At 41.8% G+C, this 61,108-nt stretch overlaps 3 protein-coding genes, 1 long non-coding RNA gene and 1 pseudogene across 7 annotated transcripts; 2 read left to right on the forward strand and 3 right to left on the reverse strand.

Moving 5' to 3' along the window:
• Positions 1-4,478: 4,478 nt before the first annotated feature.
• On the forward strand, positions 4,479-14,167 carry LOC127756275 (NAC domain-containing protein 26-like). The gene is given in 3 exon segments (XM_052281659.1): positions 4,479-4,565; positions 12,918-14,021; positions 14,024-14,167. Coding segments are annotated over 3 exon segments (1,335 nt in total).
• A 455-nt stretch (positions 14,168-14,622) lies between these two features.
• Positions 14,623-19,600, reverse strand: LOC127756848 (uncharacterized). Of its 4 annotated transcripts, none has more exons than XR_008013313.1 (7): positions 19,336-19,600; positions 19,138-19,240; positions 17,911-18,086; positions 17,176-17,422; positions 17,015-17,067; positions 15,964-16,011; positions 14,623-15,060 (listed from the first exon to the last, which is right to left on the reverse strand). It is a non-coding gene; the product is annotated as an uncharacterized LOC127756848 (long non-coding RNA). The 4 variants fall into 4 exon arrangements; XR_008013314.1 differs by having other exon boundaries at positions 14,623-14,920; positions 15,008-16,011; XR_008013315.1 differs by having other exon boundaries at positions 14,623-16,011; positions 17,176-17,306.
• A 23,987-nt stretch (positions 19,601-43,587) lies between these two features.
• Positions 43,588-44,154, reverse strand: LOC127756277 (uncharacterized; annotated as a pseudogene).
• Positions 44,155-46,850: 2,696 nt separating this feature from the next.
• On the forward strand, positions 46,851-55,044 carry LOC127756278 (aspartic proteinase nepenthesin-1-like). Its single transcript, XM_052281660.1, has 3 exons — positions 46,851-46,887; positions 47,441-48,133; positions 54,830-55,044. The coding sequence occupies exons 1-3, from the start codon at positions 46,851-46,853 to the stop codon at positions 55,042-55,044; spliced, it is 945 nt and encodes a 314-aa protein (XP_052137620.1).
• Positions 55,045-57,297: 2,253 nt separating this feature from the next.
• Positions 57,298-59,945, reverse strand: LOC127756279 (phytosulfokine receptor 1-like). The gene is made up of 2 exons (XM_052281661.1): positions 58,612-59,945; positions 57,298-57,745 (listed from the first exon to the last, which is right to left on the reverse strand). Exons 1-2 carry the CDS (start codon positions 59,943-59,945, stop codon positions 57,298-57,300), a joined length of 1,782 nt encoding a protein of 593 aa, XP_052137621.1.
• Between the last annotated feature and the right edge of the window lie 1,163 nt (positions 59,946-61,108).

The following is a 61,108-nucleotide window of genomic DNA, read 5'->3' on the forward strand; positions in this document are numbered from 1 at the left end:
ATCTGGCAATACCAACTTATGAGAAGTTAGATAGAGTGTTAATGTCGACGGGGTGGGAACAAAAATTTCCGTTGTGCACGGTGTTTGATCTTAGTAGAGACATCTCTAATCACACTCCTTTACTCCTAAACACAAATTCCTTTACTCCTAAACACAAATTCTTCATCTACTTCCAATAGCCATCAAAATTTTAAGTTTGATTTAGGCTGGCTGTTAAGAGATGTTCTGTGGATATTGGTTAAGGAAATTTGGTTAAGTGTTGTTGATGGTAACACTCGTTTAGAGCGTTGGCAGGTTAAGATTTGTAGACTAAGACAATTTTTAAGAGGTTGGGCCAAACAGACTAGTGGTCTTTCTAAGAAAAAAGAAGATCTTGTTAGAAAAACTTGATTTTCTTGATAAAAAGGCAGAATCAACTTTGTTAACTCAATAAGAGCTTGATTCTAGACTTTATTTGAGGAATAGGTTATCATGTTTCCTAAGGAAGAGGAAATTAAATGGTATCAACGAGCTAAGGCTAAAGATATTTTGGAAGGGGACTCGAATACTAAAAATATTTTCATTTGGTAGCAAATGGTAAGCATAGGAAAATAAGGATTTATCAGCTACAGGATGGTGATCGAGTAATTAACGGTGATGCGAATTTATAGGCGCATATCACCACTTATTATAAAGGTCTTTTTGGCCCACCTGAAGCTTCTTCCTTAACGTTAGATGAAAACCAAATAAGTGATATTCCCCAGGTTTCTCAATTAGAAAATAATGCTTTAGTACAAGATTTTTCTGAGGAGGAAATTAAACATGCGATTTTTGAAATGGAACATAATAAAGCTCCGGGTCCGGATGGATTTCCAGCCGAGTTTTATCAGGTTTTCTGGAATGTTATTAAGTCTGATTTGATTGATTTATTTAATGATTTTCATAGTGGTAATTTACCCCTTCACTCTCTTAACTTTGGTACTATCATTTTACTGCCCAAGTGCAAAGAGGCTTTGAAATTTCAACAATATAGGCCTATTTGTTTACTTAATGTTAGTTTCAAATTTTTTACTAAAGTTGCTACAAAGAGAATTTCTGGTGTGGCTCAAAAGGTTATTAGTCCCACACAGACGGTTTTTATACCTGGGAGGAATATTATGGAGGGTGTTGTTATTCTTCATGAAACAATATGATGAGGACATCACTTCATCGGATACGCGCATAACTTCACATGTTCCAATGATAATTCCAAGTCCAAGTCTAGTTCGGCCTCCAGAGACAGCACTAACTTCAAACGGACCTAGCACCTTCATGCCAACTCCGATTTGGGTGATCTTGGACTTCGTGGAAAGCTTATCTTGCTACTTTCAAACGCATCTGGTCTCATATCCAAATTCATTCCGAGTCAACGGGAATCGTCAAAAAAATGCAGTGTTATTGTTGAAACCGAATTTGGGCCTTGGGCCTTGTAATAGACTAGGCCCATCTCGGAAGTGTCTCCGTCCACCTCCACGAATTAGCACTTAACCCTAGCTTTATTTTGCTCTATAAATAGCTTTGTACATCCTCAAAAACAATTGGGTTTTGTTTAGTTGAATTTTGCTAAGTGCCATTCACCTTATCTCTAGTCCTCGCTCGATTAGTCGGCGACTATAGATTCAGAGCTCCCAATAGTTGGTGTGTTGATTTGCCGGGTTGATTAGATCTATCACTTCAATCGCAACTATTCTTTGGTACTTAATTACCTATTCGCAATATTTAGATTGCATCTTATCTTGTTCTTGCAATGTTCTCTCGTTTGCATTGCAGGGATCATCAATCGCGCGTCACGGTTGGTACGACATTGTTTGTGGTGTAGCGATTGCACGGCGTCCTGGACTTTTTCTGGTTGGTAGCCACGTCGCAAACGTCGCACTCGATCAAAGCGAGAGTTATCCCCTCACCAGAAGATCGGGCCACGAGAGAGAGCGTCATCACAGTAAATGAATTGCGCCGAAAAAAAGGAGTGGTGTACTTTTTAAGATTGATTTTGAGAAAGCCTATGATAAAGTAAAATGGTCTTTTGTTCAACAAACTTTGAGAATGAAGGGTTTCTCACAAAAATGGTGTGATTGGATTGCGTCTTTTATCCAAGGTGGACATGTTGGCATTTAAGTGAATGACCAAGTGGGATCAAATTTTCAAACATATAAGGGTTTAAGGCAAGGGGACCCGTTATCTCCAATTCTTTTTAATATAGTTGTTGATATGTTAGCTATATTAATAAAGAGAGCAAAATATGGTGGTCAAATTTCTGGAGTGGTCCCACATCTGGTTGATGATGGTTTATCTATCTTACAATATGCTGATGATACTATCATTTTTTTAGAGCATGATTTACAGAAAGCTAAAAATATAAAATTGATTTTAACTGCTTTTGAAAAATTATCTGACCTGAAGGTAAATTTTCACAAGAGTGAATTATTTTGCTTTGGCCAAGCAAAGGAATGTCATCAGCAATATTCAAATATTTTTGGGTGCAAACTAGGAGATTTTCCTGTTAGATATCTTAGCATTCATATTCATTTTAGAAAGCTTAGCAATAAAGATTGGTTAACAATTGAACAAAGAATTGTGAAAAAACTTAGTAGTTGGAAGGGTAAACATATGTCTGTAGGTGGGAGGTTGGTTTTGATTAACTCTGTGTTATCAAGTTTAGTTATGTTTATGATTTCATTTTTTGAGATTCCTAAAGGGGTTCTTCAAAAAATTGATTATTATAGATCCCGATTCTTTTGGCAAGGTGATGAACATAAAAAGAAATATAGATTGACAAGATGGGATATTATTTGATCAAGGGGGACTTGGTGTTCATAATTTAGAAATCTAAAACCAGTGTTTACTAAGTAAGTGGCTATTTAAATTAATAACTGAACAAGGTGTGTGGCAGGATGAAAAGGAAATATATTGGTACTAAATCTATAACTCAAGTTGAGAGTAAATAAGGGGATTCCCATTTTTGGTCATGATTGATGAAAGTTTAAAATTCTTTTCTAAATATGGGTTCCTGGTTTATTAAAAATGGCGAACAAGTTAGATTCTAGGAGGATAAATGGATAGGTAATTCATCTTTAAAGGACAAATACCCATCATTATATTCCATAGTTAGAAGGAAAAACTCCTCAGTTGCAAGTGTTATGAGTATTGTTCCGCTTAATGTCTGTTTTAGGAGAGCATTTGTTGGTCAGAACTTGATTAGATGGCACAATTTGTGCGATTCCATTGTGCATGTTAACTTAACAGAGGAGGATGATATATTTAGATGGAATCTTCATCAAAGTGGTCAATTTTCAGTACGATCTATGTATTTGGCTCTAATCAATAATGGGTATATCGAGAGAAATAAGTTTATTTGGAAACTTAAAATGCCTTTTAAGATTATGATTTTTATGTGGTATCTTCTTAAGGGGATTATTTTAACAAAAGACAATTTGGCTAGGAGGAATTGGAATGGTAGTTTGAGATGTTGTTTTTTATGAAAAATGAATCGATTTACCATATTTTCCTGGATTGCCATTTTGCCAGATTTCTTTGGAGATCTATACAATTTGCGTTTGGATTATACCCTCCACATAGTATATCTCATATGTTTGGGAATTGGCTTGCGGGTGTTAATTATAAGATCAAGGATCTTATTCTTGTTGGAGCTTCCGCTGTATGTTGGGCTCTCTGGCTTAGTAGAAATGAAATGGTTTTTGATAGATCACCTTCAAAATCTTATTTGCAGGTTCTTTCCAGGGCAACATATTGGCTCCGGGAATGGGCTCAACTACAAAGGCATGATGATCATATCAAGATAATAAAAGATGAGTGTCGTAAACTTGAGTCCATGATCATCTAGCTCTTTGCCAACTTCGAGTGGAGATTCTCCAATAGAATTCAGTAGTTGCGGGGTCTTTACCTAGCTTGGTTTTTATTAGTTTGCTTTTACTTTTAGTTTTGTTACTTTGGCTACATACTCACTTATGAGTTTGATTTTGTGTAAACTTTGTAATAATTGGTTATAAGTTTTGAGCAAAGGTCAGAAAGTTTGATTCCATTATCTTAAAAAAAGGGACTGTCTACTGTTCTGTCGATAGAAAACAGGGGCCCAAATCTGTTGAATTTTTGAACCACTAGATTTTGATCTAACAGCCTAGAATTTTGAAAACTAAAAAACTAAATACATAGATATTGACAAACGAATCTTGGCCCAACTTAAAAAGCCCAAATTAGGTCCAGAAAAAAACATGAAGAGATATAAAACAGATTATGAGCTCAAAAAAAGTCAAACCCAAATAAAGCCCAAAAAGAAGGGGCAAACACATGACATACAAAACTTGCAATGCAAGTAGATCGGTGACAAACACACGTGACCGGTGAACAAAACAGGCAAAAACTCAGAGAGATAAACACGAATCGATTGAAGAGAAGAAAGTGGGGAAAAATGGAGATGAAGGAAAAGGAACTCAAAATTAGAGATGCAACAAAAGAACAAGATTCTTCTGGACAAGATTCAAAAGCAGAAAGATTGGGAATCAAATTTCAAGAAAAGCACAAATCGGAAGGTACATGTGATTCTTCTGAATTTCTTCAAGTAACCAGCTACGCATGTATATTTTCTTTTGAATCTTCCTTTACTTCATGTTGGTCTTTGAGTTTTGATCTTGCAAAATACTTCCTCTGGTAAATTAGAACAAAATAGAGTTTAGAGAGAAAATAAGTAGACACGTATTGGGCAGCAAAAATAAACATCCCCACAAAAAAGTTGTTCTTCTTTGAAATGTTATATATCAAACAAATTGGCTGGATCTGAATTTTGTTTCAGTGTGGTTTGGGATCTGAGTAAATAATGTATTGCTTTGATCTTATTTTCTTGTTCAGTGGTTCTGAAGACATAACGCAAACTTTGAATTTGTATTTGCAAACTCTGAATTTGGCACTACAATGGAGAAAAAAAGCAATATACAGATATCATGAAGTACTGTGGATTAAAAGTACAAACAACATTTACATTTTACTATTTCAGTGACAAAAGTATGGATTAAAAGACCGAAAAGCATAGACAAATGTGACAAAAATTCAAGACTTGTACAATGCACACAAGAGCTCTGAATATACAACAAAAACAAAGACAGTGTTGTTCAGTTCTAATTCAAGAACTATAACATGACAAAAACAACACCTAAGATACTCTATTGGCCTAAAGACAAAATGATGACTATTGGCCTAAAAGACAAACTAAACACTCAGATTAACAACACTAGGAAAAATTCTATTCCTAGGCCTAGGATATCTTTACCTAGTCAGGTAGATGTGAATATTTTTTGTGAAAATAACTACTTTTGATAACATGTGAAATAGATGTGATTTCTAGTCTCTAGCTAAATTATGGGCAAAGCATGTTCAAAAACTAACTCTGGACATCCTATCTAATGCACTTCTATTATGTTTAAAACAACAGCAGTGGCATTTGATCTAGTAATATGCTGGACAAAGAAAGACAATATTGTGATCATGTATAGGACACATGTTTGGACTGATACAAACATAAGCAAGCAGAAATCGAAAGGTTCTGGAAAACTAGATTAATGAAATAAACTAGCATCTAAACAAGCTACAAGTCCAAGTGAAAATCCGAGGCATTATCAACCTACTCTAACTAAATACAAACTGGCATGCTAAAATGTAGAATTACTAACAAGATTAATTCAATAATAAAGAACACAACTCGCTAAAGCAAAATGCTCAAGACAAAAAAGAAACAAAAAATTGATTCGTTAGTTTCAAAATTACAATGCACTTTCTATGTTGTTCATTTCTAATGTACTTTGAATGTTTGTATTATTGTTTAAAAGAAAAAACACAATTTCCTTTGATTGTTTCGGATTCAACCAAAATGAAACATGATTTGAGTGAACATACAGGAATTGCAGAAGGAAAAAAGATGGAAGGCATCAGTGGAGTGAATACACGAGAATCAAGAACAGGTAAATCAATATCTGTTTTACAAAATTCAATTCAAATTACAGTGAAAAACACTGATTTCAAAACTTCAAAAATTAAACTAGACTTATAAATTTCAATTTTCAATTATTGGAATGTTTCAATTAGAAAAAATATTGGATCTGAAATTAGAAAAATGTTGGATCTGAAAACACTGAATGTTGCACTATACTGCACTACTCTTAATATTGTGCTATGCAGTCATAATACAAACAAGATTTGGCTTCAGTCCTTTCAGATTCAACCAAAAAAACATGAACTGACTAAAATTACAAATTATAGTCAATTTGTGTAAGAATTACATAGAATCTGCACTATAATTTGAGAACTTGAAACATGTAACTAGAATCAAATGATCAAAAATTTCTGTTCACTTGTAATTTTCATTACTATCTGTATTAAATACAATTTCTAGTATTGTTTTAGTATTGAAATGATTCAAAAATGAATTTAGAAGTACTAAATTGATCTGTTTAATAATTTCAATACAATTTACAATCAATTTGTATAAGAATTACATAGAAAAAAACACTGTAAATTTAGTACTAAAAACATGTATATGAAAATTTATGTGATTACTACTACTTTAATTTGATTTTTCAAGTTAAATGTAATTGTCCAAAAACAATTTCCTTTGATTGTTTCAGTTGCAACGAAAGAGAAACATGATATGAATGAAGTTACAGAAAAAAAAAGAAGGAAAGCACGAGTGGAGTGAACACACAGGAATCAAGAACAGGTAAATTTTGATCTGTGTTATAAAATTCAATTAAACTTGCATTGAATTTGAAATATCATTACAATAAAAAACCCTGTCATTTTAGAACTTAAAAAATATAATTGAGAACAATTGTTAAGAAAATTGATGTTTGCTTCTAATAATCAATACTATCTTTCAAAATTATCACTATTGTCCTAAAGACAAACATCAATTTGAAATGTTTAATAATTTCAATACAATTTACAGTCAATTTGTATAAGAATTACATAGAAAAAACACTGTAATTTTAGTATTTAAAAAATGTAACTGACATTAATATATTAAAGTTTCTAGTCATGCTGTTATATTTTATTTCATATTTCAAAATTCATTCTTTAATTCTTGTTTTAATTGAAATGCTTTTGTACTCAGGATTAAAAGACAAAAAAATCAGGAGATCAAATGTTGTTAAGATTGCTGATGAAAAGGAATTTCAAACAACGAATTTATCAATAGGTAACATGTTCTTCAGATGGAGAAAGATACAATGGACAACAGATTCATTAAAGGGAAAAGAAATATTACCTGTTTCTGAATCTTCAATTCTCAGATTCAATATTTTGTCCAAAAATTTTACAGATATTGCATCAAGAGGTTTCAAATCAGTTGAAACATATGAATACTTGTTGGAAGAATCATACAAAACTAGTAGCACATTGAAATAAATGATTTCAATGATTCAAGAGTGTGAACATCAAAATGTCAATGTTGAGGATAACATCTTGCAAAATGGAAAAGCAGAAGTCAATGAAAATTCAGAGAACATTGATGCGGAGGAACAAACAATGAATGACGAAAATATATGGAAGATCCTGATATAGCAAATTCAAAAGGAAGGCCAAGACAAGGATACAAGACTATTAGGGAGCAAATTGAAGAAAAAGAGACAAATCATTGCAGTCATTGTGGTAGAACAGACCACACATTTCCCACATGTCCATTTAAACACATGAAATTTGATTTGCCAAGGAAGAAGAAGAGAAAAGTTCAAAATAATACTAAAGAGGTAAGTAAGTAATATTATAAATATATTTTTAAAAAAAATTGGATCAAAATAAAAATATAATATTTTCAAAACAATTGCAGGATGGACAAGAACAAAAGAAAAATGTTGCTCCAAGTAAAAGAAAATCTCAGAAGGACAACACAATGGGAGGCAAAAGCTGCAATGATGAAGTACAAAATTCAAGCAAGAAGATGAAAAAGAAGTGAAGAATTTCGGTATTTAGATCTATAATCAAATATTTTTTTGTATTCATATCAAATTTCATATGATCATCTGAATTAGAATTCATACTTAAGTATATTTCAGAGACAAAAATGGATATTTATAGTTGTAATAATGAGTTCTATTACTGCAGTATCATATTTCAAGTTCAATAATTATACTTTATCAACAATTGTTTGTGATGAAAACAAGTCAAACTGAGATTACACAAGTTACACAAGTAGCAAAAGGTTGTAATTACAAAGTAATATGTGTGTAAGTAGTAAGACTATTATAGTCAATTGTCCTTCTGGAGAATATGAATCTATAATCTCCACTTGAACCATTTCTTCAAGATATAAATCCAAAATCTACAGAAAAAGAAAGAAAAATTTTCAAAACATAGCATGAAAGTACAAAAATGATATAAATAGTTTTTTAAAAATGACCTTCAAAAATGATCATTCAGGAGTTGATAAAGTTCTGAGCTAAGGTTTGAGTTATTTGGGTGGAACAGCATTTTGTTTAAAAGTTGAATTCTGATATGAGGAATATCTCTTTGGGAAAAAAGATTTGGAAGTAGAACTCTCGGACACCAAGTCTCCATGAACTTTAGAGTAAAGATTCCACAATCAACTCTAAAAAAATAATTTGAAAATTATAAAGAAACAAGAAAACAGTACAAACTGTCTACTGTTATGATAAGTTATGAATTCAGAATGTTCCCATTTTTGTACATAGTTTTATGTCAGAAAATTTAATATTGGTTGAACTGAAAAGTTATAAAAGCAAGGAATTTATGTGACAACAAATATATTCTGTTTAGATAAGATCCTAATATCAAAAAATTAATATTAGAAATAAATAATATAAATCAAATTACAGTAAATTTGTATAAGAATTACATTGAAAAAAACTGTAATTTAAGTACTAAAAACATGTAAGTGAAATTAAAAATTTAAAGCTTATAAAATCATGGTAGAAGATACCTATTGGTCTTCTAAAAATCAAAATGTCAAGATTATAAAATGTCAAGTTAGAAGATTTTTTCAGTTTGTTATAAGAGTTTAAATGAGAGTACAAACAAAAAAAAATTGAAAAACATACCTATTGGTAGACAGCCACCAAAACTTTTCGACTTGTCAAGTTTTTCTATATGCTTCATCAATCATTCAAATACAAGTTTACTCCAGTCCAATTTTTCAATTGAACTTACATCTTCAAAAGCACTGAGATATTTTGTACTAGGTTGCAACAATGAATTGGAGCAGAGAAAGCAATTCAGACATACTAAGGGCCCGTTGGTGCAGCTCCAACCCCTAAATTTAACTCCAGGAGTTGGGTCTAGAGTGGAGTTGTGTAGCTGCCTAACCCAGCTCCACAACTCTAGTTAATTTTGTGAGAGAGCTCCACCAAGCTCCACTCCTATTTTTTCTAATAAAAAGTTTAAAACAAATGAGTAGATTGGTTACCTTCAAGTTGCCATCAAATGAAAATTTGCCTTTATTCAATTTTTCTTTTAATGATCGTAATAGCTCATATTTTGATAACTCATCACAGCTTATTTTACATCACTACACAAATTTTAAAAAATAGTATAATAAATTGTAAGATTAAGCAAAATGACAAAAATGAACTTTTGGTTATTATTAAAACAAAAATACCTCATTGTCAGATTTATCATTTCAAAATTCTTCATCATTTGGAGAACTTTCAGAATCTGAAGACATCTCATCACTAAAAATATCATCAATTGCTTTTTGATTAACCATCTATTGGAAAAATAAAACAAAAGTTAAAAAAAACTAATCACCATATAAATAGTTAAAAAACAATAATAACAATGTTTTATCATATATAATAGCTTAAAATATTCTTGTGCCATCATGCTGTTTAATAGTGAAATATGTAGGACTAACATTCCGGAAATGCTTCCTATTAGACGTCTGATGCAGCAAACAAAAATCGGACAGGCAAACTTCTACTTTCCAATCCACTCCACACATCCATACATGTTATAATGATCTTCAAAATAATTTTCCTTCTGATCTACTTATCCAGTCTGTGATATGATCACACCATTATATTTGTTATAATTAAATCTTTATAACAAGATATCACATAATTACATTCCAATAAAAGAAAAACGTATGTTTCAATCCGTTAAGTTTAATGTTTCAGACGCGGTAGCAATATGTTTCATTGTGAGTTTTCATTATGTTTCATAGAAAAGTTAAATGTTTCAGTAACTGATTTTTTTTGTCTCACCACATATAATGCTTCACACTGAAAAAGTATGAGAAGCATATGCCTCACTCTCTTTCTCTCATACATTTTATTGACTTTTTCCCCACACCATGCATGCATGCAACTATTTAATGATTTTAAAAATCTTTTTTCTTCCAAACTACTTAACTGATGAGCGATTCGATCATGCCGTTGAATTCGCTATAAATCTTTACAATAAGATATCACATGATTATATTCTGATGAAAGAAAAACATATGTTTCAAACCATAAAAACTTAATGTTTCATACGTGATAGATATATGTTTCACCATGTGTTTTTATTGTGTTTCACAAAATTATTATATGTTTGATGATGGCATAGTACAATTAAGATCTGAAGTGGCACCTAGTCGATCAAAACCAAAGTCAAAAATTTGCAGCCCAGACAATAATACTACCAGAACAAAGAAAGGCTAAAGAAATGAATTTTCATTTTAGAAATAATTCTTGGAGCAGTGCATGTCTGCTTCGTCTTTCAGGATCGGTTCCCGGCTGGGTGTGGCTTGTAGATGGTTCCAACCTAACCCCATCTTTGCCATCGGCGTCCACTTTTAGGCAAATTCAGATGTTAACCATTCAATTTAATGATAACTGAATACTTGCTCCCAAATGGGAGGCTGGCAGAAAATCATAGGCAAATAAGCACTAAGCAAAAATCATTTGCCCTCATCACCTAATTAATGCCCAAGTATGTACAATGTATTTGCCAGTTAGAACTCACTGTTGTGCTAATTCACTACACATGAGCTCGCCGCTGCGCATGTGTGCTGATGAATTGAACAAATAGGGTTTTGCTTTGATTAACCAAAAAGACCATAAAACAATAGAATGCTCCTAGCCACAAATATACACAAAGTCGTCCACTAACTTCATGAAACTGAACTGAATGAATCAACTAAAACCAACACAAAATCTAAAAGCAGTTCATCCACTAACTTCATGAAACTGAACTGAAACAGCCGACTAAATCACCAAACATTCACAAAGGAAAGACACTCGGACATGCAACTAGACATATACTCATACAAGCAAGTTACAATATTTATTTCTAACTTAAGATAAAGCTTTTCTTACTATCAGTTAATATACATCTCAAACACAGTAAACTCAATATCTAATATACCAAACATAGAGTTAAACAAACACTTTTCAACAGACATACAAGCAGTAGGAATAGCAAAATAATATAATGAACAAAAAATAAAAATAATGATTCGTGGAGACCTCATAGAACACATTTGAGGAAAAAAAAATCAATACAAACATGCACATGCAGAATTACATTTTCACATACACAATAAAAACACATCCACAAGCAGCATTTCACATCAACCATTACATTGCCCAAAAGCCACTAACTCATTGTTTAAAAGGAAAACCCACAAAAAATTCCAGAACCACACACATTCAAGTTGAAAATAAAAAAAAACTAACTCACCTTAGATGAAAATGATAGATCTGTGATTGAAACACCAAAACAGAGCTAAAATACAAGCAAAATACCTGCAAAAAAATTAGAGTTAGAATAAATCATGCAGGCATCAATGAAGTTTAAACAAACATAAAACATGCATGTGCTCTACTCAAGGGTGTGTGTTTACATCGTTCTAGAAGTCAGATCTAATCGTTGCTAAACACAAAATGGTTCGCAACAAATTGCCTTGAGAACAACACAAAAACTCTACAACGAATCATAACTCCACCAACAAAATCGAAGGTGGCACCAAAAATCGATCAACTAGTCAAACAACACAAGCAAAAAATGCAGCCGAAAATGGCGGTGGTGATGGCTACTACTGCAGAAAACGATGGGAAAGGAAAACGAAAGCAAGGGAACAAGTACTAACCACCAATACCGACGATGACGAATCACGAACCAGTAGCTCCAACGCCGTCGACGCCGCGACGAAATCTCCAGCTTGATGGTGCAGCGAGCTCGCCTGCTCCTCATCTCGGTGAAATCGCTGGTCTTGGCTCTCTCTCTCTCTCTCTTGGATTTTGTAGGAATAAACGAGATACTCCCTCCATCCCATAATATAAGGTGTGCACTTATTTCAAGATTTAACCTTTAAAACATTTGACCAACATTTAATGTAATATGAAATGAATTTTATTTGTTAAAAGTTATATCATTAGATTGACATTTAAATTTACGTTCATATTATTATAATTTTATTGCTACAAACCTTATAGCATATGAGAAATTATAAGTTAAAAATTAGCTCTAGAGACCGTGTAATTTTTATCATGCCTTATATTATAGGATGAAGGGAGTAAATGGTCAAGGTGGGACCCATACAACGGATGAAGTAGGCGTTGATTTCAAAGTGGTGAACAGTTAAAGTGGGACCCACAGACCAACAAAATGGGCCCAAATAAACCCAGCCCAAAAAGAAGATGCAAAGCCCATATAAATCAATATCATAGCCCATATCAGAGAAACTAAAAGTCCAACCCACACCCGTGTGCTGCACGAATCACAAAGAAGATGAACGGCAGAAAAAACGACAGATTTGGCACTCTAAAATCTGTCAACAGAGCAATAGCAAATCCGTCAAAAAAAAATCCAAACAATTAGCGTCGACCCGATTGGATTCGGAGTCCGAATCGGATCCGCACCCACCCTAGCTCCCGTCCCGCCGCTGCCTTTAAAAGCAGAGCAACCCCTTTCCTTCCCTCGCTTCTTCCTCCCGCGCGCTCCATCCATCGCCTTCTCCCATCGACATGGCCAGCCTCGATCTTCTCCTCAAGCTAGGGTTTCGCTTCAACCCGTCTCAGGAGGAGGTCATCACCTACTACCTGCCACGGCTCATCGCCGGCCACCCGCCCAAGGACACCGAGGGGTACATCCACCGCGCTGACGTCTACGGCGCCGACGAGCCCAGGGACCTCGCCGGCAAGTACGCGCCCGTGGCGAGGAGCCCCAATGGCGACCGGTTCTTCTTCACCGGTTGCAAGCGGGTCAAAGGGAAGTTCTCCCGCTCCGCCGGGGGTGGCACCTGGGTCTCGCAGTCCAGCAAGGATCTCAAGAACAGGGAGGGGATCAAGATCGGCGAGGTCAAGAACTTCCGCTTCAAGAAAGGTGGCAACAACACGGATTGGTTGATGGAGGAGTATCACCTCTGCGGGAAAGAAGCCGGTGGTGTCGTCGAGCCCGTCGTCTGCCGGATTTACGTCTCCCCGAGGGCGGCTCCTGATTCGGTGGCGCACCAAGAATCAGCCGCCCTGCCGCCGCCTCAAGAACTCGTGCCGCCGCCCCAAGAACTCGCGCCGCCGCCGTATTCTGCAGCACAGGCGGCGCCGCAAGCTCCTGCGCCGCCACGACAAGTGCCCGTGATCACGCAGCAGCAGGCGCCGCCCCAGAAGAGGCCCGCCGCGCCGGTCGCCGAGCCGCCGTGCGCCACCAAGAAGATGAAAGGCGCTGTCTCGGCAAAACCAATGGCGCCGCAGAGCAGCGTGACGGCGTCCGCGGCGCCACCCCGGTGTGCCGTGGCGCCATCGCAGCATCATCCACCATTCCAGACCTACCCGACGGACCCGTTCGAGCCACCGGCGCCAGCTGCCTCGGTGACTCAGCCGTCTGTCCCTGCGACGCCAGAGCAAGGCCCTGCTTATGTACCCGATCCGGCTGACATCGGCATGGAAATGGACGAGCTTATGAGTTTCCTGGACAGTACACCAGTCGACGGCATCCTCCCTTCCCAGCTATTTGAATACGACGAGCTCGCCAAAGAACTGGAGGACGCGCTACAAGGAGGAGGAGAAGAGGACGGCAATGACAATCCACCGCGGTGTGCGACTCCTCCTACGCCTCCTCCTCCGCGACCGGCATCTTGGCCCGCCATGGCGCCACCGCCGCCTCATCCACCCATTCTGACCTTTCCCAAGGATCCGTTCGAGACCAATGAAGAAGAAGACGAGGGCGAGGACGATTTTGCGAGCATGCTAAGACGCCATGTGTTCGCTCCTTCCGTCGTCGCGGAAGAGGTGGATGTGACAAGCAGTCGCAGGGGGGCTACCGTGTGCTTCTGAAGGACATGGGCGACGATCAAATTGACCAACAGTGGCTGAAGGTGTATCTGAAAGACTACCACCATCTGATGAAGAGCTGTAAATTGTAGTGAAGATTAGTTGTGAAATTCTTTAAATTGTACAAGAGAACACGAAATTCTTTATGTGACCAAATTCGTCACGTCAAGAGTAATTATGAGTTCGTGTGAACATATAGTGTTCAGCTTGCTTTGTAATTGAATTGTTCCTGTTGTGTTCTAAGAATTATGTTCTGCAACAATTGCATGCGCAGAGTTTGAACTGCAGACAAATTTGTTGTCAGGATCAAAGTTATGCACTTCTCTTGCATTTCGTAAGTTATTGTGCAAAAGTTGCGGATCAGATGAAGATTGGAAGGACTAAGCATGCACTGGATTAGAAGATACACGTACAACACAAAACACATCAAACGGCAACAGTCACAGTAGTTGGTTTCGGAATATGTAGAGTCTCTGATAAATATGATTTCAATCTTTCCCAGACATTTCCAAATGCACTTCCAGTACACTAAACAATCTAGCTAAAGCAGCCTAAAAAACATGGCAAGTGATGCTCTTTCAATCTTGGTTATTTGAGAGCAGCATGTAGTTGCAACGTTGGAGACGGATTTCCTGCAACCTCAACTAGCGTGTAGTCAGATAGATACACAGAACTCTCTTTCCGTAGCAACCCAACCAGCGAGACATCCCAGTTCAAACCTTGGCATAACAGGTTCTCCAGTACAAGCTGAACCGGTGCATCTTCGGCCCAGCTGCAAAACAAAATGCTCAAATTATGAGTAGGACATTGATCATATTTGCTCAGATATCAATGTCATAGTAGATAACTAGATACTAGAAACACAAAGGTAAATAACAGAAATTTGTTATTTGCTTTGGTCATATGATTATCATCAATGGAGTTTGATCATAATTCGTACCTCCAAGTTGAAACAGTGTCATGGACAGAACAGTCAATCGATGTTTTCAGTTTATACTATTAATGTACTACTATTATCATCCTCTCTTTAAAAAAAAGGAACTACTATTGTCATGCCTGACTGCCTGTGCACAACATTACCTCAATTAATCACTTCTTACTACCCAAAGTGAGTAACTTGCTTATAAAAACAAATAAGGTGAAATACGATACACAATAATTTTTTAAGTTGACCCTAATCCATAAGCACCAGTGAAAAGCTTCTATTCCTCCAAAAGAATTAAGTATCGTAGAACATATAGAATAACACCCATTGCATGACTGGCAGTAAACTCCTCATTTTTATTTTGTAAATTTTTTTCTGGTAGCAATGTAAAGTTCCCTATTTTAGAGTTGAGTAAGAGATCCATGCCCATCTGATCAAACTGTTTGTACCCTGATGGCCCTTTCTGCCAGTTGCCTGCATAGAACTAGAAGTGCACCCCGCTCTTGCAGCGCATGTAAGATTGTCAAATAATTGGTGAGCCTTGTCTTCAAAATGGAAGCTTCACCGTCTGATTTCTTCTCTTTGACAGTTGAGGAGGTGATTACTATCTATTTCTGCTTGCTGATTTCATAGTACAGTACAAAGTTGCATATAGTTCACCGTAGGGAGTCAAATCATAACATAAATCTTAGTGACACTTTACAAAATGAAAATGTAAAAAGGTTGGGGCCCAAAATAGCTTCTACTCACCATATCATCCATGCTCCCCAGTAACAAATGTCATAGCCGAATTAAACCCTGTCATACCAATAAGTACATAAGAAATCATGGGGTCTGAGATATGAACAATTTAACTGACTAAACTAAGAACACCATAGCAAGTTATGCATATTAGCATAGTTATAAACATGTAGCGAAAAAGTTAAAGAACAGGAGTACTTGTTTCTTGGTTCTTCACCGGGTGGATCAAGTTTTCTATCTACGCCGTTATCAAAGTATTTAAATCACCACCCGTTAACGCTATATATCTTTTCATTCAGTAATGTACTAATTTTCAACAATTTGGTGTTCAAAAGCTCAAATAATAACGCAAGCATATTTTTTACATTGAAAAAATGCATTTGGTAAGTATGTATTAAGCTTAGGCCTTAGGCGCTCCTCATACCTCATTAACATCTATCTCCAAGGAGCACGAAGCAACCTAGAATCCTAAGAAATTATCACACTACAGTTATTACCAACCACTATTGGTCAAAAGCTCATGTGCTATCTGTAGGATTTACAGACAGGATGTCAAGAGTAGCCTTTTACTCAACTAGTAGACCTTTAGACTAATAGTTGATGCAAGTTTTAGACTAAAGCATTACTACTGTTTGAATGCTGTGTAACATGAGTTGATCCACAGCTACAGATCCAAATTAACATTAGCATCTTTGAGCCAAATTTGAGGCTTTGAGACAGCAATTTGGAGAGGTGGAACTTTTTGTACTCCTCAAGTCAAGATTCCTCCTGTAGGTTATGATAACCTTAAGCACTTTGAAAAGAAACATGGTTTTTATTGTAGTTTGCTTGAATATATGCATTTGCTCAAAAAATGTCCTCTAGCAAAGGTTTTCTCTTGAATTATGCAGATCGTCTGCCATTGTTAAACTACATATGATTGCAAAGCAATTGAATTATAATAATGGTTGAGGACTGTATGGATACGTTTTGTCATGAAAGTTTGACCTACTGGTCATATCTTTTACAAAACTTATATAATGCACAGCACATGACACATTTCTTGACCTGTAACACTTACATTGTGAGACGAAGAGTGGATTGCAGACTCAAGACCAACAATTGGCTCATATCCTGCAAGTAATCAACAACTATAAACATAAACCATGGCTGAATAAAGATACGATAAAGAATATAAGCACCAGCTATAAACATCTACTTCTTCAATGTGATTATACATACCAAGTAGAAATTTTAACTTGTGATTGAACTTGTCATAATTCTCACTAAAGAACAATGACCAGGCCAAGGAGGGCATGTCCTCGTCTTCTAATAGCAGGTATTGAATTCATTCTGACTTTTCCTGTGACAGGCTGTGGATGGAGTTCAATCCAGCACTCAGAGGAAAGGTTGGGACAAAGATTCAATTTGCTCATCATAATAAATGGATTAGATTCATCTAGGCACTGATTTCCTCATTTAGCAATACCTGGACATGAGAATACATTCAAACAGAGTTTTAAGTGACAGCAGTGAGTTTGCTTTTACTATCACTGTAACGGAATCAAGATGGACACGCTGATTCAATTGAAGAAACCAAGAAGAACATAAATACATTATAGAAGTCATGCAGAATTGATGTTTTAATTTCAGGAGATATACTGAACTTTAGTTGAGAGAGCTGTCTATGCTGCTTAATGAATAAAATCTTCCAATTGAAAGTACAGCAATATATTGAGGTAACTCACGCTGAAGTGTGCTTCTGAATTTTTTTCGCAAATACAACTACATGAAAAATTGCTATAGGAGGGAGATAACATTCTCAGAATTTCATATCATAAAGGGCTATCACTTTCCAAATAAGGGCATGGCAACAGTGCTAGAGTGGAGTGGAACGATTGATTGACTGGTACAAAGTTTAATCAGCTTGAGCAGGATGCAAATTTGAGTAGCACTACAGTACAACACAGTACATACCTGGAATTGCAGTGGAATATAATGGCACTCATGAGTCCCAGTACAGGCCATGATACATCAGCTCGAGCCTGGAGTGCTCTGATTTGGGTCCTCACAGTTCTGCTCATTCCATCTGATAAAATCGATGGCTGGAATATCTTTGCATAAAATGCAAAGAACTTCTCTGTTTATCTAGCCTGGAAGAAAATCATAAATCATGGATCTGCTACAAAAATCAACAATTGATCTCAGTGGGCTGTCCCCCTTTTGTAACTCTGCTTTTGTTTGTATCAGTCATAGCTAAGTTGGCAAATTCTTGAGTATATCTACGCACCACTCACAGATATGATGTATGCACACAAGTATATGGTCCCTTCTGATATGAACTCTCTTCCTTTTTATATATATTCTTTCTAGGGTACTCTCTTCCTATTTATGCTATACTTGTTCCTTGATGCATATTTTAGTCAGAGGAATAATATTTTGTTAATGAGTATTTACAGGGGTTAAAATAGTTTGAACAGTATGAAAGCACTATAATGGGAATAACTGGTCGTACATCAAGACATCACTAACAAGATTTAATGTGGAAATAGCATCTGTTTCAGTAGTCATAAACCTACGCTCCTCTTTAACACTAATCTGAACTCTAGAACAAATAGCATCTATCTCAAAGACAAGGATTCTATGAAAGATTAGAGTCTAAATTTCACACTTGGACACTTGGTGGTCGCTCTATGTAAACCGTCATTTATTCTACAGCAATGTCCGCAAGCACTGAACGGGAAGGAGCAAGTAAAGCTGGATATAGTGGTGGAGGTGATGAAGACATGAGCTAAAGGTTTGATGGGGGCACTTTAATCTGGGGTTTGATAGTCTAATCGTCTGTGCTAGCTATTTCCAGGACTCTGTTCAGGGTAGTGTGTGCCTGTTCTACTGCTGACAGATTTAGTAATGTGATGGTAGTTGGTTCTGCTGCTCTTTTAGCATGCCTCATAACCCCAATATAAACCTTTCACACTTTGTTCTAAATTTTGAATAGTTGAGCTTAGGCTTTTAATCCAAAAAAAGGAAGAATTCACATTTCACAATCATCAACCAGTGTTTCTAAGCCACTTAAATAGATAACAATGTTCATGATGAGTACAGTTCCCAATCAGTACAGCAATGTTCGCGATCAGTATGCTTTTAATCCAAAAAAGCAGAAAATTTCCAAGGCACTAAAATTGATACACTAGACCATCAAACCTTAGTTGGTGAAGATGCCGAAACTATATTTCCGTCTTTAAAATAAAAAAACTGAAGGTGAGTGCGGCTCTAACGCTTGTCAATTCCTCTCATAATGAATCACCTGGAAACACAGAGAGTGAGAGAAATGGAGATTTTGCGCGCACAAGGAGAGGGCGAAGACGAATGCCGGGACGGGGAAAGAGATTGGGTTGTTACCGTGGAGGATCTTCCGGTGCATGATGAGCCCCTTCCACTCTATTCCTCCCCATTAGATCCCTCATCTCTTTACCATCCCAGCCTCGGGCAGAGATTGCAGGCAGCGCCGCGGCAACCAGCAGGTCGAGGCGGCAAGGTGCATGGAGGGCGTCTCCGGTGGCTCGTCGGCAGCGGAGCTATTGAACTCGGCGTTCTGATCCTGCTCGTTGCTCCGGGGCCGTGGCGCTTTGGTGGGTGGGGCGCGCGTATGGCGGCCGCGGCTGGTAGCGAGACCGAGGCACGGAGCCACGGAGGTGGGGAGTGTGGGAGAGACGGCGTCAGCGTGGGCGTGGGCGGGCCGTCATGGGCTGTGGGCCGAGAAGCTGATGAACAGTCTTTTACGGCTGAAGGGGAAATGGAAAGTTGGGTTATGGAACTGGCTCTTCCCACTTTTTTTTATCGCTATTTTTTCCATCTTTTTCCTTTTTTTCGTTTTTTTCTTTTTTTTTCGCTTCCCCTCCCATCGCGCGTTTTTTCCTTTTTTTCTTTTTTCCCATTTTTTTTAATCGATAGCACACGGGTTTTCAAAAAAAGTTGACTCGAAATTTTTCAAATCTTAACTAGAAAGTTTTTCAATTTGAAGGAAGTTCCAAATCTCGACTCTCGAGTGGAAAGTTTTCAAATATCAAGTTGAAAATTTTCAAATCTTGACTTGAAAGTTTTCAATCTCTAGTTCAAAGTTTTCAAATATGAGTTGAAAGTTTTCAAATCCCGAGTTGATTTTTTTCTTTTTGTGTTTTTTTAATCGATAGCACACGCATTTTCAAAAATATTTGAGTCGAAAGTTTTCAAAACTTAACTTGAAAGTTTTTCAATTTGAAGGAAGTTTCAAATCTCGAGTTGAAAGTTTTCAAATCTAGATTTGAAAGTTTTCAATCTCGGGTTGAAAGTTTTTAAATCTGAGTTGAAAATTTTCAAATCTGAGTTGAAAGTTTTCAAATCCTGAGTCGAAATTTCTTTTTTCTTTTTGTGCTTTTTTTTATTTTTTTAATCGATAGCACACGTATTTTCAAAAAAATTTGAGTCGAAAGTTCTCAAATCTTAACTTGAAAGTTTTTCAATTTGAAGGAAGTTTCAAATCTCGAGTGGAAAGTTTTCAAATCTCGAGTTGAAAATTTTCAAATCTAGATTTGAAAGTTTTCAATCTCGAGTTGAAAGTTTTCAAAATCTCAAGTTGAAAGTTTTGAAATATGAGTTGAAAATGTTTTCAAATCTGGACTTGAAAGTTTTCAAAATCTCAAGTTGAAAGTTTTCAAATCCCGAGTAGAAAGTTTTTAAATCTCGAGTTGAAATTTTTTAAATCTGAGTTGAAAGTTTTCAAAATTTGTCTTAGACATTCAAATTTAGAGTTCAAAATTTTCAAAGTTTGAGTTGAAAGTTTTCAAAATTTGACTTCAAAGTTTAAATCTTAAGTCGAAAGTTTTCAAATCTAATTTAAAGTTTTCAATCTATTAGAAAAAAGATCTTCCAAAAAAAATCTTATCTTAATTACCATCATTATCTGATACTAATTCAATTAGTTAGGAGTCTAAAACTAATTAAGTTAGTTAGGCTCTGGCTCTGCTCCTAGAAACCTGCGCCGCCAACGCGCGCGCGATAGGTAGCTTTAAGTTAGGGATGTCTGTGAGAAGCGGCGGCCCGACAACAATGAGCACGTCGGCGCCATGGTGAAACGAGCGGACAGTGATGATGATACCGAAGATACGTGGTCAGTGGACTAGTCTAGGTGATGAGAGAAAAGTGAGGTGAGTCATTACTGATTAGGAGACGAGGCCAGTGATAGCCTTTGTGGCGGCTTCTTGTTGCTAAAGATGTGAAAGATGGTGGAGCGGGCGAGATAAGAGAGAGAGGGGAAGGTATAGGCCTTTCATGATGCCTTGAGGATGCCGACAAGGCTATGTGGCATCGTGGTGGGATGGTGGCGGACTAGTAGGGGAGGAGATAAGGGGATTGGGTGGAGGAGATGGCAGTGGCGGATCGAGGAAAAAAAATCGTAGATAGGACGCAAGCGATCAAGCAATACCTTCACTTCAAACTAATTTTGAACAAATCCTGCTCAACATAGTACAACTTTAGCTATCCAATAAAATTGGAGTGAAAAATCTCTTTAACCAACATTTATTCAGTACAAATCAAAACAACGAGGAGTAATAGTAAAAAAGAAATCATTTCATTTCTTCGCCCACCCAAACAAATTAGCACCACAAATCAATCACAGTATGCTAGTTCCAAACTAATTTGTTTTTGAATCTGGCCCTTGTCGTTGCTTTCATTTTTGCTCGCCAACCGCACTACCACCGCTCCCGCACGACTGCTGCCCACTGAGCTGCACAACCACCCCGCCGACTACATCTTCCTCCGCCTAGCTGAGCGCGCAAGAGCCCCAAGCACAGATCGAGCACGAGTAGAGTAGCCATCAGCCCTATAGCTCATGTGTCATGGGGAATAAGTTATGGGTGAAAATGAGAAATGGGTTGTGGACCAAGCGTCAATTCATGGGACCGCGCGAGGGCGAAACGGGTGACCTCGCAAGTCGCAACGCCTGTCTATGCACTCATTTGGTGGCCGCTCTAGGTAAGCATTCCTGGGAAATCGAAGGTTAGGTTAGAGCAAGGTCAATAGTACATAGCCAGCTATTAGCTTCAATTATTGCCATATCATTTTATAGTTAATAGTAAGATCATCTTATACAATAGGATGGCTATTATGTTAACTACAACTCGGGGCATCCACAATGTGCTCCCAAACCAGGTAATAGGCAATATTTTAATCTTCATACCAGGTGGTAAGCATTGTGGAACCAGTAAATAGCTACTACCAAGCAAGAGCACTACAACCTAGTAGTAAGGATTAAAAAAACATTGATTCTTTTGGCATGTATTGATCCTCATCCCTCTCCCTTCATGCTATTGGCTTGGGACCCACCTTATTACTAGTTATACATTGTAGAACTTTTAACAACAAATACCTACTTTTACAATGTCCCACCTTATTTACTAGTTGATAAATATACACTGGTGATGTCCTTAATCAAATAACTAATTCTGCAAACAAGTACGATAAACTGTGAGCAATATCTTTGTGGTCTGTCGATCCGTCATGGAGTCTGTCAACCCAGAAAAGAAAAGCCTTTGGTTTCTACTTGCTAGCTCATCTTTCTTCTCCCAATTTTTTCCCAACTTCTTAGGCCAAATCAGCCACCCTGAATTGGCTTAAAATCAACAACTAGCAAATAGTGACGGGTAGTTTATCCTTTTATCCATCTCAATTCACACGGAAGCAAGAAATTAAGGGAAAAAAAGAAAAGAAAGATGACTTTTGCAGGTAGACGATGATTGATTCACAGCGGAGCAAAGTATCATAGTCGCTTTTGCAGCTCCATGCCTCCATCCATGCATCCGATTCATTTGATTCCGGTGGGGAGGGCGTTGATCCCTGTGGCAAGAACTCGATTTCAAGGTCTGAGGAGCTCGATTCGAGACTAGAGGAGATTGATCTAGTCAAAAGGGCATTGGTTCGCCGGACTAGCTCGATCCGCCTAGGCTCGGACTCACCTGGGGGAGCTGTCTCGGAGGTGGAATCCTTGCCGACGCTGGTCACCATGCCGGCAAACAAACTAAAGGCGCCGGCGAGCGGCGAAGATCTCTCACCGGATGCAACGGATTGGAACATGAAAAGCAAACCTTATGTGGAAACGCAACAAAAGATCTAATGGGGTAGTTGGAGGGCCCACAAATATATTTTTTATCGTCACCACACGTGGGTACACGTGCTATTCTCTCCCTTCGATTCTCTTTCCTCCACCTAAGAATATGCTGATGTGTAATGTTTTGCAGCCTGCTAAATCAGCTTATTGTACCTGCTCTTACTTGCAATGATAGGTAGCTATGGCATGTGCCCCAACAAGCCATATTGGTAGATCCACCATGGGAGGTGGTGGAGAAGTGGTGGTGCCAAGAGTTTAGAGTTAGACGAATCTCAAGGCAATCTAATATCCTAAATTCATATGATTTTTTTGGGATGTTTTCTATCGTATGTCAAAACCAAAAAAAACTTTCAGATAATTTCTGACCAAGCTATGTATGAATTTTAAGAATTAATTATGTTGGTTTGGACGATATCAGGTCAGATTACAACCGAATTTGCATTTTCCCTCTATCTTCAATAGCTGGTAATTTTAGCCAAATTATTATTTTTTGAAATACTCCCTCTTTGAACTGACCAATGTTGTACTTAAATAAATGAAATAGTAAAATGCACTAGCGGTCCTTAAACTTGTCATGAGGTTTCACATAGGTTCACGAACTTGCAAAGCACACATCGTGATCTCTAAACTTGGTTTATTGTATCATCCCGGTTCAAAGGGTCGTTTGACTGTGGTCTTGCCTACATGGCACCCCACGTGGATGATGATATGGTGTTTTTTCTCATTTCCCCTCTTCTTTTTCCTCCTATTCTTTTATCTTCTTCCTCCACTAGAGCCACCTCGAGCTCCCTCGCATCGAAGAGGCCGAAGAAGAGAGAAATGAAAGAGGAAGAAAGAAATAATAATAATAATAATGTGCCATGCCGTCGTCGACATGTCATGCCATGTAGGCAAGACCATGTCAAATGAGACTTTGGACCGGGATGATACAATAAACCAAGTTTAGGGATCTCGATACACACTTTGCAAGTTCGTGGACCTAAATGAAATCTGCTTATAAGTTTAAGGACCGCCAGTGCAATTTACTCTAAATGAAAGGTCAGAGTATATGTCACCACCACACTTTTATTAGAATTTTAGTTTTGCTCTAATCTCCCATAGCTAAGAATGGAGGGAGTAATATGCAGTGGTTTTTTTATCTTGTCACGGGTACAACACGGAAGCTACCTAGAGGAGGAGGATGATGAGTACTAACTACCCTATTCGGCCATTCCCTTCATCCGAACATAGGCTACGTTCATATTCATAACCAAATTAATCCAGCTGGGTTACGCTGGAAGTATCAAATTAATCCAAGTTGCTTTTGATTTTGATGCATGCAACTATATATGCAAGTTGTGCTAGCTTGACTCACAATTCGCACAAGTCAAAGTCAATCGTCTCTAGACGAGGGGTGTGTTTAGTTCCTGAAAAAAGTTGAAAGTTTGAAGAAAGTTGAGAGTTTGGAAAAAAAGTTAGAAGTTTATGTGTGTAGGAAAGTTTTTGATATGATATGATGTGATGGAAAGTTGGGAATAGGGGGAGACTAAACACGGCCGAGGTAAAGCGCGAGTCTTCGCATGCCCAGTCTTCACGATATACGTATGTAACTATCGTCTATACTATACTTGCCGGTTGCTCGATGCAACGACATCACCATCAAGATAGGCAAGAGGGTGAGAGATTTATCTGTCTCGCTACCACGCTGTTACGCCGCTGCTGTTCGCCTGCCGATGGAGAAGAACAGCCGTCAGGGGTATGGGGCTGCAGGGCAAGGTTTTGCTACGAGGGGTTTTCATCCAGGTTTTGACACCGGTTCCCAGCAAGATGGGAGAGGTCGTGGCCGTGGAAGAGGCAGGTTTGGTCACGGTGGCCGCCATGACTTCGCCCAAGGTGTAAGATGGTATGGGATTCCTGGAGGTGGTTATGGCAATGGGTTCGGTTTGAATGCTGGACCGAATACTGGCTTTGCTGGTGGATATCACGGTGGTTTTGGTTTAAACCCTAATCTAGGGTTGCAGCCGTCGTTTGGGACTGCTGGCCAGCCTGGAGGGAGTGCGGGGCAGGTTGTCTTTGGTGCTATACCTGCTGCCCCTTCTTCGTTTCTACCGTCCAGGAGAGATGTGTCTGCTGTGATGCCATTGACGGGAGGAGTTGTTCCACCTGCGTTTATGCCGCCTGCTGGAGGCTTTGTGCCGGCTAGTGCTGCGCCTTTTGCTACCGTGCCAGGTGGTGGTGGAGTTGGTGCACCATTTGGTGCTGTTCCGTCTACCGTGGGTGCTCCAGCTAGCAAGGTAGGTGGTGAGGAAGTGTCGGCAGGAGGTGATGTGACAAAAGGTGGAGCTTCTAACGCTGCTTTGTCTGCTGCAATGACGTCGGGGTTGGGTGTTTCCTCTGCTTCCCAATCTGCTGCTGTTGTTGGGACCAGTCCTGCTGGTGTGGGTGCAGGAGGTGCTTTGGTCCCTCATGGGTCAGATGGTGTTCGTGGTGTTGATCAGCAAGCTCTGGTGTTTTGTTCGGTTGATGAGAATAAGGGAAAAGCAAAGGTCGAGGTGAAAGGTTCAGGTAAGCCGTATTGTTATAGGTGTTATACTAAGGGGCATACAATGCAGGAATGCTTGTCTAAATTTTATTGTGAGATTTGTGAAAGCGAGCATCATATTGCTTCTCGCTGCCCTATTTTTAGATCATCTGTTAAACCTTCTGCTCAGTTATATGGGTATGGGTATGCTGGAGATGGTTTGAGTTTCTTCCATATTCCTCTTTCAGCTAGCCAGAGAATTAAGCATGAGCCTAGAGCAGCTTTGATTAAGGTGACTAAGGGACAGATGATAGTGAATTCTGTGATTTCTGAGTTAGAAAGATTAATCCCTGGAGGATGGAGGTGGGTAGTACATGATAATGGTGATGGTTCTTTTCGCACTATTTTTCCTTCTACCGCTGAATTAAAACGCATAGTGGAATGGGGTAAAGTGCATACTAAGGTTGGAGATGCTGAGATGCAGATTGTGGAGAGAGGGGTAGGTAATGAGGTTAAATATGTGATCCCGAAGGTGTGGGTGCAGTATAAAGGTATCCCTTCTGAGTTAAGGGAATACTTAATTATTTGGGCCGTTGGTTCTATTCTTGGTATCACTAAAGCTGTTGAAATGGTGTTTACTAGAAGGTATGACATTGCCCGTCTACAAGTGTTAGTCCTTGATCCATCTTTGATTCCTGATGTGGTTGATGTGGTTATTGGGGATCACTTTTATGAGTTGGCCTTTAGGGTGGAACCTGCGAATGGTCCTGAGGAGCCTGCACCAACGGATATGGACAATATTGGTGATGGTGACTTCGAGAAGAAAAATGATGGTAATGAGAAGGGTGATTCGGCGAAGGAGCCGGGCCCTAGGGGCTCAAGTCAATCTAAGTTGGGTTATGGGAGTATGTTCTGTGAGAAGGATGGTCCTTCTTTACCTTCTACTCAGGTGGGCTTGACTGCTGACTCTGGTGGCTTGAATCTGTCTGATGAAGAGTTTGATGGTTTACATGATGATGTAATTGGAGTTGAGAAAGTCCAATCTCAGGAAAGTCTGGTTGCAAAACTCTCTGCTATTCCTGAGGCGGCAATCTCTCCATCAAGGAGGAGTAAAAGAAGAGCAAGTGATAGTGATCAACTTGTTCTTCAAAGAGCTGAGAAGTTGAAGGCTGACAAGAATTTGGAAAATCTGCAGGTTAAAGTGAAATTATGGAGGAGATAATTGATTCAGGTGGGGACTGTGATAATTATCTTCAGACCACCTTAGATTCTAGGGATTCTCCTCCTAACTCCAAGAAAAAGGGGAATAAAGGTAATTTTCAGGGCAACGCACTGGCTCCGGTTTTGGGCATAGCTACAAAGGTGTGAGGATGATGGGGAGTTCCTAAAGGTTGCATGCCGCAAGTTGGAGTCAATGGTTATACAACTATTTGCCAATTATGGATGGAGGTTCGCAAATAGACTTCAATAAATGTGTTCTCCTTATTTTGGCTTGGTTTCCTCTATTTTTGTTTGGTGTCTTCTATTTATCTGAACTTCACTCTTTTCTGGAGTGCTACCGTGTAATAATTGGCTGTAGCTCTTTTTGAGCAAAGGCTGGGATGTTAAATTCCATTATCTAAAAAATCAAGATAGGCAAGAGGCATCCATGGCTGGCAACAGCCGCTAGCCGGAGCGGCCGGACTTGGGCCGTCATGGGCTGTCGCCAGCCAGATGGGCCCTTGTGTGCTTAACATGCTGCGGTGAGAGAGAGATGGAACAATCAAACTCTAAGTCCCTCAATTTTTCGCTCAGTCCGAAATTCATCTCTAATCCGAAATACCAGATACTAAGCATCCCTCAACTCACAAAACCGCTACAAATAAGGTCCCAAGGCGGTTTAGAAGGTGGTTTTAGCTGACGTGGTGCCTACGTGGATGGTTTGACTTGGTCATCGTCTCACGTGGCGTTGACGTGGCATTAGAATCGAGATTAAAAATTTAATAAATAAAATAAATTATATGGGCCCAAAGTCAGTCAAATAAAGAAATAAAAAAATTAGTGGGACCCACATGTTGGTGGGTCCCACTTCCTCCACCTCACCCCATCTCTCCTCTCTATCTCCTCCTCCCTGCGCTCACAAATTCCAAATGAAGAGCGATGGCGGCTGGCATGGAACTGGGCGGGAGGTGGTCGGCGAGGAGGGAGTCGCGGCGGTGGAGGAGAGACGGCTATGGCGATTGGAGGTTGGCGAGGAGGAGGTTGTGGACCCGTCCGCGGTAGGCAGCAACCGATGAGGAGAGGATGGAGGTGGGGGAGAGGGAAGGGAGCCGGCGACCTCAAGCTCGCCATCCTGCCCGTGGACGCTTGCTCCACCCCTCCTTTGCTGCCTCGACGTTGAACCCCCCCCTCGCGCACGGCACCAGAGTGTCCACCGCCACCCCCAAACCGAGCCATGGCGCCGCTGGGATAGTCATGGGCCTCGCCGCGAGGTGCAACGACAAAGATTGCGTGGCCGCCTTGTCCACCACTGTTGACGGTCGTTATCGATCAGTTTCAACCGTCAATATTACCAAAATAGAGGAGAACTAGTCATGCTTGTAATGCATAAATATGTTAGAATAATACTATTTCACTAGTATTAGGTTCACTGACCTTTTGAAGAGAATAACCATAAAGTGGAGCAGAATCGACATCAACTCAGACGATAAATTAATCGGACGATATCGAGAATCACACTTATTTATGAATGGGCCAAGAACTTAGAAGTGAATCAACAGAGGAGGCCGCATGCCGAATTTGGGCCAGGTTGGGCCGGCCCCTGGGGGTTCGACCGAACCCCCTAGCACCTATGGATGCAAGGTTTCTTCTGAACGGCGTGGATCACTCCCTAATGACGATTGGAGGGCAATTCCGACCATTCCAACTACCACAACCATCATTGGTAGCCTATAAAAGGAGTTCACCTTCTCACTTCACACACACACCTCAAGCAAAGCTCTCTCATATTCTCTCAAGTTTAGTTTAGTAGTACCAAGGCTGTGTTTAGTTCCTGAAATTGGGGCGAAGTTTGAGGAAAGTTGGTAGTTTGGAAAAAAAGTTGGGAGTTTATGTGTGTAGGAAAGTTTTGGATGTGATGTGATGTGATGGAAAGTTGGGAGTTGGGGGGAAGTTTGGTGTGAAATAAACAGGGCCCAAGCTAGTGGAATAGGAATAGAGTAGAAATCAGGAGTCCGGAAGCCTTCGGAAGTGTTCGAGTATGGCTCTAGTAGCTTTCCTTTCCTCTTTTATAAGCTTTGTACTTTTATTAGAATACTCTTCTATATACATTTATGGTATTGAAATACTCTCCAAGTATATGAATGCCAAATTTACATTATGTTCATGCTATACTGAATATACTGCTAGCATATCTGGGAGATGCTTTGGTGCGAGTATAATGTTTGCCTATGCAATTACTCTATGTCATGATGATGATATTAGAGTAGTATCTGGTAGTTTAGACGTGGTGTCTAGACTACAGGATATCATTATTTGGGGTTATATGCTGCGGATGAGAGGTGGGCCGCTGATGGTGACAGCTCAGTACGGGTATTCCTCCGCGCCTGTATATAATCCTAAGTTAATTCCTTGGGGAGGGTACTCCTCCGTATTTAACCCCGGTTGTATGGTCATGACGGGCTGTCGTAAGGAACTCGGCAGTCAGGGGTGGCTTCTCGAAGTACCAGGAGGGCATCGGATAGAGGGTATTAGCTAGTATACCGGTTAACTAGAATGTATGTATACTATGTATACTAGAAGTATAGGAATAGATTATCTTCCTCTTTTCTTTCCACTTAGCTTAGATAATATATTATGAGAATGAGTAGCTGATGCTTGTGTGTCACCCTACCCTTGGATTATCTTAACCCCTGCTTAGGATATGATTATTACAAGTAATATATAAATTATTAGTCAAGTTCTCTCTACATGATCTTCCCACGGGATAAAATAAATACGATACCCTTGGAATACTCTCGGGTGAAAGGCTACAATAGTATATCTGTGTGCTTGCGGATGAACTCTGTAACCATAATATACCAAGAGTATTTCTGTGCCATTGCTGGGAATTATATTTCTAGTAATGTCGTTAAGAAATACCAACAACCACCGCCTCCAATGCCTTGCAATCCCTGACCACGCCGCCTCCTCCTCCTCCCGCGCAACCCGACATGATGCGGTGCCCGCTGCCGTTGCTGAGCCCTATGCCCCCACGGGGTCGTCCAATCCAGATCCCAGCTCCGTCGCTCCGCCCGCCACCCGCCCTGCTCCATTGGCCGGCCGCTCCACCTCGCCTGTCGCCTACTCCGATCCGGCCACCTCGCTCCACCTGCTCTGCCGAGCAGCAAAGAGAGAGAGAGAGAGAGAAGGGTGGCGCCCAATGGCTTGCGACCCTCCGCTCGAGCCTGAACAATGACAGCGGCCGCCAGAAAACCACCCGCTCGTCTCACCGTCACCGGCACTCGGTCGCGTAGGAAGCTGATATGGGCACGAGACTGATTGTGCCGCCGAAAGAGAGAGAAGATGAGAGTGAGAATGACATATGGGTCCCACATGGGCCCCACCAGTTTTTATTATTTCGTGTGTGCACCTGACATGTGGGTCCCACTTTTATATTATTTTGGGATCAGAATGCCACATAAGCGCCACATCAGTCACTACTTAGGAATCTCGTTTGCACTAGTTTTGTAAGTTGTGGGACATGTTGTATCTGGTTTTTTGGTTGAAGGATGAAAATTCGATTTGGTGTCAAAGTTAAGGGACCTGCAACAACTACAGTCCTAAGCGGTACTTCTCTGTTCATATGGCGACTCTCTTCTCTGGCGACGTCCATGGTGACTCTCTCTAGAAGATGGTCACGCCAGCACCGCCTACTTGATGGGATTTCTCCCCGGGGGATTCCATCCGCGATGAAGTTTGGAGCCGTTTTGGTTCACCGGTGCACTTTTCCTCTCATTTTAGCCGTTCTCCGTTTCGATTAGTGGTTGCCTCGTTCTTCGTTTCGATTGACCTCGTCCTCGGTGGCGCTTGCTCTTAGAGCGGCGATTGGTGTTTCTCCGTCTGATCTTCAAGTTGATCCTTTGATTGATCGAAGTTTTACTTTTGTGGTGTGTTCTAAGAAAGTTGGTCTCTGGATCTACTCTCTCAGATCCTTTTCTTGTAAGGATTTCTCTATTCGGTTTTTTCTCTGGAAGAATGGAGGTCCTGATTGGAGACGGGAATGGGATCTCTGGCAAGCTGAGCAAGATAATGAATGGACCATTGTAAAGCAGAGATCTTCTTCGGGTAATCGTTCTCAGCATTTGATAAAGGCTTCTTCTGTTTTTTATCGTCTTAAGTTTGATATTCCATCATCTCCGAAGAAGATTGCTCAGAAGTCTGATTCTATTGTCTCCAAGGAAATTGTTCTTGCTAATTCTGATCTGAAAGGTACGCATCTTAATCGTGATAAGCGGAATTCTTCCTTTTCAAATTTGAACCGATCTGGGCTGGTTTGTTTTCGGTGTTTGGGCTCTGATCACCTCATCCGGGATTGCTGCTCGGAGGTTAGATGTTTGCATTGTAAAAGTCTGGGCCATATTAAAAAGTTTTGCCCTTCTGCTGGGCCTGTTAAGCCTCCATGGCCCAATAAAGTGGTGTCTGCTAGGGGCTTGGGAAAAAACTATCTGTCCCAAAAAAGAAGGAGCAACCTTTGCGCATTAAAACTCCACCTAATCAGGTCTGGGTTAAAAAAAATAAGAAACCCCCTTCGTCTTCTCCGGAAGTTGCTCGCTCTCTAGTAGTGGCGTCAGAATCGCAGCCTCAACCTAATCCTTCCCCTGCTCCAAAGGCAAATACTAACCCTAATCCCCATCGCTTCCTGCATGCGGGGCAAGTGGTACATCAAGGTGGTGATTGTGTGCCAAGAATCGACCTCTGCTGCTACCAAGCCGCCAAGGTCTCATGAAGAGTATGCCATTGCTTTGGTTGAGCCGATCTTGTCGAAGGAACTTTGGGATGATCATCGGATTCTAATTTCTGAATACATTGAGCAGGTGCAGCACTTTACTGTTCGTCGTAGTTTTCCTCATGCTTCAGCTGTGGGTCTATTCAAGTTTGGTTCTGCCATGGTTAGGGACCTGCTAGTTTATGCTCCCCCTTTTATGTATGATGGTATACACTAGGTCAACTTTGTCAGACACGATCAGGGTCCTGACTGGCGTGCTGCTCCATTTACTAGAACTGGCTGGTTTTTATTGCTTGATTTCCCCCTAGATTACATCAACATGCAGTACATTTGTCTAGTTGTCTCTTCTTTCGGGCAGTTGGAGGAATGGTATGAAAATGACCCAATAGAGGGCAGAGCTCTGGTCAGAGCTATGTTCATGGACTTTGATTCAGTCCCAAGGAAAAATGTTCTTCAAGATCCCACAAGGGGTGCCGGTGAATCCTGGACCATCTCTGTTTTTACCTTGGAGGGTGATTTTGCTGATATTTTTCCCCCTGATGAAGACCTTCCCCCTGCTAGTCCAAATAATGATGAAAATCCTGATGGTAATGATGATGATGATGGCAATCAAGATAATATTTGGCAATTTGGCCCACATCCTGTGGTTCTTGCAGAAGAAGACCAGGCTTGGAATCAGGCTGCTGTGGGCCATCAGGCCATGGACCTTGAACAAGCTGCTCCTGAGAACATGGGCCAGATTGATAACAACCATGGCTGGAATCTGGTTGCTAACAGAGGTTTAATTTTCACCCTTGCTAATGCTTTCAAAGATGCCTTCAATTCCTGGTCTGCCAACTCTCTGGCAAATTCAGCCCTTCATCCTGCAAAGCTTAATTTTAATTTGGGGAATGAAATTGTGCCGTATGATTGTATTTCTTTTGAATCTTCTACTATAATCCTGAGCCCAGAACCTCTACCTGTCATCCCTCCGTAGTCTGTGATGCCTGTTTTGCCTGAGGATCCTTTTGGCTCAATGGAGGAACATTCTTGTTCTTCTACTCCAACAGGCATGGAAATAGAGATTAGTCTTCCACCTTCCCATAGGAAAAGAGGGAAGAAGAGAACTCCTTTTGTTGACTCTCAAGTTAGAAGGAGTGGTAGACTTCTAGCTCTTAGGGATGGTTTCAAGAATACTCTGCAAGAGGATCCAAACATGGGTGTTGGAAAGCCAAGAGGGAAGGCAGTTAAAAAACTGAAACAGTTGGCTGAGGCAAGTGGAATTGTTTTCCCATCTGATTCTCTATCTTCTACTGATTTAAATCCTGATATATCTTGTGAATCTGAAAGTGATGTTACATCTGTTATACCTACTGATTGTGATATATCTTTGCTCCAGAAGATTGGATCTGAGATGTGTGGGACTTCCCTTGAGGAGGTTTCAAGCTTGGTGGACTTGGGAGAAGCTCAGGTCATCAAGCCGAAAGCCATTGGACCATCCAATGATGAAGCCTAGTTCTATCAGACTTTTAGGGCTGCTAGTGGCACTCTTTAGGGACATGTGTTTATTCCTGTATCAACCCTTTTATTTTGTGTTTAAGTTATGTAAACTCTATGATGGTACTATGTGTTGGTGTGCTTGGGATCTGCATGGATTATTCCTGCTTGTTATCTTTCTCTCTTTAAGACTAGTTGTCAAATGAATTCGGCTATGAGAAATTGGAATGTCCTCTGCTGGAATGTTAGGGGTCTGAATTCTGATGACAAATGGTTAGCCATTAGAAATAAAATTGAGGAAAGTGGTTGCGCTGTTTTTTGCCTTCAGGAAACAAAAAGATCTTCTTTTGATCATTCTTACATAAAGAAGTTTGCTCGCAAACGTTTTGACAAGTTTGCTTTCTCTCCATCTGTTGGAGCTTCTGGTGGCATTTTAGTTGGCTGGAACAGTTCAGTTTTTGGGGGATCAGATATTGTAATTGAAAGGTTTGCTGTTAAGATTACTTTCACCTCAAATCATTCTAGTTTAGTTTGGACTTTAGTTTCAGTTTACGGTCCCTACACTGGTCCTGAAAGAAATAACTTCCTGTCCTGGTTCCACCAGTTGAACATTCCTGATGATGACCTCTGGCTCATTCTTGGAGACTTTAACTTCTATAGATCAGTTACAAATAGAAATAGGCCAGGTGCAGTCATGAATGACATTTTCCTGTTTAATGCAGTGATCTGGGTCTAGTTGAGCTGCCCCTCAAAGGAAGGGCTTTCACTTGGAGTAACATGCAGCATAGTCCTCTACTAGAGCAATTGGATTGGTTTTTTACCTCTACTTCTTGGACCTTAACCTTCCCCCATACCTTAGTAAAGCCACTTGCTCGGTCTACTTCAGATCACACACCTTGTGTTGTGAAAATTGGAACTGACATCCCCAAGGCTGACATTTTCAGATTTGAAAATTTTTGGGTAGAGCATGATGGTTTCTTTGATTTAGTTCAATCCTTTTGGCAAAATCATGGGTATGAAGGTAATGCAGCCAAGAATATTTCTGTTAAATTGAAGGCTTTGAGGAAAGGTTTGAAGAAGTGGAGTAAATCTCTCTCTAAACTTCAGTTGTTGATTAAAAATTGTAATGCTGTCATAGCTTTTTTGGACTCCATTGAAAACTTGAGAGATCTCACTGTTCTTGAATGGAACTTTAGAATTCTTATCAGAAACAAGCTACTGTTATACCTGAAGTATAAACAATATTGTCAAAAGAGGTGTACTATCAGATGGGCCAAGTTTGGGGGTGAGAATACAAAATTTTTCCATGCTCTGACTACTGAGTCTTTTAGAAGAAATGCAATACCCTCTTTAGTAGATTCTTCTGGGTTAGTTTGTACAAGGCATGAGGAAAAGGCTCACATAGCGTGGAGTGCTTTCTCTTCAAGAATGGGTTGTTCTCAGTTTGAGTTTATGCCTTTTCAGCTGCAAGAACTTTTCCATGCAAATCAATCTCTTGCTTCTTTGGATCAACCCTTTGGTATTTCTGAGTTAGACAAAATTATACAGAATTTGCCTATAGACAGAGCCCCTGGGCCTGATGGGTTTAATGGGATGTTTGTGAAAAAATGTTGGCCAATCATTTGTCAGGATTATTATAGATTTGCAGCTGAGTTATACTCTGGTACACTGGACCTGGATCCTTTAAACCATTCTTTTATCATCTTGGTTCCAAAGAAATCTGTGCCAGAAGGTATAAATGACTATAGGCCAATATCACTCATGGGAATCTCTCTTAAGATTTTAACAAAAGTCCTGGCTGATAGACTGCAAAAGGTGATATTGGAGATAATCAGTCAGAATCAATATGGATTCATAAAAGGGAGAACTATACAAGACTGTCTAGCATGGAACTTTGAATTCCTTCATCAGTGCCATCACTCCAGAAGGGAAATAGTCCTTCTAAAATTGGACTTTGAGAAAGCTTTTGACACTATTGAACATGAAGCTATTTTGCTTGTAATGGAAGCCATGGGTTTTAGTGCTACATGGCTTGGATGGATAAGGAAGATCTTTTCTTCTGCTTCTTCTTCAGTTCTGGTCAATGGGATACCTGGAAAAAATTTCCACTGCAAGAGAGGAGTAAGGCAAGGTGATCCTGTCACCTTTACTCTTTGTTTTAGGAGCTGAACTTCTCCAGGTCATTGGTAACAGAGCTTATGCAATGGGTCTACTATCAAAGCCTTTTCCATTAGACTTCGACCCAAATTTTCCTATTGTCCAATATGCTGATGACACCCTGCTTTATTTGAAAGCTAGTGGTAAATAGCTCTTTACTCTAAAGGCTTTATTGCAAACCTTCCAGCTGGGAACTGGTTTGAAGGTAAATTTTAATAAATCTTGTCTCATCCCGATAAATGTTGATGAAGGGAAAGCTCAGAACTTAGCTGCAGTTTTTGGCTGTCAATTGGGATCTTTGCCTTTTACATATTTGGGTTTACCACTTGGTACCACTAAGCCAAAGGTAATAGATTTTGCATCTTTAGTTGACAGAATCGAAAGAAGGCTTACATCAAATGCTTCATTCTTGTCTTATGGAGATAGACTTACACTAGTTAATTCAGTTTTCTCTTCCCTACCTACTTATTACATGTGTACTTTAATGTTGCCAAAGACAGTGATTGATAACATTGACAGAGCAAGAAGACATTGTCTTTGGAGAGGCTCTGAGGTTAACTCAAATAAGATCTTTGGCAGCCTGGGATAAAGTTTGTAAGCCTAAGAGAAAAGGTGGTTTAGGAGTGCTAAACCTTACTATCCAAAATCATGCTCTGCTCATTAAATTTTTGGACAAGTTTTACAAGAAGAAGGATTTGCTCTGGGTCAATCTTGTTTGGTCGGCCTATTATGGTAACTCTATCCCTCATCTGACAAACTTGAAGGGCTCATTCTGGTGGAGAGATATTTGCAAACTGATGGATGTCTTTAGAGGTATTGCAAAGTGCAATCTGAAAAGTGGAAATACCTGCTCCTTTTGGTATGATGTATGGGATGATCAACCCCCTCTTTTTCACACTATGCCAAGGCTTTGTTCTTTTGCTCAAAACCAGAATGCATCTGTCTCCGATTTTCTATCCATTGAGGCTGAAGAAAATTTTACATTACCTTTATCTGCTCAAGCTTTTCAAGAGTTTCAAAAGCTCACTTCTTCCCTTCTAGATATTGAGCTAATTAATGAAAATGATGTTTGGTATTACATTTGGGGAAATATGAATTATTCTTCACAGAAATTCTATGCACTGAATTTCAGAGTTTTTAAGCCACCAGTTCATTTTCTATGGTTATGGAAGTGCAAAGCAGTTTCAAAAGTAAAGGTTTTTGGGTGGCTACTCATGATGAATAGATTAAACACCAAGTTTTTGCTAGATCATAAGAATTGTGCTCCTTCGGATTGTGATCTTTCTTGTGTTCTTTGTCAATCGGCAGCTGTTGAAGACCTCATGCATCTGTTCTTCTTATGCCCGTTTGCCCAAAATTGTTGTAGTCTTCTAGGCATTACATGGGATATTAATCTATATTTGGAAGCAATGTTTATAAGGGCCAAATTGGATTATCAGGGGAGCTGTTTCATGGAGAAAATTCCTTTATGCTGCTTGGCATATATGGAAGCAAAGAAATGGGTTCATTTTTGAGCAAAAAATCCCTTCTTTCATCACTTGGAGGCAACTCTTAAAGGGTGACCTCTTCCTTCTGTTGTTTAGAATTTCTGCGAGATATCACGATGTAATCATAAGTTGGATTAATGGGTTGTAACTTTGTTCTTCTTTTCTTAATAAAATTTTTCTAACAATGGGGCCTCCCCTGCTGTGTTTTCTTCCAAAAAAAAAAGCAAAGGGCCCTCGAATGAACTTATTCCGAGAGAGATATGGGCCATGCTTCCAAATATGAGCCTAATTATGTTTTAGTTGTTTTCACTTTATTTATACTATTTTTCCACTTACAGAATTAGATTAACCACTATCTGAGCCATTAAAAATTGCTGAAATTTGAGATAGTTTTTCCTTCTTCATATTAAATTATTCTATCTAAATGGATTCAACAAAAGATGTAATTCTATATTTTTCATGATATAGAATTATGTTCTTACCATAGTTGATGTAATTTCATGTCATTATTTTTATATATGATGTATTTAATTCATCATTTATGTCCAGCATTATCCCAGTTAATTCCCATGAAACCCATGAAGCATCTTGATCTTTTTTTTTTTGAAACTAAACCAGTAGGAGAACTGCCAATTATATTTTCAATAAGCAGGATTAGAAACCTAGACGGGTTACAAGAAAAGGAAAAACAACCATCGGCTGGCTGAACAGCTACACAGCACTCGCCACAACTCACTAACTGAAAAACCACTGACGGAGTCCAACATAGGGTGTCGATACCAAATTGACCAAGAGCAGAATGGGAGGTTTCAACTTTGCAATCGTGTCATCGTTGCCGAGCTTGCCGCCATGCGACACAGCAGCTCCGACTTCAGGATGCAACGTCGATACCTAGCACGCTGCCAAAATGATCAAGTGGGCTTGACATCCCACAAAGGAGTTCAGCCAAAGCAGCCTAAGTGCCACATCCTATTCACGGCTAGCAACAACACCCCTAGTAAGAAACTGCGGCATGTCATCGTTGCCCAGCTTCGTTACCACAACGAAACAGCTCTGACTCCACCTAGCAAAATCAAACAAGGAGCAGAGGTCGCCCACCGCGAAACAAAGGTGGAACCAGAAAAGTGAAGGCCTCATCAAAACCTAGGAGTAGAAAGCTTCAAAGCCAATGCATAGACCAACAATGACATCCTTGTACGAAAAGGTTTCTCCAAAGCGGTGCTCCCAAGGAGGACACGACGTGGTCGCCACCACCGCTCGTCCGGAATCCGGAACAAGGTTTTCACCCGGAGAACGATGAGGAAAGGAGAGGGGTCAACGCCATAACAACGCCTCCAAGGAGGGGAGCGACGCAAAAGACGCCGCCGTTGTCAAGCCAGCCAACGGCCCGGTAAGGCTTTCGCCAGCGATTCCCCATCCAAACCCACACAACCATTCGCACGAGAAGGATCGTCGCAAGCCGCATCGTCCATTCAGCAATCAGTCCTAAGCCACCATCCACAGCTGCGACAGACCCGGCCGCCAGCCACCATGGGAATGTCCCCGCCGCGTCCGAGACCACGGCCACGGGCCACCTCCTCATGCCGATGGAGCCAACTGCACCTCTAGAGGGGGGCACCAGTCAAGCTGCGCCCGTCTCGCCGCCGCCCGGCGCACGCGCCAGGGCCACGGCGACCCCCATCCTTGCACCATAGGCGCCTCCTTCCTTGCGCATGGCAGCCACGGTCAGCCCTACCACCGCTGGCTGCATTCTTGTCGCCGCCCCGACGCGCTGGCCTGGGCTCATCGCCGTCGCCACCGCACGGCCTCGTCGTCGCTAGTCAGGACCGAGGGCTGCCGCTGCTGGTGGGAGTACCATATCCGGCCAAGGGAGGGCCGAATCCGAGCTCACCGTCGCCGCCGCCCGGCCTGGTCATCGCGTGGCTCGCGCCGTGGCCGCCGCCCAGCCTTGTCATCATGTAGCTCGCACTGTCGCCGCCGCCGTCCCGCCAGCCCCTCGTAGTCTCGCCACCTCCGGTGGGAGTACCAGATCCGGCCAAGGGAGGGCCGGATCCAAGCTCACCGGCGCCAGATCCGGACGTCGTCGCCGGCGCCGTGCTCCGGCCTCTGATCTCGTCGACGCCCCAACCGCGTTGACCATGGAGTGAGGGAGATGGGGAGCCCCACCGCCACCGTCTTTGCAGCCGCCTGGCTTCACCGGCGGCTGCTCGGGCAGCGGCGAGGCGGGGGACAGGAGGGGAAGGGTGGGGCGGCAGTGGGTTTCGCCGCCCGCGTCGCCCCTGGGGCGGAGCGACCGAGCGGGTTGTTTTTTTGTTGAAGCATCTTGATCTTGATCTTAAAGAACTAGGAAGGTAGCCCGCGCATTCGCGCAGCCATGTATTGTACAGAGGATTAAATTTTTCGGTTTAGCCAATTTGATCGGGTATCTCCGAAATTTCCGAAATTTTGGTCTGAAATTTTGAACAAAATTTAGTTGAATTTGAACAAATATTACGAAAATTCATGAAAAAATAAAAAATTTCGGCAGAAATAATATCGTATCGGAGGGGTCTGAAATGACCAAAAATTCCAACCCTGATTCTACATTGCATTTGAAATATATATATATAAACAAAATATAAATCGGCTGATACCTCCCATGTTTAAAAGTACTTTTGTTATTTGAATAAGACACATCAGGTGAAGCCTCCACTGTTCTGCGGCATTTTGCTTTGATAATTTTTCCAAGATGTTTGTTAGGTTTAAAAATATATCATATTTAATACATCTGCATAGATAATTATCTATGATCTCTTTATTATATAGAAGAAAGTTTGATTTAGTTTGTTTGGAAAAGATGTCTAACAAATCAAGTGTAAATTAGAAGTAAGGTGTTTGGCCCTTTTTTTAATAGAGTGTTTACTTGCTTTTTTTTTAACAAATTTTAAAGAACTATATTGTTAATAAATATGTTTTATTTGTACCATCAAGTAGTTCTCCTTCTAGTAGGTTTAAGTTGATGCAAGTTGTTACATACTTACATATAAATTAATAAAGACATATCATATGCCTCGCTTCCTTCTGATCTGTGCGATCTATACTATCTTTTTCAAAAGAATATACCTAGTTAACATGAATCCAAAATTTTAAATTTAATAGTAACAAATATAACTTTTCAAAGAACTATATACTACGAACCTTAGTGCGGTTTATATGTGTAATAATATGTGGAGAAACTCATAATGCTATGATATAGGATAGATGTAAGGCCATTAATGTCTAAGCATTTTAAAATTGTTATGAAAATGGAACATACAATGGTTGGTCCAATTTTAGTGAAATGTAAAAACCCATTTTTGTTACGAACTTATTGCATTTTTTACCTGCTTTATTTTATATTTTATACCAGTTCAAAATATAGGCTTTTTGGATCTTTAAATCATTGTTTTAATTATAAATATATACAACAATATTTAGATTAGAAATCAGATGCATATCTTGAAATTTATGCATGTTTTAATATTTTTGATTACTTTTGGCTATATAAACAGATGCATAGAGTGGGGAGCTCAAGCCGAGAAGGTATGGGTTGAGTAGTGCCGTGTTGTGGTATGTTTGGGAGGAGGGCGAACTGGAGGGCTGTTTTTTTTCTATTTTATCTAAATGATTTAAGTAAAACCGATGATCTATTTTTTCTCAATTTTTTTGTTATTTTCTAATTTTTAAAACGTAACACGTTGCGGCGTAAGATTTTCTAAAAAGTATATCTGTTGGTTGAAAATAATGGATCTACCTATTTAAGTTGAAACTAATGGTCTGATGATTTTTCTTCCAATTTGTAAAGTTTTATTTTTATTTAAGGCATAACACATGACGCCTTAAGTGCGCTCGGAGGATGTACAATGATTTATGATAATATAATACTTATTTTCATTTTGTATTATGTTATGTCTTTTTTCTATTTGGTTACCATGCAAAGGAACGGTGTCTAATAAATCACGTATTGTCGTAGGCTCTCCGGACCTTCCATTATATTTGAGAGATGGAGTGAATAATTCAAGTCATCAAACAAGCATAATTAAACATCCGACGCCTCGAGAGAGGAATATTGGAGACATTGCTGGGCCCTTAGCCTGCCAATCAACTTTAGCTTGAGATGTGCCTGTCAAACCACTCGAAGGCGGGGACCAGATGTGTTACACATTCAGGAGACTTGATAAAAATGGCTAAAGATCTACAACCTCTCAAATATTCCTAACTCATACTCATGCATGTGAATCTAGTTCCGAGGATGTGCACTAGATCCACACTTTCATCTTAAGCATGATTATACATAGCAAAAACAACTAAGATGAAAGAAACTTAAGACTTACAACAACTTAATAATTACATAGGCCGACCGGCCAAATAAACATATTAGAGAACAGTGGAAGCTTGACTACACAATCACAAGCACACCGACTAGGGGTATACCCCATTAAGTTCTCATCCTAGAAGAAGCAATCGAAACCCGCATCACTCAAAGACTAAGACTAAATCTGCAAACAAAAGGTTATATCAACAGCAAGAGTCAGTACATTAAACAAGTTAATGCACTGGCAAGCACAAGTCAATTCTACCATACTACATGTAAGGCATATATTCAAAGGAAGGCAATATGTAGTTCAATTTCAGCATAAAGCAAGTTTTATTTTGCAATTATTTTGTAAAAGAGTTTATTGCTTCAATTAACAAAACAAATTTTAAGTTTCAATATTAAGTTCATCATAATTCCATCATAATCAATCTCTTGTTGTCATCCTTTGACGACAAGTCATAATATATCACCTCACACACACAACTCAACACGTTATTCAAGGTGGGATATGCATCAAATAGGTCATAACTACCTTAACCCAATTTTAAATACCGATTTAGTCTAAGTTCACATGCAACTTTGCAAACAAACATTTTCATTCCTCAAATCATGAGATTCAATGTGTTCAAAGGATGGGAGGAGAAAACTTGCCTTGATTAGAGAAATGTTAGAACCTAATCCACTCCTTCACCGATTATGCAATTATCTAGATAAAGGACACGTTATGCAATTAAACACCGAAAGAGCTGAAAATCCAAAATGCTCTAAAATGCATGATTTATGCACAGTGATTAGGTACTGGTCTAAAATGAATTTAGGTGAAAGAATTTTTATTTTATCTTATTCCATTAGGGAGTTATGAATTTTAGAAGTTTTATCGGTTTATAGTAGTATAGTCTTAGGTAGTGTTATAAAATACTTTTGTAAAGTGATTTTTATTATATTAGACTTCACAGGAGTGTGGGGATGTGTTTTCTAAGACTAACACATTTGGTTTCACAACTTTTGGAGTTATAATGATTTTCTTATAGATTTTACAAGTTACAATGTGTTTTAGGCATATAGTGTTTTATATGTGCATGACTCTCAAGTTGTAGGTTCAGAACATGCTACTTCCTGTTTAAGTTGAATAAAAGGAATAATTTGGTTAACTAAAACATTTTTAGTTTACATGTTTATGGTCTTTACTACTATGGTTCATATTTTATAAACTAGAGATGCTCTAATCTAAACTAGCAATATATTATATTAACCTAGAAATTGTTATATCAGCTAAGTTCTTCTAAGTTTTAGTGGATGAGGATGGAACTATGGCTTCACTGGTCAATCAAGTTTTTATTTAGGTTTAATTAGACCTAAAGTGTATATATACTTATACATGTTTATGTATTACTTAAACTAAACAACACTATGTGTTTAAATTCTTATTTCACTAAGTTAAGGTTTTGATCTATGTTCTCTATGAAAGGTGCCAAATTTTATTTTACTATGTTGAAGCTAACTATTTGCTGGTTCTATAGAAACTTTGTTCATTTCATTTGAACTAAAAATGAATTCTCTACAAGTTTTACAAATTAAAGGCTGCTCTATGTTAGTAAATCCTTATATGAATATTTAGAGACTTTTACTTCACAGTAAGTATATAATCTTATTTCATAACATGGAAATACATGTTTTGGTGACCCTACAGAACTTAAGTTTACTCAAATTGAAGCTAAATTGGGTTCTACATGAATTTCTAAAGTTTAGCTTATCTAAAACTAATCATTCTAGAGATAATAGTTTTAGAGGCATTTGATGCAAAGTAAGTAATTACTTTTATTTCACCTAATCAGAGAGTGCATGATGATGAATCTGTAGAATTTGATTTTGTTTCAAAATGAGTTGAGATGAATTTTCTATGTATTTTATAAGTTTGTACATGTTTTATGTATGACCTATCTTAGATAAATTTTAGAGATATTATTTGTACAGTGAGTGTCAAGTTTTATATTTCTAAAATAGAGTTAATAACTTTAAGAATCTACAGCAACTGGAATCATCTCAAAATGAGTTACATTTGATTTTATATGGATTTTTCAAGTTTGGGTGTTTTCCTGTTAAACATTTAATGTTTTAGTTATTTTTCCTTTGCATTTTCAGATTTTTATACACATGGGTCCACTGATCGGTGGCTGAAACAATATACAAAAAGGTCCCTGGGCTTTATATGAACTGTATTTAGGTCCATGGGTCCACATGTAAACGGCTGAAGTTTTATAGTTTGAACCCTATGTTTTTGATCATTTACAGGACAAAGTCCTCATCTTCAACCTCCAGCAGCCCGATGGACCGGGAGCTTGGCCATGGCTTTGGCGAGCTCGTCGGCGACGATTGGTGGCTCAATTGGGAATGAGGTCAAAAGATAAAATGAAGAGAATGCTCTCACGATTCCATTCCTCTAGTTTTCTTGGCTAGGAGACATCGGAGTAGCGCCGATGGTGAGGGTGAGCGGAAGGTATACATGAGCTGTTACTGCATGTTGCCTAGGGGCTTTGATTTTGCTAGATGCATCCATGCATGTGTTTCCTAAGAGGTCCAGGAGGCTCACCAAGCTGTAGGAAGAAATTGCCGAAGCTTGGATAGTAGCGGCTTCGGTTGGAACGGTTCGACGGCGGCGCTCCTCCTCGGGTGAACGGCGACGGCTCGAACAGGACGACGAGCTGCTAAAGGAAGGCATGCACGAGGGATGTGAGGTCAAGGAGATGGTATATGTGCAAGGAATCGAACAATGGCTCACCGAGGCAGCGGTAATCGACGATGATGGCGGAGGCGAGTTCGGATCGGCGTCGAGGAAGAAAAGGATGTGTTCTCCGTGTTCTTGATGTTTCCGGCTGGGGTTCTTGAGGCGTCTTGAAGAGGTGGTCGAGGCGAGATTCTTGGCACAGCGGCTTGCTTCGGGATGAACGAGAATGGCCGGACGACAACGATGTCGAAGTGGCGGCGCTCCGATGCGTGCTCCAGGGTGTCGTTGGCGTGGTCATGTTCCGGTGGCTGTGATGCACAAAACGAGAGGTGGTCAACAGAGAAGTGGTTCGGCATTGTGTGGAGAGATGGGAACGCAAAAGAGATAGAGGTGACCTTGCCTCAAACGGAGATGGCGATGGTCAGCACTCGTCACCTCCATGGCCGGTGGTGAGGTCGCTGGTGACGGAGAGGCAGAGGACCTGCTCCCCTCGGCTTCTTCAGATCTTAGTGATGAATGGAGAATGGCGACTCAAACTGGAGAAGAGAGCGAGAAAAGGGAAACCGAGATCGACGACATGTTGTGGCCACGCGTCGGCTCGCTCGATCTCTCCCTTTCTGTATTATTGGGTCGGCTGAGGGTGAGGCACAGAGAAAGGGCGAGCTGGAGAGGCTGCCAAGTGGGCCCAGGACGAAGTGCTCTAGGTGAAAGAGAGAGGTGTGGGTAAGATTCTGGGTGAACACGGTTTTAGACGAATTTTTATATTATTTTCTCTCCCTAACTTTGTAGCTTCATAACTTAATGTGTGCCCCAAATTAATTAGTGTTGATTTTACTGGAGGTAAATGATTACACCTAGATTCCATTTTCTTTGGTTGCACTCAAAAATAATGGGTAGACTGCTCAAAGAAATTAAACAAAGATGGGCTATTAGAAAGGTAGATTGAATTTTTAGGAAGCCTAAACGGAGGAGGAAAATTCTAGAAAAATTATATTTAGGCATGATAAATTTGAATAAATTATTTTCCATGTTCATTTATGTGCAGTTAAATGTACTTTTGGATGAAGTATGGCTTTAGCCGACTAAAATTTAATTTGATTTATTTTAGTTTTTCTGCTTTGACTGATTAATTTGTGGTATTAAACTTAGTTATTAACTTGTACCAATATTATAATGAATTGCTTATGCTAAACATAGTTTACATAAAGTTTTCCATGATTTAATCTTGCATAGATTATTTTAAAGAATTAGAATAACCTTTCTTTGTATATGTGTTCCCACTTCATAATTGCACCTAATATTATTATAGGGATTACATTAAACTTCTTTTGGGCTGAGAAAAATATATTAGAATTTAATATTAAGTCCACATGTTATCACCCAAGATTAACTATAGTTTTGTTTAGTAATTTTAACCCTTTTAGTTTATGCTCATGAGACCTATTATGAAAAGCGAGACCAAAATCCAAATGCACAAGGGACTCGAGCCTAGGCATGCATTATGCACATGTATGCTCATATACTTGGTGATATTTCTAGTCTAATGTTTGGGAATGAAAAGGTTTTATTTTGTTCTCAAATTTTAATCATGCAATGGTTTAAGTTGGTCATCACCTAAGTTAAAACGGAAATTTTTGGCTCTCAGAATTGGAGAAGTTAACCTCTAACTATTTTGACAAGAAATTTTAAGTCCTGAAATTTCGTGTATATTACACGTATTTTCATTTTTATAGAGTGAAATATGGGTAACTGTTGATGAAAAAATCGAACACACTGGCCTGGGAGATCTACTTAGCTCCTGTGCAGGTCCAAATCTTGATGAGATGCGGGCGTGCCAATCAGTTTGATCCTGCAACTGACAAGATATGCAAATAGTAGATCAAAACAGCCGATCGGCTGACAAGCCGATGGAGTAGTTCCAGCCGATAGCCGATAATAGCCGATGCCGATACCAGCCGATAGCGATAGGGTTTAAGCAATCGGCTATATGTCCAATGTAGATAATGATATAAAGGCAATCGGCTGATGATGATGTAATAAAATAATAATATAATCTGGTATAAACCAATCGGCAAATAATGATATGATAAATAAGCATCGATCTGAATGTTAAAGCACATATCGGCTGGACGTCCGATGTCATGAAATCCACAAGATTAGATTAAACAGTGAAACCTTTGTTGTCATAGGCTAAATCCAACTTATATGTATATGTAATCCTTATGAGCCGATGCAACGTCCAGACAACTCACCGGCTGAAACCCCGATGAAACCCTTATTGGCAATCAAGAAGCAGGCTAAAGATTATGGTTCTAAGCACGACTTAGTAGATCAAACATAACTGATGCAGCACTAAGTATGAAAAGAAACATAATATCTAGACAATCAAGCCGTTGACTGAGTTTTTAGGGTGGTAGATGTCTAAGCTAATTTAATCTAGCAACGCGATTTAGCCGATACCGGCAGAAACCCTAAAACGAGAAGCAGCCGATAGAGCTAAATTGATATGCTAAGACTAGATTAACAGAGACATATGATAAATAGGTAGGCAAAATATATCATCCAAACCAGAGCAATCCAAGAGGTCGAATGTACTGATGCAGCCTTGAACGATGCCGATGTAGATGAGACAATTGCCTGGGCCGACGGAACATTGGACTTACCCCTTCGCCGGAGATCGAACACCGATGCAGCCCCGCGTCAGGTGCCAAGTCCCGCCGGACGATAAAATAAAGGTAGAAAAGGTAAAAGGTGGCGATGCGCCGAATTGTATTGATCGTGAAGATAGATTACATAGACCCCGGGTGTACATATTTATACCCATGGGTTGATACAAGTCCTTATCAGACAAGAAAGAAATTTTCCTAAAGATAAAAGGAAAACATAAAGTCCTTATAGGACACTAAACACACTTTCCTAAAGATAAAAAGGAAACTAACAAACTATTCCTAATTAATAGATAACTTGCCATGCCGCACTCTCTTTGAACTCGGTCTCTTCTGGATAAGCTTCCTTTAGTAGATCAATTTCCTTAACCGAATATAGCAAGAATCCGATAACTGACGACTTGACAACTCTCATCGGCTAATCTCAGGACTTCGAAGCCGATGTTGACTCTAAGCCGATGACTACCCCGGGCTTACTAAATTTCACTGTTAACAGTAACATGGATAAATTATCTATTTAATTATAAATAAAGGAAAATTTCAAATAAACTAACATTATGATTTAACTTAAGAATTATAATCATTTGGCTTTCTAATTATTGATCTTTTTTACTTAGTTAAAAATTAGGAGACAAAGAAATTAAATGAGTGAGGAAAGGAAGAGAGAGTTGAAGGGAAGAGATCGTGCGTGCATATAATTGTAATAATTATTTTTACCGGGTTGTTGTGTTTTAGTTGCAATTACTTTTTTAACTAAAAATTGAAAAACGATTTATTGATTGATTAAAATCTTTCCTTTTTACTTGTCTTCTCTAGTATATTCACAGTAGATATTAAAAATACGAACTATAATCTAATAATGTTATTTTGACTTATTCTAATGTTATAATGGGGGAGTAGCTTTTTAAAGCATTCCTCAGAGTTAGGTTCATTTTACGTTTATCCATATAGATCTAATTTAATTATTCCAAAGTCATATATGGTGACAAAATATGTACCATTATCTTTCTATAATTTTATAATTGTTCAAATGGCACATAAAAATCAGAAAATTATAGCCCCAAAGTGGCATATTTCTTCTCAAAGCAGTTCAGCATCGGCGAGCCACCGCTGCTCGTCTCGGCGGAGGCCGACACCGGCAACGACCTTGTGTGGGTGAAGTGCAGCCCCTGCAACGGCTGTGATCTACCGCCGAGCCCCTTGTACGACCAGGCGCAGTCGAGCAGCTCCGGCGAGCTCCCGTGCTCGAGCCGGCTGTGCAAGGCACTCGGCAGCCGCCGCGTCATCTCCGACCAGTGCACCGACGACCCACCGCTGTGCAGCTACCGCTACGTGTACGGCCTCTCAGGAGACCATTACACGCAGGGCGTCCTCGGGACGGAGACCTTCACCTTCGGCGACGGCTACGTCGCCAACAACGTCGGGTTCGGCTGCAGCGACACGATCAGCGGCAGCCATTTCGGCGGCACGGCCGGCCTGGTCGGGCTCAGGAGGGGCACACTGTCCCTCGTCTCGCAGCTCGGCGCTAGCCGTTTCGCCTACTGCCTCGCTGCTGAACCCAACGTCGAGAGCACGATCCTTTTCGGCTCCCTCGCCGCCCTGCACACGAGCGCCGGAGACGTGTCATCGACGCCGCTGGTCAAGAACCCCCGACGATACACGCTCTACTACATAAACCTGCTGGGCATCTCGTTCGGAGAAAGTCGTCTCCTGATCGAGGACGGCACGTTCGCCACCAACAGTGACGGCAGCGGCGGCCTCATTGTGGAGATTATGGGTACCCCATACCCACACGGCATGGTTATCCTACTGGTTATAGGGGATAACTTATATCCATAGAATATGTAACGGATCATGACTTGGGTATTATGTTTCTTTTATATTATGGAACGGTCTAAAGTCCTAGTTTGATTATGTTGTACAGTAGATTTAGGAAACCGATACCGTATTGGTTAAGGTTTCTATCTTGTAATCCTGCCCCCCATTCTATATAAGGTAGGCAGGAGGCCCTCTAGGGGGCATGAGACAACTAGATCGTCAGATCAATACTACACCCGGTGGATTCAAATCCCCAAACAGGAGTAGGGTATTAATTCTCATTGAGAGGGCTTGAACCTGTCTAAATCTTTTGTCTCCGTATTCATCCACTTTTAGGTCTCGTGCGCTACCCCTTTTATTATTGCCAAATTCATGTTTCAACAGTTGGTGCGCCAGGTAGAGGTGCGTCGAGTTCCTTGTCGAAAAGTGCGATGGAATCAATTTTCAGGAGTCGCTGGCATTGGCTTCGCTTGTGTAGCGTGAGATCCGCCGCCGTTGACGCCATCTTCCGATCAAATCAATCTACAAAGAGATATCGGGTTTGTCATTCCAATCTATCGTCTTTAGATTGAAATCTAATCACAAATTTTTGATGCACTGGTATTTTTCTTGTTTTCATGTCTAGACGATTTGGCTATGCACCGCACGTCGGGAAAAGCCATCCGCTGCCAGGACGATCGACGGGTTTGGCCGTACTGCACATCGCCAGCGATCTTGACCAAGCTGTGCATATATCTCGTCCCTGCTGGGGCTTGGAGGCTTCGAGCTCGTGTCCTCCTGGCCGGTTTCAAATCCCGCGATCTGGGTCATCGCTAATCATGTCATGCAAACATGCATGTGTGCCGGACAAATCAGGGCTTGGATGGATCGATATTTATTCGTTTGCATGTGCGGTCAATTAATGACACATGTTCCGGCCACTATGTCACGGCTGCATCGTCATGTCTTTACCATCCATCTACAGAAGCATGCATGCATACCCAAATTTATACAGCATATATGTTTTGTATTTCTAATCAGATCAATCTGGGTTCTTACTTGCACTTGCATGTAATCATCGTTGACCGGCTGGCCGATTCTTCTGGTTGCTTCTACTGCCGCCAGGGCGCCTCACCATCTCAGTGTCGATTGCTTTATTAGCCCTAGCGACACAGTGCAACACCAACGACCAATTTTCTCCGTCTCTGAGTCAGTCTGGTCGAGGAGATCAATATCGGCGAGTTCAACAATTTAATCTCCGACTTCGCTGGGTTTTTCCTTTTCAACTTTTTGTTGTTTATTAGATTGATCTCTAAATATCAGATTAATCTCTTGGTATTTCCTGTTGCTTACATGTAATGCCGTGGCACTACTGTTGTCGATTGGTGTTTCCGCCTGCACGGCTGGCCTATTATGCCGCCGTTGTTCGGCGTCTACGACTTCACCGCCAGCCTGCCTCTGTCGCCGCCGACTGGTGTCCTCACCTATACGATTGGCGGACACCGCCGCCATTGATGGGCCTCATCATCTACACCACAGGCTTGCTTCCACCGCCGCCGACTGGTGTTTTCATTGCCATTGATGAACGACTTTGTTCCCGCATCGGCCACCTCGGCCGTCACCAAGGGAAAGACCAGAAAGCTAAGTCATCATTAATTTTCTTTATACGATATTTTCCTTTTCCTCTGCCTCACTACATCAACTGGTTCGCCGTTGACTAGTGAGTCGGGGGCTACAGATGTTATATCATATTGTTTAAAAAATTTTCATAATATTTATCTTGATTGCTTGCGACATAATCTGAGTACAAAAGTGCCTATCGAGTTATGGAGTTCTATCTTCCTATGCTTTCCGTTTGGTTTGTCAATGGATAGTTGCCTTTGGGCCGATTCCTTGCACCCGGGGGCTCATTGGATGGACCGAGTAACGCAAGGTGCTAAGTATTACTCGGAAGAAATCAAAAGCATAGAGATAAGATAATTTATTTTCTACTCTTAATAATTGCAAAAGTACTTGAGTAGTAAACTCCGATCCGTGAAACTTTGTTCCATTAATGATGAACTCATATCACTCATATGCATGTTTGGGAAGTGCCTAGGCCAACTCCCAGTGCTTGGGGGCTATCACTAGTCGGGCAGAGTGTTTAAACGTAAGGAGTCATCTGCTTGGGGAAATCAAAATTGACAAGAGGAGAAATACATATTTATAAACATTTTTAAATACTTGAATTTTCCTCGAGTATTATATTTACATCAGATACTACTCATCCTATATGTTTGTTCAATAGGATCCAGATCTAGATATGCATAAAAGGGATTCATAGCTTTAAGCTTATCTCCTACGCTTCAGGAATGGATCAGTCAGAACATCACCACCGGCTTGCCTTTGCCGCCGCCGACTGGTGTCTCCACCTGCACGGCTGTCCTATTATGCCACCGTTGTTGGGCGTCTACGTCTTCACCGACCGGCTTGCCTTCACCGCCGCCGACTAGTGTCTTCGCCTGCACGGCTGGCGTATTATGCCGCTGTTGTTGGTTGTCTACGTCTTCACCGACCGGCTTGCCTTCGCCATCGCTGACTGGTGTTTCCGCCTGCACGGCTGGCCTATTATGCCGCCGCTGTTAGGCGTCTACGTCTTCACCGACCGGCTTGCCTTCGCCGCCATTGATTGGTGTCTTCGCCTGCACAGCTGGCCTATTATGCCGCCGTTGTTGGGCGTCTACGTCTTCACCACCGGCTTGCCTTTGCCGCCGTCGACTGGTGTCTCCGCCTGCACGGCTGGCTTATTATGCCACCGTTGTTGGGCGTCTACGTCTTCACCGACCGGCTTGCCTTCGCCGCCGCTGACTGGTGTTTCCGCCTGCACGGCTGGCCTATTATGCCGCCGTTGATAGGCATCTACATCTTCTCCGCCGGCTCGCCTCCGTCGCCGCCGACTGGTGTTTCCGCCTTCACGGTTGGTTGGTCACACTACCGTTGTTGGGCGTCTATGTCTTCACTATTGGCTTGCCTTCGTTGCAACCGACTGGTGTCTCCGCCTGCACGCCTGGGCTATTATGCCCCCGTTGTTGGATGTCTACATCTTCACCGATCGGCCACCTCGTATGATGCCAACTGGTGCTATCGTCTTCACCATTGGTCACGTCGCCGCCACCGCTAATAGGCGTCAGCATCTTCAACACAAGCTGCCTACGTTTGCTGCCAACTGGTTTCTTCACTTCCATGGCTACATGATTCTGCCACTGTTGATTGGCCTTATCATCTTCACCGCCAGTCGTCTCGTCTGCTGCTGACTAGTGCCCTCGCCTCTATGGCTAGTTTATGCTTCTACCACTACTGATGTACGTCATCGTTTTCATTGTTGGACGCCTTGTCTGACACCAACGGGTTTGTTCGCCTCCACGGCTGCACGTCTTCATCATTATCGACTGGTGTCATCGTCATCACTGGTTTGCCTTCGCCGCCGACTGCTGTTTTTATCTTCACAACTACGCGTCTTCGCTACCGGTTTGCTTCTGTTGCCGCCGACTCGTGTTCACTTCATCACGGCTATGCAACTTTGTCACCATGGTGGAGCGACTTTATCTTCATTATCTTCTGCACTGGCAAACTCTATTGCCGCTACTTCGCAAGTTTTGCTACTTCACCAACCACGACGTCTACAAGAGCTTCGACATCTCGGCATGCACTTCCATATTCGATGTCGTGTTATTATACTACAACAAGTCGTTCCCTAATTTTCAAGATTTCTATTCGGACATACTCAACGCATATCTTTACTCAAGCAATGAGTACTTGACGACAAGAAGCTACAATTCTCGACTCTATGTTCAGTTGGTTTCCAACTAACCAAAGAGTCGGGGGCTACGCAAATACTAGCTGAAGCAATTAATTAATCAGCCAATGAGTCAACTCCAAGAGTCGTTATCTTCGTCTTCGCTTCAGAGTCAACATTTTACTTCAGCGACTCCAATTATTACACCGGCAGTTTTGATTTCTGGACGCTGCCACAATTTACTCCAAAATTTTCAACTATCAAATTTGAGATTTAATCTACATGTATAGAGTTTAGAGTTATCAACCAATAAGCTCAGTTTCAACGAATTGGACAATAGCCTCTACGTTCTTCCAAGCGGAGCATCTGCAACAGCTATAACACCAAGTTCTACTAACATCTTTATAAATCAAGGGGCATTGCATCAGACTTCATTATGTACACGCTTGCATCAAGGAAATTACTCGAGCTTCGATATCTTCTCAACAGTGTGATGGATTATTATCATTGACATCATCACCAACACCTATACTTCATCGGCCCAGACATCTCCACCGTTGCTAATGGGTGACTACGTCTTCGTCTCCGGTTGCTTCTGTCATTGCCGACTTGTTATTTCACCTTCACGGTTGACCTACTATGCAAACGCTAATGAGCGTCTATGTCATTATTATCGACTATTTCCTGCATTTTCATGATTGGAGGATTTCGCCATCGTCATTGATGCGCGTCTACGTCTTCATCGTCGGCTTGGTTTTATTGCCACCGACTGATATTCTCGCCTTTATGGCTGGCTTATTATATCGCCGCTAATGGGCGTTTTCATCTTCTTCACCAGCTGTCTCGTCTGTCTCCGACTGATTATTTCGTCACCATGGCTACAAAACTCTGTCGCTATTACTGGGTGCCTTCATCTTCACTGCTAGTTGATCTGATTGCTACCGATTGGTTTCTTCGCCTCCACGGCTATGCGACTTCATCACCTTTGATTGGTGTCAATGTTTTCACTACCACTGACATCTTTTGTCGCCTCTGATGAGCAATATCATCTTCATGTTGGTCCTTTCGTCTCCATGCCGATTGCATCAGCTATCATCGATGGACAATTTCAACTACTCCAAAACGATAAGCTATATGCTCAGGGGATTACGAGCTCAAGCACAAGGATCATACCTTCAAGTTGGATTTTGTTTTAGATACATGCAACATGCACTCGTAGTCCTGAGATTATTTTCTAAGCTCGAAGACTGGACTAATCATTATTCCCGATAAGGGCTATCAACCGAATACTTGCACCAGTCGGGATTCAATTTTTATATCTATTTTGGAGTATCCCATAAGGGATAATCACTCAGATCAGAAGCTATTCATATGAGCTACACTTAGTCTTATCACCCGGAAGATTTATTACTCGGGAGCATGTTACATATGTCATCCTTTAAAGGGTGTCGAAGGCATATTTTTTTGGCCTAGGCCTAATATGTCTGCAGCCCATATTTACAGGTGTGGCCTGTCACGTTCTTTTAGGGAGTTAGGCACTTTTTGCTTAGGCCAAAGTGCGCGTGATCAAGTGCCCAATACCTTAAAATCCTTTTATACCGTAGTTACTCAACTTTTTAGGAGTTGGTACAATGCATCTTAAAAGGTATCAAACAGTAAAGCTTTATATAGCTGCCCCGCTGACTTTTTTATATAAGTCAAGGTGTTGTTTGGGTTTTTAAGCAATTGATTGGATACAATATCGTTGCTTTTTGCCACGTAAGTGTGCATTTTTATTGACCAATATTATGGCTTAGGCTGATTATATATCTTGGTCATTTTCCAGGCGGTTGGTAAATCCTTTATGAGTTTATTTACTTGGATTTTACACCACATATGCCGTATATTTCCGGGTGTAGTGAAACCATGTGTCTTTTAGGGACTTAAGCACATCTGTTAAAGCAGTGTGCGCATGGCGTATGCCTAATACTTTGGATATTTCTTTATTCCCAGCATCCAAGCTTTTTTATAGTTGTTTTACTATGTGAATTTTCAATGATGTAGTCAACTCTAGGTTGCTCGCATCAATTTTTACAAAGCAGTTGGTATATCACTTGGATCATGTTATTTGGAGGATTCACACCGCATATGCTATATATTGATATTAAGTCGCTTGGTTGATTACAATTATCAAAACCACTCGGTTGGTTGGATTATTTATTCCTTGACTATATGCTTAGTTTGTTCAGCTAACCACATAGTCGGGGGCTACACCTATTAGGTGCATCTAGTCGATGCACCTGACTTTATTTTTCAGCCCTCCACAGTCTTCATATTTGGTAAAAGTACTCGGGAGACCATGGCAAAGATGATTGAAGCACTTGGCTTTCGAGTAATCTGGTTCGAGAGAAGATTATCTTTTCGACTGTGAAGGTCTCAGGGGCTACTGTGGAGATTATGGGTACCCCATACCCACACGGCATGGTTATCCGGCTGGTTATAGGGGATAACTTATATCTATGGAATATGTAACGGATCATGACTTGGGTATTATGTTTCTTTTATATTATGGAACGGTCTAAAGTCCTGGTTTGATTATATTGTAAAGTAGATTTAGGAAACCGATACCATATTGGTTAAGGTTTCTATCTTGTAATCCTGCCCCCCATCCTATATAAGGTGGGCAGGAGGCCCTCTAGGAGGCATGAGACAACTAGATCGTCAGATCAATACTACACCCGGCGGATTCAAATTCCCAAACAGGAGTAAGGTATTACCTCTCATTGAGAGGGCCTGAACCTGTCTAAATCTTTTGTCTCCGCATTCATCCATTTTTAGATTTCGTGTACTACCCCTTTTATTATTGTCGAATTCATATTTCGACAGTCATCTTCGACTCCGGCACGACGTACACTTTCCTCAAGGTAGCGGCGTACCAGGTGGTCAGGCAGGCCGTCACGTCGGAGATACAGAGCGCGGGCTACGAGGTGGTCAGCGCCGGCGGTGGCAACAACAAACTCGACACTTGCTTCGAGGCGAATCAACAGGCGGTGGAGCAGATGCCGCCGCTCGTGCTGCACTTCGATGGGGCGCGGACATGAGCCTGAACGGAGGCAACTACCTCACGACCTTCCCCAAGGGTTTGGTCTGCATAGCGATAATGAGCTCGTCGGACGAGTCGATCATCGGGAACATCATGCAGGCCAACTTCCGTCTTCTTCATGACCTCGACAGCATGACGTTGTCATTCCAAGCTACAGATCAATGTTGATGATCCTGAAGGTTGAGCTGGAGGCTTATAATAGCTCTGAGTATGCCGATAGTAAATCCATATGGTTTCTTGTCTTGCTTAATTCACACGAGTCAATAGGATAACGAGGGACAAATAAGAGAAAGGGTGAATTCTAAAGCGGCATAAGAATACACCCTAGTCGGAAAGAGCTTGTAAAAGTGAGACACATATATATGTACCCTAAAATATAAATGGTCAGATGGGCTGCCCGGCACGGCCTGAGGTTAGCCGGGCAGTACGGCTTGACCAACTCGCCGTGCATGTTCTGCCTGCCCACGACTGCACCTACGGTCCAAGCACAACCCAATAAGGCTCGCACTGCTACAAAACATCAAATAGGTGTCACCACTATAGGTGCTAGAAGTGCTAAAATCGGCACATATAGGCCTTTTTCCACCTCCGCGGGTTGAAATTGTAAAAAACCGACACCTTTAAACAATTATAAGTGTCGGTTCTAAATAAAAACCGACTCTTATTCTATATGTGTCGATTTAAAAAAAACAAAACCTTTAATATTAAAAACCGGCACCTATAATGCCGAGTTTTTTTAAGAAATGGCACCTACTAATTGAGCCAAGCTGAGATGAGTTGAGCCTGTGGGCCCCACCACGATGCGTCGAGAGATAAGGTCCGCTCGTTCTATATGTCTCGTCTACTCTCGATCCCTCTCTTTCTCTCCTCTCGGCGGCCGGCAACCCAGCGGCGCCGCCCTACCCACCGTTCTCTCTCTCTCTCTCTCTCAGCGGCCTGGTGGAGGTGGTGGTGGTGGCGGCGGCGGCGGCGCCTCCCCTCCACCAGATTTGGCCGCAAGCGGCGGCCCGGCAGGAGGGGAGGCGGGGGCGGTGGCGGGAAGGAAGGCGACGGCCAGCGGGAGGGGACTCGGCGACGGCTCATGTGTTCTTGTGTACGACTTGTATCTTAATCTCGTGTTCTTCATGTTCATGTTTCATGTGAAATTGCTTGATGCATTGGCTCAATTCGAGCATATGCATCCTTAATCTCGTGTTCATGATGTGTTCTTCATGTTCATGTTTCATGTGAAATTGCTTGATGCATTGGCTCAATTCGAGCCGATGCATCCTTAATCTCGTGTTCTTGATGTGTTCTTCATGTTCATGTTCATGCTTCATGTGAAATTGAATTCGAGCCGATGCATCGAGCCGGCCTTTTTTTTTGCGTTCTGAGACCTCAAAGGTGCTGATTCTAAAACCGGCACCGATGACTTAAAGTCATCCGTGGTGCCGGTTAGGAAAACCGGCACCTAAGACCTGTTCCCAACCGACACTAATTAGCTTCTCTGTAGTAGTGTCAAGCCATGCCATGTCGGCCTGAAGGTACAATCAGCCAATGGTGTTCGTGCTTGAATAAGTCTATTTTCTCTCCCTCATCTCTTTCGGGCATGCTTCGTATGGCTGGAATAAGTCTGTTTTAGCTCCCTTATCTCTTTGGACCCGCTGATCATTGGGCCGTGCCAGGCCAGCACGTCGTGCCAAAGAAGAGGCCCAGCATGGCCAGCTTGGGGGGGCTTTTGATTGAGAGGATGACCGGGGAAGGGGGATAAGCATGTTGTGGCTCCCCGTTGCATGCGTGCTTTTATAGGAATCAGTACTTGTGGCATCAGCTAGCCGTGCACGAAAGCTTTGCTGTCGTCGCTCCGCCACGGCTCCCTCGCATCTCTTGCTCAGAGTGGAGAAGTGGGTGAGGGGGTGGTGGAGAGGAAGGAGAATGAGAGATTCAAATGAGCAAATATTTTTCAAAAATTGTGAGCGATCCTGACCGTTCAATATAATCCGACGGCTCTCAGCACACCTAACATCGACTTGGGTCGCGCACCTGCCACATGGGCCCATGTGCGCTTAACATGCTGCGCTGTGTGTGAGAGAGATGGATATGGGCTGTGCTTCCAATTATGAGCCTAATTATGCTTTAGTTATTTTTAGTCGATTTAAACTTTTTTCAGTTTCAGAATTAGTTTAACCACTATCTGAGCCATTAAAAATTGCTGAAAATTGAGATCGTTTTTCCTTCTTCATAAGCAAACAGTACCTAAATAGTACTCCAGTTAATTTCGAGCCACACCCACCTTACCCTGCAAAGTCCTTTGATACGGCGACATCACATAAGCAAACAGTACCGTGACAACCAGACCATCAGCAAAACCCAGCAAAAACGGCAGCCCGAAGATCTCGCCGACCGTGTCATAACTCCACCAGCCGTTTGCCCCGGTTCCAGCCCGGCCGAGCGCGTCGCCGTCGCAGTACTCGCCGTGGAGACCCGGGTTGCCGGCGAAGCTGGAGCAGGGGAAGGTGGAGAACTGGCTGACGTTCGGGATCACGCCGCGGAGACGGTTGTACGAGACGTCGAAGCAGGACAGGAAGGTGAGCCCCGTCAGCGACGCCGGTATCTCGCCGGCGAGCTCGTTGTGCGACAGGTCCAGCGCCTGCAGCGACGCCAGCGTCGCCGGTATCGGCCCGGACAGCGCGTTGCAGCTCAGGTTGAGGATGTTGACACTAGTGGAAAAACCATCTTTCGTCGGTCCGGCAAAATCCACAATAGTCCCGGATCCAAAAAAAAACCAGGACTAAAGATTGTTTTTAGTCCCAGTTATAAAAATTTTAATCTTTAATCCCGGTTGGTGTTCTAAAGATGATCTTTAGTCCCGGTTTATCCCTTGTCAGATGTATGTCAGGGGGCCGAGGATCTTTAGTCCCGGTTGGTGTTAATAACCGGGACTAAAGATCACCACTTTAGTCACAGTTGGTACTACCAACCGGAACTAAAGATCATCTTTAGTCCCGGTTGGTACTAAAATTAAACACATAGTATATAATCCCTATCCTTTATCCTCTCCTCCACACTTATCCCCTCTCCTCAGATCGAACTCTCTTCCTCATCCCCTCTCCTCCAACTCCTCCCCTTCCTCCTCTCCTCCCCTTCTCCCTTTCCGCCTCCCCCCTCCTCCCCTTCCCATCCGGCCGGCCGGCGGGCGGCGGCTGGCGGCGCCGCGCGTGGCGGCGAGCGGCGGTGGCCGTGGCAGGGGGCGGGGCGGCGCCTGGCGGAGGCCGGCACGGCCGCGGCCGGCGGCGGGCGGCGGGGCCGCGGCCGGCGGCGGGCGGCGGGGCCGCGGCGGCGGGCGGCGGCCGCGGGCGGCGAGGCGGCGCCCGGCGGAGGCCGGCAGGGCCGCGGCCGGCGGCGGGCGGCGGGGCCGCGGCGTCGCGCGCGGCGGCGGGCGGCGGCGGCCGGAGCGGGCGGAGGGGCCGCGGCCGGCGGGTCCGCGCCCGGCGGCCGGCGGCCGGGGGTGCCGCGCTCCGGCGGGATCGCGCCGGCGAGGCCGTTCTGGCTTAGGTCCAGCGACGGCGGGATGTTCGCGTCGTACCAGAGCTCGCCGCGGTCGACGTGCCAGTTGTACAACCGCACGCCGTAGTCGGACAGCCGAAGCTTCTGCTGGCTCGCCTTCATGTCGTCGCCGGCGGCGAGTGACTTCAGGCGGGTCAGAGCAAGCGGTATGTCGCCGGTGAGCGCGTTGCCGGAGAGGTCTATCCGGTACAGCGCGTCGAAGCCGCCGAGCCACGGGGGCACGGTGCCGGTTAACCGGTTCCACGACAGGTCCAGCACGGTCAGATGGGCACTAGTCCGCAGCCACGGCGGCACGGCGCCGCGGAGCGCGCAGCTGGCGATGCCGAGAAGCTGAAGCCGTGGGAACCCTCGGACTCCTCCGGCGTCCCCGCCGTCGCCACCCGCAGGCATCTCCTCGCCGTGGAAGTTCATCGTCAGGATGAGGACGGAGAGGGCGCGGCAATCTTGGAGCACCTGGAGCGCTTGCGCGATGCCGGTGATGCTGTTGTTACCGACGTTGAAGAAGGCCAGAGACTGCAGCCGCCGGAGCGCCGAGGGGACCGGCCCGGAGAGGAAGTTCCGGCGAAGGTTGACCACCCTGAGATGGCGGCAGTGCGAGAGGCTCGCCGGGATGCGGCCGCGCAGCAGGTTCCAGCCGAGGCGGACGGCGCGGAGCCTCGGGAGCCGCGTGAAGTTCAAGTCGAGGGCGCCATGGAGGGAGTTGTTCTCCATGTTCAGGTGCTCGAGCTCCGAGCACGACGACAGCGTGTGCGGCACCGTCCCGGCGAGCAGGTTGGACTCCTCCGAGAAGTTCCGCAGCCGCGGAAGCCGCCGGAACACGCCGTCGCGCAGCACGCTCAGGCTGTTGAAGGAGACGTCGAGGTGCACGAGCTCCGAGTAGCCGGGATCCGACGACCCCGCCGCATCTCCGAGCTCGCCGGTGAAGCTGTTGTGGCTCAAGTCCAGAACACGCAGCCGCGGCATGCGCAGGAGCAGCTCCGGCGGGATGGGTCCGTGGAGGGAGTTCAAGGACAGGTTGAGGAAGCTCAGCTTCTCCAGACGAGCGAGTGAGCCGCCCTGCAGGTTCAGGCCGCCGGCGAGCCCCCTGCCGGCGAGGTCCAGGCGGACCACCCGGAGCTCGGACGCCCCGAACAGGCGGCAATGAACCCCCGGCCACCGGCAACAGTCGAAAGAAGAGTTCACAGCGCCGCCGCCGCCGCCTGGCCACGCCGCGATCCCCGCGTCGAGACTGTCGGAGAAGCCGGAGAGCGCGCTCCGGTCGGCGGGAGTGCACGTGAACACGCCACGAGGGAGCTGCCATGCGAGGAAGAAGAGGAAGAAGAGTGGCCAAAATTGGGAGTTGATAGAGCTCATCCGACACTACTCCTATCTTGTAGTCCAGTTTGTACTTTAACTTTGCCACACTAGTACTTATTAGGATGTGCAGTGATACTGAACTTGTTCCATCCTCCAATTTACGGTAGATAGATTTTCTTTGAGGGTAGGTCACTTCTTATATTTTAGTACCTCCGTTTATTCAATATATATGATGCCGTTCACCTTTTATATTATGTTTGGTCATTTGTCTTATTAAAAAAATTAAGTAACATATTTTCTTTGTCGTGATTTGATTTGTCACTAAATGAACTTTAAATATTACTTATATTTTTAAGATTTACATATTTTTTTAAAATAAGATGAATGATGAAAGATTATAACAAAAGTTAACGGCGTCATATATTAAAAAACTTATTAAAAAAATTAAGTAACATATTTTCTTTGTCGTGATTTGATTTGTCAATATAAAAAACAGAAGGAGTCCTTACTTCTCAAGTGTAATGAATAAGTGATAAAATTGTGTGAGAACTTTCAACAGGATAGGCCAAGGAGGGGCATTCTCCAAGCCATTTTAGCAACGCCATAATTTATGTCTGTTGTGACAAGTGGTATGAATAGATTGGCGTTGAATAAGTAGCTCGCAAACGTGAGTAAAATGGTGGAAAAAAGACGTGCCAGTTGGCACGCGAGACGGCGTATTGCCCGTAAGACGGCATATTGCCTGTAAATAACATAAACTCGTTAAAAAAATATAAGTCTTGTATGTTTCTATTTGAGTTTTGTTAAACTCATCAGAAAATCTATTAACTTATTAAAGAAAAAGAAAAAGGAGCCTCCACGTTTGCTCTCACGGCCTAAAAATTCTCACATTAATAGGAGAAAAAGAAAAATAGAGTCCATATAGAAATATAATTTAGAAATAGTTGAAATTCGGAATTAAAAAAAGGAATATGGGAAGAGTGACTAGAGTCCATATAGAAATATAATTTATAAATAACTGAAATTCGGAATTAAAAATAAAGAATATTAGAAGAAGAGTATAAAGTCCATATAAAAATATAATTAAGAAATAATAGAAATTCGGAATTAAAAAGAGAAATATTAGAAGTAGAGTATAGAGCTCATATAGAAATACAACTAAGAAATAATAGAAATTCGGAATTAAAAATAAGGAATATTAGAAGTATAGTATAGAGTCT

The sequence above is a fragment of the Oryza glaberrima genome, chromosome 12 (assembly GCF_000147395.1).
Source record: "Oryza glaberrima chromosome 12, OglaRS2, whole genome shotgun sequence".
Classification (NCBI taxonomy): Eukaryota; Viridiplantae; Streptophyta; class Magnoliopsida; order Poales; family Poaceae; genus Oryza; species Oryza glaberrima.

Bases quoted from the DNA above. Each gene is read 5' to 3' on its own strand.
- LOC127756278 (XM_052281660.1), top strand. From the start codon at position 46,851: ATGACTACCCCGGGCTTACTAAATTTCACTGTTAACA. The intron at 46,888-47,440 runs GTAACATGGATA...CATAAAAATCAG, and splicing joins ACTAAATTTCACTGTTAACA to AAAATTATAGCCCCAAAGTG. The intron at 48,134-54,829 runs GTGACGGCAGCG...ATATTTCGACAG, and splicing joins CGGCACGTTCGCCACCAACA to TCATCTTCGACTCCGGCACG.
- LOC127756279 (XM_052281661.1), bottom strand. From the start codon at position 59,945: ATGAGCTCTATCAACTCCCAATTTTGGCCACTCTTCTTCCTCTTCTTC. The intron at 57,746-58,611 runs GTACGACGCGAA...TTTTTCCACTAG, and splicing joins GTCGACCGCGGCGAGCTCTG to TGTCAACATCCTCAACCTGA.